Source organism: Mixophyes fleayi, chromosome 11, assembly GCF_038048845.1.
Source record: "Mixophyes fleayi isolate aMixFle1 chromosome 11, aMixFle1.hap1, whole genome shotgun sequence".
NCBI classification, from domain to species: Eukaryota; Metazoa; Chordata; class Amphibia; order Anura; family Limnodynastidae; genus Mixophyes; species Mixophyes fleayi.
This window is the reverse complement of record NC_134412.1, coordinates 80,239,234-80,311,322: the sequence shown is the minus strand read 5'-3', so window position 1 is coordinate 80,311,322 and position 72,089 is coordinate 80,239,234. Positions and strand designations below refer to the sequence as shown.

The window sequence follows — 72,089 nt, the reverse complement described above, 5'->3', positions numbered from 1 at the left end:
AATTCCCCGCCACCCAAACACGCATAGACTAGGGTCCGTTTTGCCAGAAGCGTGTATTAACCCACCTGTATGGTTTTGGACTGCAGAACCCAGAGGAAACCCACACGACCTCCACACAGATCGGAACCGAACTCATGACCCCAGTGAGGCTGCAAAGCTAACCACTTTGCTGATCTCTGAGGACTGTAAAACTTACATAGTATAAAATATGCTTCACTGCGAAATATTCATAATATGGGTTTTACAAGACTCCACATTATTATTAGATTTTATGTATTTAAAGGATACCTTCACATTTTGTCACTCACAATGGAGGCTGCTGCGTACCTCCGACACCTAGTCCCCAGCGGCATTCTCACGGGCGTTTGTTATAAACTATTGGTAAAATATTCTTTTAGAAGGTATTACTATTTATATCTGAGAACTAGGTTTATTCTAAACCCTAATACAGATACATTGATCCCTACCTTGCACTGATGAGATCTGACAAGATCAAAGTAGACTGTCTGCAAGCTTGTTTCGTATGCATGGCCGGCCATTAGCATGACACTCTTTGCACGTGTGAATACCTACAGAGAACATTATTTCCCATGTTAATAGCTTGTACCTTTTCCTCCTTACTGTTTTTAGTCTTTAGAAGATCTCGAAGATCAGAAGAGGAAGAAGAAGAAAGAGAAAATGGGTTTTGGGTCCATATCAAGAGTTTTTGCAAGGGGAAAGCAGAGGAAATCTTTAGACCCGGGTCTTTTTGATGGTACCACTCCTGACTATTACATTGAAGAGGATGCAGACTGGTGACCAGTCATATTCTGTGTGTGTGTATATGTGAAAGGGTGTTTGTGCCCGTTTACAAAGTCCTGAAAGAAGTCAAGTGAGCCTTTATTTTGTCAATGTTTTTTTATTATTATTATTATTATTATTGGGGGGGGGGGTTTTGTTTGTTTTTGGGTTGTTTTTTCTTTCTGCATCGCCGATTCTGTAGTTGCTGTACATATTAGAGAAACAAGTGTGTAAAAATGTTACTCGTCCATTGAGCGATGCTGTTGTATTGTAAAATTCGTCTTTACTGGATTTCATTTTTTTTTGTGGATTTTATTAGGTTTTTTTGGGGGGTGGGGGGGGGGGCGTTGTTTTTGGTTCCTTTTTTTTTTTTTTAAAACTTGAAAAACTGCTGTGTATTTGTAAATAACAAAAAAAAAAACCCTGTGCACTTTGTGCTTGTAGTGTCTTGTCCTGAAAGCTGTTATCTTGAGCCCATGGTGTAATACATTCTGTATTTTGAAAATGTTTTGAGTGACATTATCCTGTTTCAGGGGTGTGCCAGCGCTTTGTAAAGAAAAGAAAAATATATATATACAGAATCTTTATTCAGAAAGTCTAAGTAACTTTCGTGGATGAAGTATCAAGGTGTACCTGTCTCCTACACACACACATACACACACACCGGAGGCAGACATTTTGTGGGCAGGGTCAATCGGTTCACTTAGTACTCGTGACATCACTGAGCGCACATAGAGTTTCTGTGATCTCATTGGTTCCTTCTGAAAAGGATAGAATGCATGCTGGAGAATAATGGTTCGGCTCACAAAATGGCTGCCTCGACCGAATGAGGGAGACAGGAGCAGTTTAACCTTTTAATGCCTGCCATTTTTTTTTGTTTTTGTTTTATTTTTTCTTGTTTTACCCCTTTTCCTTTTTCGTTTTGTATTTCTTTTTATTTATTTGCATAAATGCACAAAGTTGTTATATCTAAATTATAAAGTAAATGTTGAAGTTCTATTTTTCCTAAAGGATGAAGGGTATGTTTATATCATGTGTGTTCTCAAGCTGCTGTCTCTCCCGGTCATTAATGCAGAGGTCCAGTGTGGGTTCAGTGACGTTTTAATTGCAGCTCAACCAAAATCACATTTGATATCTTAAATCATATAATCTACACTTGGTTATGTCTTCCAATATCCAACTTTTACCATATCCACAGTATTTCTGGAATCGTACTTCATGTCTGTATGTGGATTCTGATCATTTGGGTGTACTTTAATACAAATTACTAATGCACAGTTTAAAATCTCTTTTTTTTTTTTTTTTTCCTGTACAAACTTCTTAACTGCAAAATATAAAAGAGGCCGCAGGTTAAAAAAGTACCCCCCTGTCGCTTACACACAGTGGTGTCGGCCATCTTGTGAGCTGAACAGACGCTTGTGAAAATGCAGCCTATCAGCTCACTAGGAAGAAGTGATGTCACCGGTTGCTACTGAATCGATTGGCTGCTTTCTAATGAATATTGGTTCAGACTACAAAATGGCTGCCGGCACTGTGTGGAGGCCAGGGGGACGCTTTTTAACAGACTGTCTCCTTAAACAGTGTACAAAAATCTTTTTGAAAGAGCATGGGATTATTAAATCAGCCGCAGCCTTGGCTTTTATTATTTTTTTCTAAAATATTTTTTCTCATTACATTCTATTTTTCTTGAACATTATGTATACAACGCTGATGAATACAATTTGCTTAGTGCAAGAAAAAAAATATAGTTTATTGATGTCCTGTGGTTTCCATTAAAATGCAACAGTTTTGGGCCATTCAGTGTTGGCTGGCAGTAGAATAATAGATCTCTGTTTGGGCATTTCATTCAATCCACGTTTCTGTGCAAGTAGCTGTAACTTAATATATATATTTTTTCCAGACAGGTTGAGTTGCGTGTAACCAGCTCTGTGTGCTTTTCTCACCCCTTTTCTACTAATGTCTAAATAAGTGCGGTACATAATGCTGCCAATTTCTTTTATTTAATTTTTATTTTTTCCCCCGTCCTTTCGTTGAAAACAACAACAAAAAAATTCAATGTCAACCTCTGAAAATTGTAACATTTGATAATGTTAGATGGTATTTTTGAATTTAGTGTACCCTATTTTAAAAAAAAGAAGGGATATTTAGTCTTAAAAATATAAAATCTGTTTTCTCGTTAATATGACGTGTGTGTGATCACTGGCAAACAGTGGCTTAACAACGTTACAGCTTTTTAAAGGGATCGGCTTGACACAAGGAAATTGGCCTGCGTGCTTGATTTTCTGTGTTCAGGCAAAATGTTTTATAAAGCTTTTTCTTGTTTTGTTTTTTTTTCTTTTTTGTTTTTTTTTCTTGTGTTTTATTTTTTTAAGAAAAGTTAATGGTTTAGTATTTTTCATTACATGCTAGGAAAATAATTCTTAAATAAAAAATAATGTTACTAAGAAGATGGTCTATTTAAGAGAACGAAAATACATAGTTTAAAATGATTGGTATCATTTTAGTTTTAATCATGCCCACCAGACTGTGGATTAATTCTAATGGCATGGAGGCAAAAACGAAAAATAAAGCTTATTTTAAAATATTACCGAATGTTACTTGATTTATTCCAAAGAGTTCATCTTTATTTTAGGTGTTGTCCGTGGCTCATCTGTATAGAATGGGAACATCTCTGGTTGTGCCAATGTCCCTTTTAAAGCAAAATGTGACTTGTGGTTTTATCTTCCTACAACCTGAAGGTGTCGCTGTTGTACATAGCTGCAACCATATATCAATTTTAATTAGGCAAAATGGACAAGGGTTTCAATTAGGAAGTTTATGTTTAAAATATGTCTCGGAGTCTGACTTGAAGATTAGCCATTTTTAAGCTGCCATAATAAAATTAATTTCATTGATTTTAATTGGTGAATGATCAGTTGGGTGACTAGATTAGTGTTTGTGGGGATCTCCGGTCGTATGTGGGAGTTGTGAAGCAAGTTAAGGCGCTTTAGAGGGACATATGAGGGATGAGTGACGTGGGGGTGTCAGGGTCATTATGAGACTGGTTTTTATTACTTACAATTAAGGGTAATGTACAGGTTGGAGGATGCCCATCACTGTACTACAAATTCCCTCAGAGGGCCCAAGAGTATACCAAAAATGAATGGAAGAGTTTAAGTTTATTTTTCTTTGATATCACAGAATGATAACTCAAACTTGTTCATGTTATAGATCAGTGTGGCTAACCTGTGACACTCCAGGTGCTGTGAAACTACAAGTCACAGCATGCTCTGCCAGCTATCAGCTAGTTATCTACTGGCAAAGCATGCTGGGGCATGTAGTTTCACAACACCTGGAGTGTCACAGGTTAGCCATCACTGTAATAGATTGTGTGTTAATGGTATAACGTATGTACTACATATATCTCCAACTGTACAACAGGCTCGGCACACTCCAGTCTGACACTTTCCCTTTTGGTTCTCATAACCTGGCCACACTAATTCACTGATATGTAATTATTTTTAATCTTTGAAGGATGAGCGGTTATATAATTTGGAGTATTTACTAATGATATTAGAGCTTGTGATTTTTTAAATTCAATGGGCGAATTAAACGTTTACATCCCTATTCTGAATACTATTTCAAGGCACTGAGAAAAGGTTTAAAGCTGCAATCCCAGTTTAACAGACGCTCCATCCCCCATAGTGAAGCCCTGGGAATTGCGCAGTGAAACGGTTTATTCCGGAGCTTCAAAGTTGCTCTTATACAGCCTATGGGGGTGCGACTGTACGGACCAATGGGAAGCCACAGGCACAGTGCAAGAAGCTTCCTATTGGTACTCCCGCTCACGCCTTCAGTGGTCATTCTAGAACGGCTATCGAGCAACTTATCAGAACTGAAGATGTTTGTGAGTAGACTTGAGAAGTCGGCATTACCAGATGGTTTGTCTTGAAGCTATATTACATGCAAGTTGATTCAGTATGAATATTTTACAATTTATAAATATACACGTATCTGAAAATGATCTTAAACTAGGGCTGTGTGTAACGTTTTGTAGCTGAGTTAGAAATTACCACATCGGCCACCTTAAAAGCAAATTAAGTTCAAAAAATTTATTTGTGCAAAATATATATTATATTTATGATTATTATTAAGAACTCTTTTATAAGTCAGGTTGTGCTTTAGGTTAAGATTGTCTTTTAAATGTATATTTGTGAATGGTACAAAATGCCATTTACTATTAAATCACTTTATGTTCAGTGGTTGATCAGTTTCTTATTTTATTTTTTTCTTGGTCTTTCTAGAGCATTTCTGGGATTTTTCCCACCACCTTTTCATTCCTTCACTGACCCTCTTTCCTGTGGTTTGACTTTGCTTTGATTCCCCAAGGTCACATTAACTGAACTAAAGGTCAACACGTGATGTTACTTTATTTATCTGGAGATCTATTATTTTCTGCAATCCATTTCAACATAAGGAGCATGTCCAGATACACCCCTTATACTGCCAATTCTACGAGGCTCAGATGTCTAAACCATTATAATCTCCCGTTCTTCTACATTTCCCACACACTCTGCTGGTGGAAAGTGAATGTTTCTCATTTGTACAATGTGTTTCTGTTTTCTATATATCACTGTCATATCAGCTTGTAATAGTACTTTTGGTGGATTGCTGTATTTTGCTTCCTGGCTTGCACATGTTATCCCAGAAACAGGAGGATCGGAGAGACAGTACCAGTGTACAATTTGCCCAAGTTGGAGAAGATCCTACCTTTCCCTTACTACAAACACCTGGAATTTCTCACTGGGTTCGAAGGGCCTACAAAAAAAAATATCAAACCAGCTTACCTTTCATATTCTCAATGCAGTTTAGGTGTGACTTAGCAAGATCATTTAAATTGCTCCATTCCTATATATTCCATCTGCAATACAACATGACCTGTAGCAAGTATGGAGAGAGTAACAGCTGATAGACATAAGAAGGCCTAAAATGTAAAGGATTAGGGAGTCCTGGCTCCCTTACGAGGAACGGTCTTTGAACCCTTTGGTCTTAAACCTTCTAGACCTGACTAATGGTCCGGTCTAGAAGGACTTGTCTAATGTCAGTCTTGTTTGAACTTGGGTGCCGGGAAACCATGGACTTGTGGCCATGATGTCCTCAGGTGTCCCAATCTCTACCTGACCCGCAGCCTCTGCTCCCAACCATCACATTTATTTTCTTCTTACCATTTTTCGTTTGGTGTTTTATATGATTGTAGCCTATAAGCCTCTGGGAAGATGGCATGCTCTTGTTTGCACTGCCCGCTAGAAGCACAAGTCCTATACTGACCAGCCTGGGGGAGGTTGTCACTATTGCAGGTGGACCCATGCTTCTGATCTCCTCATCATAGCGGAAACTAGCCTGGCATGTCGAGCAGCTGGACTGGTTGAGGATTTGGGGCATTATGCACTGGGCATTTTATATTATAACATCTGTACACCTTTATTCTGAGTGGAATGCTGTAAACAAAGTAATTTGATTCACAAAGTAAACATGCACTACATACTTTTTGTTCATTGGACATGCGTAGTACGATTCTCTCAAAGTGCTCTCTGGTGGCAGAAAATGGTATTGCAGGAAAATTCCAAGTTTGTGAAACACACTTTAGAAGACAATCTGGGACTCTTTTTGGAAATTAGAAATTCCATTGACAACAATATGCATAAACGTGGGGTTGTTTTTTATAACTCTGGTAGACTGAATGAAGGAGAGGGTCACCAGGAAGGTGTAGGTAATTGTTGTGGAGCCCTATTGGCACATTACTGCTGCTAGATTTAAACCACTGTAGAATATCTCATCATTGTGTTGGGCCATGTTTTCATTGCAGAATCTGATGAAAAGAACGAACTTAATAGCACTTTAGTGCTATTAACCAATAGTGGTTTTGGACACGTTGAACCAATGCTGGAAAATCACAAGATGGAAAAGGAAATGGTGAGTTTGAAGAGAAATTCACCAGTAATCAATAGTCATGCCACCCAACAGCTAACTATTTCCACAACACCCGAATGGGTAGATACTTAGTGAAGTGGGGAGGCGGGGGGGGGGGGGGGGGGTACGTGCCCTTGAGTAATAAGACCATGTTTGAGAAGATCAGGGGTTTCGCAAATGTATCTAACTGCAATGTATATGGATTTATTGAGCAAAAGTGGTTAATAGAGTAGGCTTCAATCCAAGCGTTTGGGGGAAAAAATAAAAAATTAACCTTGAACGATAGAAACATTTCTCAAGTAAATGCCACTGCAGTGAAGACCTTGTATAATCACAAATAAAAGTATAATGTTTCAATTAATGGGAAACTTTATGTTCCATAGACAAAAAATACCCAGCAACAATGTCTAACCAAAACAGTCCTTTAATTCTCATTTTGATTGAGCTGTTGAAAACCTTCAATTTTTTTTTTCCACTGGGAAACATTGTAAACATTATTTCTTTATTTGCAAATATCTTGTTTTCAGTAGATAGTGGGTAATTCGATACTGTTGTGTTGCTTTGTTTGGTATACATGCATTTAGTGATTTTGCTGCTTCATTAAACAAATAAAAATAAAATAAACTGGCTCAGAATGTGTAAGTAACATGTTCCTTTTACTTTTTTTTGTTATTGGGTAAAATAAATGTTCCAATGGGCAGAGGGATTGTAACACTGGTATTGAACATATGTACAGCGTGGTAACAGTCCTCTCAGGTGAGGTGACGAACGGTAAGCCAAGGTGAGTCAATGGAACAGAATCTAGAGTGGACTTGTATATAGGTGAAACTGTATAGGAACTTGGAATAAATTACGACATAACAAAAGTTCTTCTGGAGGCAAGTAGCCAAATATTATTTATATAGCGCTACTAATTCCGCAGCGCTGTACAGAGAACTCGCTCACATCAATCACTGCCCCATTGGAGCTTACAGTCTAAAGTCCCTAACATATACAGACCAAGAGAGACTAAGGGCAAATTAATAGCAGCCAATTAACCAACTAATTAGTACACCTACAAACTCCACACAGATAAGGTCATGGTCAGGAATTGAACTCACGACCCCAGTGCTGTGAGGCAGAAGTGCTAACCACTGAGCCACCATGCTAGCTACATTCTACGAGCTTCTTTGTTCCATCCAGAGTTAAACATGTACATCATGTGACCCATGAACATTCTCCACAGGGATCAGTGGTCCTTATATCAGGTGTCGCTTGTGCCGTGTTCACCATATGGGAAAGGCTGATCAGCCAGAAAAAGACACTTGTACACTTCAAAGAATCGTAACTCTATGTGGCGGTGACAAGTCCGCTTCACAATGGGTTTAATGCGCTTGGTCAGTGCTGTCCAATGGTTTAGAGCTGAGGGCTACATTTTTAGAGACTTCTCTGATGGAGGACTGGACAGCACATGGGGAAAGAGGGACATGGTATGGTGAAAAAGTAAACCACATTTGCAATATGGGGTAAATGGTTAGACAGTGTACTTAACAACCTTAATGTAGTGTGAAAAAAAAAAAAAAGATATTCATGGCGCTGTGCGCAGCTCAGTCAAAAAGGTAATATTGTGTGCAGTATGTAGGGTTGCCAGCTTTTGCAGCCCGGCTGCTAGCCACGGCATCTGGTATCAAAACCATCAGTAAGATGATGGATGAGGCACTGGCGTCCAGAGATTAGGAATGAGTGTCTTCATTCAGTTCGGTTTAGTACAGTGATAGCTAACCTGTGACACTCCAGGTGTTGTGAAACTACAAGCCCCAGCATGCTTTGCCAGTAGATAACTAGCTGATAGCTGGCAAAGCATGCTGGGGCTTGTAGTTTCACAACATTTGGAGTGTCACAGGTTAGCCAACACTGGTTTAGTTGCTATTGAAAAACGAGTTTCTAGACTTATAAATATTGTTGGCTTAATGTTGGGGTTGGGTAAGGTTTGATCCGTGGAGCACAGCTAAAGCTCAGTCACACCCTGCTCTCCCTGTCCTATCACCGGCCCTGCTGAGACCAGGCCGCTCTTTCAGTCTGTCGCTTACTTTACATGACCTATTGCAGCTCATGCAGGAATATAATTAAACTTTAACCGGCTAATTTCACCCCTGGGCCCGTCCTCTCCCCTCTCTGCAATGTCTACAACAGGAGGTAATTAGGAGCATGCTTTCACTTCTGCATACAGTAGATAACCGTGGGTGTTATAGAACTTGGGATCATTATAATTATGATCTTACATCACAAGAAGTCAGTGTTACATATCGCTATAAACTGGTCATTCACTGAATTAATGACAGTGGGCCTGATTCATTAAGGATCTTAACTTGAGAAACTTCTTATTTCAGTCTCCTGGACAAAACCATGTTACAATGCAAGGGGTGAAAATTAGTATTCTGTTTTGCACATAAGTTAAATACTGCCTGTTTTTTCATGTAGCACACAAATATCAACTTTAAATGTCAGTGTACAAATAAGCTATCAAGTATTTGTGTGCTACATGAAAAAACAGTCAGTATTTAACTTATGTGCAAAACAGAATACTAATTTGCACCCCTTGCATTGTAACATGGTTTTGTGCAGGAGACTGAAATAAGAAGTTTCTCAAGTTAAGATCCTTAATGAATCGGCCCAGTATCCTTAATAAACAGTATACAGCTCTCACTCATACTTATGTATAAGTCACATAAGTGGGACAAACGTTACGTGAGACGCATAATTACGTTTCGCAGACACGCTTGCGTCCAACCTTAACGCCTAATATGAGATCATTTCAGGAAGTTGCCTCTACACTTTGTTTAGACGAGACTCCTGACTTCAGTCCTCAGCACTGTCGGCAGGTATATTGTGTGACAAAGGTTTTATAGAATTAAATGATGTCATTAAATATTTACCAGTTACACTTAGAGTGTATTTTATAAACCTAACACAACTATAGAAGTCCTGAATTACTAGAAGAAGCTGTTTGACTTTACATTACATGAACATAATTTACAATATCTATGACAGTGTAATAAAGTGATTTATAGTGTGTGTAATTAAGTATATTTTATGATTAGTCAAAACTAAAATGCAGAACTAATTTTGAATGTGATTTCTAGTGAGTGCTGCTGAGCGGACAATAGTCTGGGGCCTGGTTCCACTTTGCTGGACCTGAGGTTTGGAGAATTATGTAGAAAGTGCAAAACTGCCGTGGCACGTCGTCATCATCATCATTTATTTATATAGCGCCCCTAATTCCGCAGCGCTGTAAAGAGAACTCACATTAGTCCCTGCCCCATTGGGGCTTACAGACAAGATTCCCTAACACACACACACACACACGTCAATTTAATAGCAGCCAATTAACCTACCAGTATGTTTTTGGATTGTGGGAGGAAACTGGAGCACCCGGAGGAAACCCATGCAAACATGGGGAGAACATACAAACGCCACACAGAAGGTGGCCTTACCTGTGAGGCAGAAGTGCTAACCATTAAGCCACCGTGCTGCCACAGTTGTGTGAATGTGTCCAGGTTTCCACCAAAGCACATCATTTTACAGAGCTTGCACCAAGCATAACTGCAACTGTCCATTCACTGTTATAATTAATTTAAGCCATGAATGAGGATAAACTGTTCAGTATATTAGGAGAAAAATAAAAAAGGTTAATTGAATAAAAGGAGGGATTGTAAAGTGATAGGAGGTTGAGGTTTTGCAGTGACGTTTACACTTTTGCAGAGTGCGCTTCTTGAAACTTACCACTTTTCCCACACAATTTGCAGAAGCATCTCTTGTGAGTGCAGATTGAGCTTGTCGGATAGCTGCTTACACTGTAGCTGCTGGACCCTATGGTAAAGTCTACGTTTGTTGCTCTCTAATCTTTAAAGGGAAAAAAAAAACTTCTGGGCACGAAGTAGTTAACATTAATTGGTGGGTGGATGCTCTGTAAAGGTCGTGTCCCTTCCTTAGATCCAGTGCATTTATAATTTGCATTATTCACGTGAGAGGTGCTGCTCAAAACTCAACAGTAGTGAGTAATCGTAGCTCAGTATCTGGATGCAAAGGGCCTCATTCATGTTCGGACGAAAATCCCGTTGCGTATCTTGCGTGAAATAGCTAGTTGTGCATTTACTGCAGTCTGTTCTATATGTCTACCTACCGCAAGTAAAGTTTAGACAGAGCGCACTTACACCCAGATTCAAAGGGAAACGTATCTTCAGACTTGGAGTTGAATACAGTTGGAACTGCTCTCAAGTTCCGTGCTATTTTTTAAAGCGGATGTTGCGTCCAAATGTGAATCGGGCCCAAAATGGTTGGAGTTGCCAATGAGATGGCAATTGTTTGTGCAGGGCGTGGCTCGGTTTAACTCTTGCTGATCTTACACAGTAGCTTTGCCGTTTTGGAAAATGGTCTCTAGGGTCCTCATTAGGGCCGTCTGTTGGCGCCCAAGCCTTTATATCCCTGCTGAGCATAAGGCAAAAATTCAGCAATCCTCATTAATCTCAAGACTTCTAGCGCCGGACCGTCCGAGTTACAAATCATACAAAATACAATCGCACGTAAAAGAGGACAAATATAGACAAGGATAATGGAGAAGGTACAAGTGTGAGACAAAGTCTAGTGAGGGCGACTTGCACTGCATTTACTTGTCAATGCCCCTGATGCATTTGTCCAAGTGCAAGTGGCCGTAACTGTACAATACGCACTACTCTAAATCCAGATTCAGGTTGTGTGCACGCAGTGCGTCAGTTTTGCACCAAAGCACACAATACATTTTTACACTCGCACAAAGGCGCTTATGGGAAAATGAGAAAACCTTCCGATGCTGCAAATATCTAGGAAAACATTATTTCATGATTCTCTTAATTTATCATAAACCTCTCTACAGGGTAATTTGTTGAGGAATGTAAATGAGTGGGGATTTGTTTGATATTTTAATAAAATAGCTGGCACTAGCATTGTGCAGCCGAATTACAGAATTAGACATTGATTGGCCCATCTCTATTATATAGGGATACACATGGTAGAAAAGATATTAATTGAGTAGAGGTGCCACATACCGCTCCCATAAAGAAACTGCACTGGCTGTGAGTCATCCCGCTATTTATACAAGGTTTTTGGGCTTGCCCTCATCTGCACTACTATAAGCAACACCTAGTTTAGCATAAACAATATTATTATTTCATTATCATCACTATTATTATTGATGATAATAATAATTGTTTGGGGTTTTTTAATACCATCACAATTTAGTGAATGTATTAAGTGCTACAGGTTATCATGAGATCCAGGGGTGAATTCCTGATATTTAGGAAGCAATCCAAAACCTTTACCTTTAAGATCTGACTTGTTTTGGGTGTTTTTGCACACTGGTGCTGTGTTTATAACATCTCCCTACAATACACAATATTCCCTGCTGTTCTGTAATGACAAAATCCCGGATAATCACTTGTCTCAAAATATCTCCCAACTTGACACCTCCGTTCTGCACCAGATCTGCGCCTCTCATCCACGCTCATCACATCCTCCCATTCCTTTTTTCAGGCTGTACCCACTTTGTGTAATTCCCACCCTCGCACAATAAGACTTTCAATGGTTCTCTGAAAATCCACCTCTTCAGGCAAGCTTATAATATTCCTCAACCACCCTCTTAACCTCCCTAAGTTACCCTATTACCACCCTCTACACAATGCACCGAAGACATCAACCCTGTGACCCCCTGACCAACATAGCTGTGTAGCATACAAATCACTTTTTACTTCTGCACTCAGGCTGGACCAATATTCAACATGTAGCTCTTACCGTTATGTATCAGAATCTTATTGTCCTATAGATTGTAAGCTTACGGACAGGGCCCTCTTACCTCTCTGCCTGTATCACCCAGTATTGTTTTATTACTGTGTTTGTTCCCAACTGTAAAGCGCCACAAAATTTGCTGGCGCTATATAAATAAATGTTGATGATGATGTGATTACGATTTGCGTCATCGTATCCCTGCTGTGCATGCCTCGAATCACTGCAATTATGTCTCCCATTCCCCCATCCCCCGTACTTGCTATCTGACCTCCCCTCTGACATGAGGGCAAGTATGTGTAGAAGTACTGTACACACTGTTAGCATACACCTACCTTCCCCCACCAATCACGATGGACTTTGTGTTCTCCCATCTCTGCAGCTTCTACAACAGCCTTCCTGCTCTCTGCCCATAGCCTCTCTTACTTGCCTCCTGTACACCCACTGGCACCCACATCTGTGTACGCACACAGCAACACCCTGGCAGCCTTGACTGGATCTCCTTCTCCGTTTCACTTGAAGCCCTCCACTCTGCCATATATACCCTGTCTCTTTCTACAACATAACACTCACTGCAGGCTTAGCGGAGGCAGCTCCGTCCACCACGTAACATCTTTGGCAATCCAAACCCCAATCCTGGCGCTCCAAACAGAACTATCACCTACTAAAGTGTTCACATGTCGCCAAGCACCACTACAAATTTATCCTGTCTTACCATACTCCCCTCTCTCTCTCAGCAAGCCTACTATAAATCCCCAGAGTACTGACCCTTGTTGCCTCTTTGTCATCAACTTGCTTCTCTGACCACTTCCACCTCATTGCTCATGACTCTGCCACCGACTACAAAGGCAAAATCAACACAATCCGTCAAGAAATCTCCTCTTGCCAGATCAATCGCCCAACACCAACCACCTCCTCCACTCACCACCAACAGCTCTTTCCCTTATTACTGAGGATGAGGTCCTCACACTCTTCCCTTCATCTTTCTGTCCCCTAAACTCTATTCCCTCCCCCCAATGCTTGCCTCAACCTGTCTCTTTTCACTGGCACTTTCCCTTCCGTCTTCAAAAAAATGTTCTCATATCTCCGATCCTCAATAAACCATATCTCGACCCTACCTGTGTCTACAGCTAATTTTTACTCCCCTTTGATTCCAAACTTCTTGAGCAGCTTGTTTACAACCGCCTGACCCACTTTCCCTCCACTCCCTCTCTTTTCAGCACTCTGCAAGTCGAAGGGTCACTTCTCCCTACTCATTCTCTGTGACCTCCCTGCCTCTTTTTATAAAGTTCCCCACCTCTTCTTCTACACACCCTACGTTCCCTTGGTCTCTACAGCACTGTTCTCTCCTGGATCACATCCTTCATTTCTGAAAACTTCTTTAGTGTCTCTACTATTGACACATCCTCCCCTCCTCTTCCTCTGTGGGTTGGGGTCCCTCAAGGCTCTGTTCTCTCATTATATCCAGTAACGCCAAATGCAACCTCCTGACCTACGTCGTCCCCCACTACAATCCATCCTAAATGCTGCCGTGAGACCGATTTTCCTCTGTCGTGCTCCAGATCTGCTTCATCACTCTGTAAATTCATTCACTGGCTCTCCATTCCCTAAAGAATTTAATTCTAGGTACTCTTCCTCGCCTACAAAGTGTTCACCAACTCTTCCCCTTTATACATCTCTGACCTCATCACGAGATACGATCCCTCTTGCTCTCTTTGATCTTCCTCTGACCTACACCTCTCCTCCTCTCTCCTAACCACCTCTCACTCCCTACTTCTCCTGTACTTCTCCCCTACTGCCTACCCCGCATGGCCAGACTCTCCCCAAACTTCAATCTTTTAAGCAAAGCCCAGCTCTTTACTATAGCCTCTCCCACCCCCATCTGATACTACTCCCTATGCATATTGTAACAGTCCCATATCCATCCATCCATCAAATAACTCATATAGGCTACCTCTAAACTGTACGCTCTAATGACCCCTCGCTGGTTTTTGTATGATTTGTAATTCTGACTGTCCAATGCCGCTGAGGTTTGTGATGCCTTCCAAATAAAAGATGATGATGGGGATGATATCCTGTTATTCCCATTAAATCACAAAGTATTCCTATGTGTAGGGAACTGATTTCTGCTGTATGGTTAGAATTAGATTGAACCAGCAGAATTTCCACTGGCATTTTATGAAATATGCAGGGGATTCACATATGGTGGCCAGACCTTGCATCTAACTCCTCCAGCGACGAATGTACGGTGAGGTACAAACCTGGTAACATTTAAAGTGGAACAAACTAAAGCAGTTGTTTTAAGATAAACCGGAGGCAGTATTTTACACTTACAATATTTCTAGCTTGTTTCTGTGTTGAAGCTGCTATGCCTAGCGGATCACAGGCTCACCCTAATTTAGGTCCCTGCTCTTCAGGCCCACACAGCGCTGCTGTCAGCCTGCACGGCTTCCCAGAGTCCGGCCCTTGAGAGATGCCATTAGTGTCGCTGTACAAGGCCCTGCGCTTGGGTGGGGAGGATTCCCTCTAATTGGCCCCGGAATGCTGCACACATGACCTGGCATTCTGGAGCGCTAAAACTAAACTTGCTCAGAGGGGAACAAAAGTGATATAGTGGAAATGCTGTGTTCTGGTTTTATGTGTGACTCATAAATTTGTAGGATGAACTTTCCCAAAAATATGGCAGCATTAAGTGCTCAACATCTGAATAGTTTTCTGAGTAACTAGAACTGTTCTGACATTCGAGGAAAGCCGGGACAGTAAACTACATTCCTCAATGACATGTGAACATATTTTTAGCGGGTTAGGACAGCTTAGTTCAGCTTTAAGGGGCTAAAAACACCAGATTGACAGTACGCATGTAACTGATGCATATTGTGCAGCGTATGAGGTTGTAACTGCTCTATTCCCTCTGCAGCCCTCTGTGTCACTCCACCGCTTGCAGTCTCTTGATTAGTGACCTCAACAGTCAGGGCCACCAAGAGGAATCTGGGGCCCCTCCGTAGAGGGAGAGTGTGCGCCTCTGAATGGGGCACGGTCACACCCTGTTGGGAGTGTGGTCATGTTGGGATATAGCTGTGCCTCGTTGGGGGCGTGCCCAGCATGTGAGAAGCACTAGACTGCCCCAACCCAGGGGCGGACCCAGACTTAATTTTTAAGGGGGGGAATTTTGCATAATCCCACCCCTCCTTCATTCTGATTGACTGGGCCCATATAACCCCGCCCACCATCTGTGATTGGACCTGCCCCCTTCCCCTTTTGATCGGCATCTTGGACCCAAATAGCACCCCCTAGCAGCAAGTTAGTGCTGCAGGGGGGGGCGATTACCCTAATTGCCCCGCCCTGGATCCGCCACTGCCCCCACCCCCCCTTCTAAATAAAACCCTGCATTACCACATGCACCAGTGAGGAACAATCCCCAAAAAGTGGCACCTCCCAGCCAAAAACATGGCAGTTGGGAGGTATGTAGATGTTATAATGAAACAGACAAATGTGAATAAAACAACAACAACTTTATTTCATACATTTCTGTTGTTACGAACAAATAAATAAAGATAAATAATAACGAATATAAATATTTGTTGTAGAGAGATAGAGGAACTTAATTTTGACATAAGACGACATATTACAACTTCAAACATAAATATCAAAACAATTTAGATGAGATAAATAAGCACTGAAACAGTAAATACCACTAAAGTACAGATATTTTGCTCCATGTGTGTGACATGACCTCTAGTTACACATTGTGGTGATAAAGTATCGCACAAGGGGGCATATTTAACAAGTAGTGCTATTAAACTTTAACACGCTTACCGTAACTTAAACGCCACTTGTAGCGTCCCGCATATTTATGAACAGAGCATTGCAGCAGATATCGTGGATATCTGCTGCTTTGCATTCTGTTTCGTTTTTGGGAGCAGTCACCATTCAATAGAACGCAGTAATATTACATTATCATAATTGAAAAATGTCAGTGCTGTCAGCTCTGATCCGAAGAGCAGAGCTGGACAGCGCATTTGTGGAGGGCTCATATGATCCCTCCCTGTCAGTCACCGCGCTCTCTCTGCAACTATAGTTGCAGACACAGAGCGGAGATCTTTGTGTTCATGCCCAGGTCTTCGAACTGCAGATGCGCAATTGCAGTATGAAGAGGAACGAAGAAGACAAGGAGGAGATCCGGAGACAGCGCATTCCGAAGAGGCGGGGTAAGTATTTTTTTTTATCACAGAAATAGCAGTTTATCGGAACTCCTGTTCCTGTGTTGCGTTCTTCATAAATTTGAGAAATAGTTCAATCCTTATCAATGCGATAAAGATTGAAAACTATTTTTCACTTTATGAGAACATTGATAAATGTGCCCCAAAGGCTCTGTTTTTAAATCGGATTTGCTGGCAGACTTTCTGTCACCAGAATGCAGTCCGGGCAGTGACTCAGTCCCCGTCAGATGAAGAGAAAAATCACCGATAAAAAATAAAGTTGAAAAAAGCCTAAGTCACTATAAATACATCAGGCTGGTCTCTAGCGCAGGCCCAGCCCTGGTACTTCCATATTGTTTTGCAGCACAGGAAAAAAAAAACATCAATTCATTATTAAGGAGAATGCAATCTTCTGTAAGAAATCAATAAAAAATGATATTTATCTATAAAAAAAAGATGCTGTTGCACAAACTAGGTAACAACAATTAAACAGTTTTAACGTAAAAATAAAACATTATATATTATTGTACCTATACACTACCATGACCAGATAGCCAAAACATTTTGTGTTTCCACTTTTCTCCCCCACACTACAGCTGACAAGCCATGAGTCCAGAAATGGATTAATATGTTTGCAAAACAATCATTAATCAGACATAGCAGCATCTGCATGGTGACTTCTACAAGGATCCAAATGCATGCACGTTATATACAATCTATTGTTCTACATTATTTATCTTTTAGAGCTACTCGACTTTTAAATACAAGGGGTTCATAAAACATAAAGAAAACTTTTATTGAAGGTTTAGTCGTTAGATAGTATAAATGTGCACATTATTTTAGCAAATCACCGAAATTTAGTCTAAATGACATGGTGAAAAAAACGAAATAAATAGTGGCAGTAACTTGCTACTGCAGTATTGCTGATATCTGGGAGGTGAACATTATCTATATATTAATCCATGAAGGAAGTTCCTTGGGTTGAGTCAGGTTTTGCATGTGGTGAGTTTTAGGACCCAGGAGGTGCCGGTAGGTTTCCTCCCAGTTCCTGAGACTGGGGGTGGGGGGTGTGCTCAGTACACCTTCATAGTCATCCTGTACTTTACTTTTACTTGCTGCATTCAGGACGTTCCCATGTGCTTCCTGGTGAGATAGGATTGGGGATCCTCAAACGCTGATCTGCCCTGGATAAGGTGGGTGTAAGGCTGATACCCCCAAAAGGCTTAGTAGCACCTGGCTAGGGAGCTTGGAAATACAGAATATACTGACCTACCCTAATGCAGAATGACACTCAGGGCACCAGCCCACAACATGGAGAGGGGAGCAAGCTAGTTACAATGTGGCTTTATTTCCTGTTACAATGTTCTGAATCCCCAGGTAGAGGGATCATAGATCCCCTTCCCCAGCAGGGCTGGGACTCTATAGTCTCAAGTTCAGAGTCATTATTAGATTCTGGTGATCTTCCGTACAGATTCAGACTCTAGTAGCTTGTACTGAAAGACAAAGCCAGACGCAGAGTCAGCCACGTACCTCTAACTTTGTTTTATTGCTGTACTGTACAGTGTCTGATATATGCTGCGCCTGCTGGGGTGTGCAGTCATGGTTGGCTGGTTCTAATCACTAGCGCTGGTTTTGGGTATTTAGTGGAACGCAATACTTTACAGAAGGAGTGATGTTGAAAAGTGTTTGCTGAGCATACAGACCTAATAAGCAGCAGTACTATAGCCTGTGCTTATGTGAGTGATTAAAGAAACGTGATTTGGTCGTGCTCATTGAAAAAGATAGGATAGAATGTATATTTTGTGTGTGTTAGGGAATTTAGACTGTAAGCTCCAAAGGGACAGATGTGAGTTCTCTGTACAGCGCTGCAGAATCAGTGGTACTATATAAATAAATGGTGATGAGATATATATCTATATCTCACTTGTAGCACAGTGGTTAGCATTGTTGCCTCGGTGCACTCGGGACGTGGGTTTGATTCTGAACAGGGCACAATCTGTGTGTCCTTTGTATGTTCTCTCCGTGTCTGTGTGGGTTTCCTCCAAGTGCTCTGGTCTCTATACACCCTCCAAAGGCCTATTGATAGGTTAGTTGGCTTCTGACAATTCAACCCCATTTCCAGCCTGTGTGGTAAGGAATATAGATTATAAGCTCAATTGGGTGAAATATTCAACATATTCTGAATTTTGATGTGTAATATATTGGCGCTATATAAAGATTAATAAACAATACCTTCCTTACAGCAACAGGTATAAAAATAAATAAATCGGTGATTGTATTTCTGATGTAACTAGTGTCACCAGGAGGGTGAAGGAGCAAATTATCTTCTCACACGGATTACCTGAAACAAATTGTTTCTGTCTTTGCAAATCTTATGTCCTTCATATTTATGCTTTTCTCAGATTTTCTTTGTATATTCTTTGATCTTCATGGTGAAGCTCTTTTTTGAAAATGAATCCATCAACTGTGGGGCCTTTTGTAGAAAGGTGTTTGTTTTTAAAATCAGTTAAAAAGCCTACATCATAATTACCTACTTTCCCGGAATGACCAGGAGACTCCCGAATTTTTGGGCGTTCTTCCAGACTCCCGGGGGAGCAGGGCAACCTCCCACTTCCTGTCCTCTTCGTTGGTGAAGTAGGGGCGGGGCTATTTTGCGGCATCCTGGCCCTGTTCCCTGCTGTAATTGGCCAACATTGGTATACTTTGACAGGTGGCATGACCAGGATGACGCAATCTCCTTGGCCACGCCGCAAGAGGAAGCTGCTTTGAAGATCTTCCGGATAGGAGATCTCCAAAGTTGGCAAGTATGACTTAAATTGTGCACAGGTAGACTCCAGACAATTAGTTATGTGTGCTCTGAAGACAGCTGATTACCGTACGGATTATTTAAGTGCATTTTGGCAAAAGGGTGACACAAAATTATTGTTTTCTAGTTCTGTGTTTTTTTTTTTTGTTTTTCTGTTGAAATTGGAGAGTATTGTTTTAATCAGTGATCAGAGTTCCTGGATGACTATTCCATCATGTAAGAAAATTAAAATTGACAAGTCAAAATGTTGTTGAAATCTATGAACAATCACTGAGGCACTCTTGTATTGGTGAGGTGGGTTTTTGGGCTGTTTTCTTATGGATATTGGTTCAACCCTCAATATACCTTCCACTATGGTGCGATGGCGATGGGCACACTTTAAGAAACTTTCTAATTCTGGGGCACCTTAATGAAAATTGCTGCTGCACTATATTTGTAAAGCTTTGTTGCTCTGCGTCTGTAGCTGTTGTCATTCATCCGCTGTGCCATGTTTCTCCCCTATCAACCCTTGTCCAAATTCCTAAATGTCTTCTGCTTTCTTTAAAGATATGTAGCCATCTGTACGGTTTATTATTTAGACGGCAATTATAACCGTAGCCAATACATCAAGGAGATGCAAGGCATGGTGGCACAGTGGCTAGCATCGCTGCCTAGGTTTGGTTGCGCGCTCTCTGTGTGCAGTTTGTGTGTTCTCCCCATGTTTGTGTGGGTTTCTGCCCTCGAGGACATAGCCAGTAGGTGAAACTAAGGGAGTGGGTGGGGAATGGTGTCTCTAAATTAAGTTATCTGATTGTGCAGCCTTGTGAAATACGCTGGTACTGTATAAATAAAGGAGAAGGATAATGCCAAGTTGCAAAGTTCAACGACATCTACTTTTGTGCAGCCTCCTAGAAATGGCATTTGTGTGATACCGCTGTTAGCAGAACTACAAATATTTTTGTTAAAGGACCATTGACTTAAATAAACAAAAAACATTTTGTTTTGTTTTTTGCCTTTTTTTTTTTTTTTTTTTTTTTACAAATATAAAATCTTCCAATAATATTTAAAAATATTTCTGTAAATATTTGGATAAGAGAGATTTGACATTTTGTTTATTTTTGCTATGTTGCCTGGTGCTCTCTTATTGTTGTGGTTTTCACTATTTTTGATTATCACAACTTTTTTCTGTTCTGAACAACTTTGCCTTTTCAAAATCTCTCTGGAGAGGAGTCCAGTATGGCGCGCGCGCGCACACACACATACACATCGTTATATGAAAGTGATGGGTGGGTGTCCATAACCTGCAGAACTATGAAACATTAATAGCATCCCGAAGAAGCAAACAGAGATTCTACTAGCCTGACTGTGCTTTGTTTTGTTTTTTGTGTTTACATCAAATAAATGACAAGAATCTATTACAGATGGGTCTTTTAGAAGACCCTAGTTTGCATGCATGTAGCTGTATGTCAATGGGAAATATAATGTTACAAGACTGAAACAGCATCTCACTATTCTTCTCTTATTGTTTTGGAGACCACTGTGTTCCCTGCGAGAGTGTTGCCCTATTGTGCTGTTCATGTAATCAAACGGTCTCAGACTGCCTCTGCTGTAGAAGCCGTGTGATCCAAATATTGATAATACAGGTACGTGTTGGTTTGCAGCATAGTGAAAACTAAAGGCTTTGTGGTCAGCGAAAACTAGTAGATTCACAACGTAGATACAACAATAAAATAGTAAACATCAGCCCGCTTGTGCAAAAAAACCAATCTAAACAACATATATAATAACTACAGTCTCTTTGATTGAATATGACTAATGTATACTGCAAACAGTCACACATCGCCTTGCATTGAATTGAATCTGCCCCAGTGATTACAATTTTTACATATGTCTATAAATGCTATAAAATTTGTAATTTTAGCTCCTGTTCTATTTAAGTCCTTCTGCGTTGTTATATTTGGTTGCTGGTTTTGGTTGTAGTTAACATTGTTTTTATGGCTCCCAGCTACAAGAGTGTCTCTCTTTATACAAAGTGCTCTGTTTACCCTCCGTAAACAGAATATCTGTCTACTCAGGACTTTCAGAAAGTAGATGACGAATCGTAAATGACAAAAGTGGTGATCAATCGTCCGGTTTTAAATGATCTTGGAGGAAACAAAGTGAAAGACATGGTTGTTAGACATTAATATTAGGCATCTTATCCATCAGTAGGATTACTTTCAGTCTAGGGGACTTACAAACATGAGTTTGTTTACCTTTTGTAAGAGTTTTTCCTTGTATATGTGCATTTTTAAAGCCCCTGTACATGTTCTGATTGGTCCAGTTTTAGACCTAACTGGCTGCAAATTGCTATTCTGTCGTCAGATTTTGAATAGAAGATGCCGTCGGATGATTGCGGTGTGCGCCGACATTGTCTGACAGATAATGTACCTCCTTCTCCTCTATACATCAAAGGCTGTGTACTACTGAGCTGAATAACATAAAATAATTAACTGTACTTAAATATGTTCACTAAACTCTTTCACCTCCTTGCAATAGATTGCAACTGTAACTGAGCAGGCAGCTTATGAGTGACAGCTTGATAGACTTGTTGAACCAAAATGTACTGTGTGGGTTGTGGATTTGTACACAGACAGAAACATGCTTATCTACTCTCCCGGAATGGGGGAGTTCTCCCGTATCCCGCACACAAATTACCATCATGGCCCCATCTCCTGCAGTGTAATGCATCAAATATCTGCATTGCACAGTGAGGGGGTGGGGCCATGATGATGTGAAACGCGTCAATATGCCCCTGGCACTTCCACCTCCTAGGTCCCAAAATAGGCAAATGTTGCCCAGCGATGTCACAGTGACTCAGGTGCTTACAGTCTCTGCCTATTTATTTGAATCCGATCCCATTAAGCTGCTGTCTTAAAGCGGTGGGGGAGCAGCATCGGCTGTGGGGGAGGGGCATCGACTGTCTGTAAGGGAGCGAGGAGAGAATACCTTACTTTTTAACAGAGCTGCAGTAGAATGTCTTGATAACACTGAACGTATTCTACCTTCATTACCTTAAGACTTCAGTTTTGGGGTTCAGAGGTTCTATGAAGTGGCCGTCAGAAATCCACGTATGTAGTTTCAAAACCTCATGTTGTTGTGGTCCCATTTATCAAAAAGGAAAACAACTTTATTTAAAAAAAAAAAAAGTTCCCTTCAAACCCCTCCCCATAGCTTTGGTAATGGGAGACATCCTTAATGTAGTACTAGTATGCCATCTTATGTCTGGTGCTCTGTGTAACTGAGCAGAAACAGAACAGTTCAGCCGGCAGTGCAAATAGTTCTGGAACAAATGACTTGTATGATAAATATCATCATCATAATTTATTTATATAGCACCACTGATTCCGCAGCGCTGTACAGAGAACTCACTCACATTAGTCCCCATTGGAGCTTACAGTCCAAATTCCCACACACACACACTTTAATAGCAGCCAATTAACCTACTAGTATGATTTTGGAGTGTGGGAGGAAACCCACGCAAACACGGAGAGAACATACAAACTCCACACAGATAAGGCCATGGTCGGGAATTGAACTCATGACCTCAGTGATGTAAGGCAGAAGTGATAACCACTAAGCCGCAGTATTGGCTTCTGTTCTACTTTTCTCTTTGGATGTTGTGAGCTCCAGCGCGCACTCTCTTATATTGTGGGCCAGTTTTTACCTGTAAAGCTCAATCATGGTTAGAGGAGGATGAAAAAATTTATGTTTTTAGGTTGTTGCGTGTTTTTTTGTTTTTTGTTTTTTTGGCGTTCTTATTATTTTTTACATTTTTTATTTTTTTTCTCTACACTGTCTGGAAAGAAACCCAGATCTGCTAAAATGGGGTAAAACATAGTAAGTGCCCATTTAGTCCAGTATTATCTTTTGGGACGGTTATGCTGACTATGGTGCTGCAGAAATGAAAGTGGAACTGTACACGGAGGGGACCCAGGTGTAAGGAGGACGGTGACTGATTCCTTTTGCACAATAATAGAATCTTTGAAAGCAAAAACAAGCTGGAGGAAAAAAGTTCAGTCAGGAAGTTCAGTCATGGTTTTGGGCAGTCGTGGCATTACACAGACGTACTGTCCTTCCTGTGTAGTAACTGTAATAATACATTCATATCTCTGTCTTCTCTGAAGTGATGCACTGACCCTTCCTACTTTCTAAATCTTCTGTATTTAAAACCCCGTCCTTTACATCCAGTGTATCTCTGAGTTGAACGAGGACCACCAGTACGAGTTGGGAGGTCGAGTTGGGAGGTCCTAGTTTGACTTTGTTGTCCACTATCCTGAGTCCAGTAAAACTTTGAAGGATGAACACACGGTACAATATATTTTCAATGTGTTCCAAAATCTTACTGTATTTGTGAAGCCGTAAACTTTGTCACTGGGGATACCTCCCAAAGCCTCACATCTCCACCAAGGGGGTAGTAAAGACCGTCCAGTCCAGCTCTGTTGAAGGGGACTTGATGGAGGTATTGGTCGTGGTACAATCAGCACCCTGGTGTCGGGTAAGGGGCTGGCGGGGTCTACTATGGGGCATTGTCTGTCAAAGTGGGCAACCACTTTCTTTTATAGTATTTCTTATAGAAAGACGGGGCCTCGTTCACGAAGTGAAAAAAGTAGAGTGCAGAACAAGATGTTTGGAGGACCAGACGTTTCCACCAACTGATGGCAGGAGTCTGGTGGTATGAAGGGACATTCCTTGCGATGTATGCCATAGGGACTTGCTAAAACCATGCGAAAACAAGATTAGATTTCAATTTGCTGAACTAGTTTATTGAAATGTGAAAGGGGAGGGCTGGTTTTTCCCTCTCTGGAGGGGGCTCCACATAAGGCCTTGAACCTATCCTATATTCGGCACACATCCTGCACTTCAAATTGACAAGATAATTTCAAGGCGCATTGTGCCCAGTCTAAAACAATGCTTTAAGCACTCGACATGTGCTGGGGTACACGGGCTTGAAACCCTGGTGTCTTGCACTGTGTTTCATAATTGACCTCCACAGTTTGCATTGCACTAAAAAACGCTTGCGTGTGCTGCAGCAAACCTTTTAGGTACACTATCCTAAAGCACAACTTGATATACAAAGCACTAACATACTTTATAATATACAAGGTGACTCATTATAAACATTCAAGCCAGACTGATACTTTGGGGCTCCCCCCTTTCTAGAGGGGTATTTGTGTCCTCTGTACAATGCACGATGACCCCGGAGTGGGGAGAGATGTACTTGTACAGAGGACAATGGACACAGATGGGTTTCATCAATTGTCTCATCTTTTCTGTTACTGGAGAATGAATAATTAAAACTTTTTTTTTTTTTTTCATTTCATTATCCTCCGGCAGCCTGAGATAAAGAATAGAATAAAAGATCTCTGAAACTTTCTACAGTGCTTTACAAAAGTTGCGTTATTTGTGTTTTATACCAAGAGAGATACTGTTACTGCAGTCTACACGCGGATACAGAGAGAGAGAAACTCTACAATAGGAAATTGTTAGATGAATTTAAATGTGTATTACACTTAGAACCCTTTGTATCCTTGGCTGCAGTTTGTCATTTTATAAAACATTACAAACAAAAGAAAAATGTTGTCCTGCGCTCAAAAACAAACAATATGTGTCTGGGAATTGTTGTGCACAATAAAGCTATAAAGGCATCTCCTGTAGGCGAGTCCCTAGCCCAGTGTTGGCTAACCTTTGACATTTCAGGTGTTGTGAAACTACAAGTCCCAGCATACCCTTCCAGCAATAAGCTGCTATATATTAGCAAAGCATGCTGGGACTTGTAGTTTCACAACATCTGGAGTGTCACAGGTTAGCCAACACTGCTCTAGTCAGTGAAATAAATATATATTCACGTTGTTGCATTTTAAAACCTTTCCTGAATCTCCATTTTTCTAAAGCATGCAGCACTGCTGTCAATCTGTACTCATTAGCAAGGGAGCAGGTTGTTAATTTATGTTGTTCATTTTGCAAAGCATCCGCAACAGAAGGTTGCTCATCGTCTACACCTAAAGCAGGCAGCTGTTTATGGGCTGACTAAAGAGTCAGGGGAATGCTCTGCTAGGAGCCAGCGACGACAGTCAGGCATTTCATGAAACCCTGGCTGCATTCCTGTAAATATTTGTTCATCCCAAAGAAAATGGCTGTCCCCCACTGTGAGCAAAGTGGACCGTATATAGGTCAGTCCTGACACTTGGGTTAAATGAATCGCCTGTTGTTTCCCCTTCAGCAATGTCATGAAAAAGTAAATGGTTAGTTTCCTCTGAGAAGACTTATCATTAATAGTAACTTGTAATATGATATACATTTCCCTTTTATAATGTAGAATTTGTAATGTATGATTAAAAGGAGGTGAAGCGGTCTTAGGGGTAAACTTATCAAAAGTGGCGATGTTGCCTATAGCAACCAATCAGATTCTAGCTGTCATTTTGTAGAATGCACTAAATAAATGACAGCTAGAATCTGATTGGTTGCTATAGGCAACATCTCCACTTTTCAAACCCACAGCTTGATAAATTTATCCCATAGTCTGTTGCATAGCCGAGAGCTGGTCAGACAAGGGTTACTAATGTGTAGTGAGAGGTGAAGGTTCTTTATGGTTCTGGCTGTGCTGTTTGTCTTTTGGGAGGGGTGAATGAAAGTGCTCTGAGGTGTCTGTGGTGCACCTGTAGTATAGACTTGGAGGGGCTGCAGTGAAGTGTGACTTCTGGAGCGCGGTAACGCACCTGCTTTTGTTAGGAACAGGGAGGCATTATAACACAGCCTGCTGAATCTGAGCCATAGAGCCAGGGAAAGCATTGCAAGTTGCAATGGAAACAAAACCACCTTATTTTACCTCACAACTCTATAGGTTTACTATAAACACAACTTGTTGTGACTTTGTATCATGTTGGCCAAGGTGAAGTTTTTGTTTTAAGTAAGTTTAACTGTACAATGACTTTCTGTCTGGTTATATTCCCCAAATTATGTTCTAAGTAAAATGAAAAATAATATTGAAAAAAAGTTCTACAATATGAATTCTAAACTTTGCATTTTATTTGTTTGTTTAATTAAAATAAAGCCCTGAACATTTAATAGTATATTAAAAGCTCTTCTTTCTTTCTTGGACCCCAGTTATGATCTGGTTGTCTGCCACAGCTAGATCGAATGATAGGACAGATAGACACATCTTACTGGGTACACAATACAGAAATTTCGACCAACTTTTTATGCCGAGCGATTTTACATGCGATCGATGTTCCGATCGCTCGGTCCATGGACTGCATACACACTAGCCTTGTTTAGGACGATAAAGAGAAGAGCGGACGTCCCTTTAGCGACTTTTTACAGCCATGTTGTCGTGAGCAATGACTGTAATTTCGTACTCACTGTTGTGGATCGGTCGTAGGTTTATACACACTACACAACGGAAACGAGATTGGAATGAAAATATTTAACGGTACGACCAACCAAATGAGGCGACAATTGTCCATTTGGGCAGACTTTCAACCATTGTGTCACTGTACACACTGACCCGACTTTTGAACGAGCGGTCGTATGTCGACTGTTTGAGCCGATTATTGGACGAAAACAGTGTAGTGTGTACCCAGCTTTAGGAACATGGGACTAGCCATGTTGGCTTCATACTAAGCCATGCTTCCATGTCCCTTCCTGCCTGTGTACGTTGTGGTCTGACTGGAATGACAGGCTGATCACAATACAAACGTGGGATCCTGTATGTGTGTCAATGGGGGACGTTTTTGTCATAACCAATCATAGCTGCTCCAATCAGATTGTAGATCAGGTACAATGTTCTTGGTGCAGTCTTTGTTGGCGTGTGTATAACGCATATACATAGCATCCAGGGGCGCTTTCCTACACGTCAGTGTGAATCTTTACAACCACAGTTGATGGCATCTGTTGAGTGCTAGAAAAGTGCAGAATTCCTGGTGTAGAGACACAGAAATAAAGGGGATACGCTGCTCCCTGTCACGTTGAAACGATTCAACTATGGGAAAAACTCTATCCATCACCTATAATAATGTTGACATTATCCCCATGCAGTTTAAATTTTGTGTATCATATTCTGTTGAAAATGAAGCAAAATATATATATTTTTTTAAATGCAATGAACAGGTATTTCCTAAAAAATAAATTTGGTTTGGATGAGCCCTGGGATTGGTTACTTGGCAGTCCTGGAGGGGTTCTCAGTCCATGGTTTTGGGGGTTGTTATTCCCAGATTTGGTTGGTCACCAGGATAGGTAGAGCCAGTTGGGTGAGCACTCTTAATGTGACCCTTGCATTGGTGAATTTATATGGCACAAATTCGTAGCCTGGTGGGTGATGGGTCGCCCCTGGTATGCCCCTTCCTCAGGTTAGTCAAAATCTGAAATTTTGGAAATAAAAGGCTGATGTCAGTTTCTATCCACTGCTTGGTGTTTCATGTTTATTGTGTTAGGATGGAGTCAGATGGTCTAAGGCAGGGGTAGGCAACCTGCGGCTCTCCAGGTGTTGTGGAACTACAAGTCCCAGCATGCTTTGCCAGTAGATAACCAGCAGATAGGTGGCAATGCATGCTGGTTTTTGTAGTTTCACAACACCTGGAGAGCCGCAGGTTGCCTACCCCTGGTCTAAGGTCATGTTACATTATTAGATACGACTTGGCTTTTTATGAATGGCATGGAGACATCCGGTGCCATTGTATTAATCCACGGTCAGATAATAGCATCGTTACTTTTGCTTTACTTTTGACCAATATTGTTCTGTTGCTATCTTCCATAACCTTTACTCCTACAGTCCCTTCTCGCTGTCCTTGAAACGTGAGGCCTTTCTACCAGTTAGTAGCAGCCAATGATATAATCCTCTCTTATCTCTCTTATCAGCTGTTGGTGACAAAGTTCCAGAAATCAATAAAATGACCAAACGGGAATTATTTACCTTTTTTAATCAGCAGATTTTCTAGTTCAACATTCATTATGAGAACAATGACTTGCGTTAGAAATTTAAAGTAAAATAGAATTTTGCTTTATTCAGAGTACTCTGTTGGATCAATGTACAGTGCATCCAGAAAGTATTCACAGCGCTTCACTTTTTCCACATTGTGTTATGTTACAGCCTTATTAAAAAATGGAATAAATTACTTTCTTTTCCCCCTCAAACGTCTACACGTAATACCCCATAATGACGGTGTGAAAACAGTTTGAGATTTTTGCAAATTTATTTAAAAAAATAATAATTAAGAAATCACATGTACATAAATATTCACAGCCTCCTGGAATGCCGGAGTGACTCCTAAATTTGGAGGAGTTCTCCCAGGAGAGTGGTCCACCCTCCCGGAACATAGAGGCTGGTGTACTCTTACAGGTGCTACGGTACCTCAACATCGCGGATTTCTCTTTGCGCATCTATGGTGCGCAAGGAGATATCCGCGATGTTACATCACCATAGAGTTCCTTGGGGACTGTTCCGGAGCCACTCCGCAGTTAATTTAGTCTCCCCCCCCCCCCCCCCCCCCTTAGTTTTAAAGCTGCACTAACACCTATATAAGAGATTGTCACTACAGTGCCCCTTCCTCTAGCCAAGAGCCTACATGCAGCCGTGTTCTGTAGTATAGCATGGATCTGCCCTCCCTTGCTTGAATGGCAACAGTAGCATTTTTATCTATACATTCTTTGCATAAGAATCACCGTTCTTCAATTAGTCATTCTGAGCCTTATTTTGTTGTGTGAACTTCCTGTAAGTGTAATGCAATCGCAGAGTCTGCTGTGTAATAGTCTATTGTTGGTCGAGCAAGGACACTCCATTCCTCAATGCTGAATGAAGTAACTGACCCATGTGTTGCTCTGTGACTAGAGCTGTAATATACCTAGGAAAACTTTCTAAAAACTCTGTTCCAAGTATACTCTTCATTTACTTATAGTGGTGTAGGCTGAAAAACTTCATAAGAATACTAATTATCAAATCACTTTTCTAATAGGCTGAATAATGATGGCCGACTCCAGTGTATATAGGTGATGTGCACACCTGAAACATTAACATTTGCATGTAATAAATTAATTTATATGGATACACGCTGGTGGTTTTATGAGCTTTGAAGCCTCTCATTGGCTGTATGATATCACGTGACTAAGCTGACTTTGTAAGTAAAAGAACATGGATATCTTTCCAAAATAAGGCACTAGAACTGTCCCTTACATTTTGTTAGTTGCAAATACTTTGTTTATACATCGCAAATTTTTACTAGTTGTGTTTATATAGAAAATAATAAACATCTTACATATTTCATGTACCTGCCCTAACACTATTCTCCTATGCCTGGATACACTGCATTATTTTGTTTACATAACAAATGAAGCCATTTGTGTTTATATAACAGAACCATGTTTGTTGTTTTATTATTTTTTTTGCAAGTCTGTGCATACTTTTTTAAGGCTAGGTAAGCACCAGGGCTAGAAAATTCTCCTACATGTAGAATTTTAATGCACAGTGAATGGATATGAAAATAAATATTCAAATGAGACTACGGGATATATTTACTAAACTGCGGGTTTGAAAAAGTGGAGATGTTGCCTATAGCAACCAATCACATTCTAGCTGTCATTTTGCAGAATGTACTAAATAAATGATAACTAGAATCTGATTGGTTGCTATAGGCAACATCTCCACTTTTTCAAAACCGCAGTTTAGTAAATCTAGCCCTACGTCTTTGTGTCTTTAGGTGCATATAACTTTTGTGTTGCAGTGCTTTTTTATTTTGTGTCCGTTTAGTGCGTCTGAGGTACATCAATACTGTTGAAAAGTCCCATTAATCTGTCTTCGCCAAGCAATAACTTTTGAGCAGAACATAAGTGTGTGTAGCATTGTGTTACTCTGTGTGAAGTGGTGTGAGACCAATTCCCTTAGCAGCACTGTCATACTCATAACTGTGCAGGAGATGAATAACGGTCAACGGGCTCTTCAGCTGCAGATTGATTGATTTTATGGTGTGAATACAACATGTCCTTTATACCTGCACTGTAGACTTAAAGGTGAAGCCGTGCTACTCTGTCTATGGTGCATAAGAATGGTTTCACGGTATATAATTTTGCAGTGTAGTTTAGTGTGTTTACCACGTTATAGAGACATTTTCTGTCTCAAAAGACCTTCCTTAATAATATCTTGAACATACAAAGTTACTGGTAAAAGTACACAAGTAACTTGTGCTACTAAGTTTTCCTTTAATAGTACATCATTGGGTACCAATATTTAAAAATTAGGGAAGGTGGGAGAGAGAAATATACTACAGGAAATCTGAGAAGGTTCCGTGTTGCGTTCTGAGCTTGAATCTGGAGGGTTATTAGCAGCATAAAATAGAATATGACTAAGAAGTGCTATGGTCATACTAGGGAGACTGTCTGTTAATCAAAGGAATTATGTCCTTGATTTTGGGATTCAATAAACTGCAATGGCATCCATACTGGTCCATATACATGTTATTGATCATGGAGGTAATGGCATTTTTTTTTCAATAGAGGCTATGTGCCATAGAAGGGTTTTAAAGGCTGGTGTTGAAGGACATTGAGGTTTTTGGCTTTTAGGTTTTTAGCAGCCGATAGAATATCAGATATTAGTCTTTTAGGGGGGAATTCTATTCAGTGTGAGGTCCTGTGGTGGCTTCGCCCCGTGTGCATCTCTGCACTGTTACAGATATTACGGTACACAAAACCTCAGCAATGTCTTGGGGAGTAAACATTCTGTGAGATTCCCAACGGGACATTGGGAAGAATTAAATTCCTGTTCAAATTCCTGGGAAGGTAATACAGGAGAGGTACAGGAATGGTTTTGTAAAGAAACTTCATGTACAGAGTTCATAGGGATTGTACTTTCTTCCAAAAAGGGGACATCCTAGCTCAGGTCCACTATATGTGTAGAAAAGGGTTCTGTGACCACAGTTCCTCCAGCATCCAAAGCATCTCTCCCGCAATTATTTTGGGATATATTAAGACAGTCATGTAATACACTATTTACTATTGAAGTCATGCTTTTGCATGTGGGATGATATAAGACAAATTATGTTCAAAAGACAATGGGTCTCTCTGAGTTTGATCCTTTGGGGGAGAGGCTAAGCAGGGGCAAGCACAGGATTTGTAGAGGGGGTTTTCCACACCTTGCCGCCAGTGGGCGTGACCAGCATGCATGGGGGCGTAGCTATAATTTTAGACCGTGTTTGGCTGCTCTCCAACTCTTCCTATCCCCATAATATACATGGGCAATGCTGCGTACACTACTGTTAGGTGTACGCAGCTCTCCATTTTCAAGCAGAGCCGTGTGAAGCGGGAGCAGGGTCCAGCCACCTCAATTATACAGTGCCCCAGGCTTGGAGGGGGGTTTCCAGGCACTAGAAAACGCACCCTCGGTTTGCCTATGCTAAGGAACGTTTAATTTGGATTTATTCAAAGGGCTGAACTGTAATTTCAAGAAATTTGTGTTGAGCATCAGGAATTGTTATAATCACTGCTTGTTTTAATACTTGGTAGAAACACAGTTACGGCTGACTCTGTTTGGATAAATCTCTACCAGATTTGCACATTTGGACAACGCAGTTATTGCCCGTTCTTCGCAATATTACTTGAGCTCCATCAAGTTGAATGGGGACTGTTGGTGAACGGCAATTTTCAAATTCTTACACAGATTCTCAATGGTTTTTTTTTAAATGAAGTTTGTTTTGGGTCCTTCTAGAATATAGACCTTCATTCTGGATCCAATAGATCACCCTGGAGCAGTGGAAAGCCAGAGCTTGTGTGATTTGCCCGGTCTCCTGCTCTGTACAGACTGCAGATGGCTTCATACATAGGGGCAGTTCCAGTGATGTCACAGAAAATATAACTGACATGCTGTGATTTACAACTTGAGCTTTTTGTCATATATCACCTCTATAGACAGAGCTTGTCAGGGTAAGGTTAAACTGTACATTTTAAGCTTCATATTTGAAAAATATTAACTTTTGTGGTTTAGGTTTTTCCTCTCAATCTGAAACGTCTGCAATTATTTGCACCTCCGCTGAAAATAAGTTTGAATTAAGGTACCTAGGTGGTTTAAATGCGTTTTTGTAACTGACTACATGGCGAACGTTTAATAAGAGGAAGATTAAATGATTACCTTTTTTTGGCTAACTGAATAGGTTTAAATTGCAAGGCTAGTTAGTCTCCATCAGTCATGGTGTAACATTAAGGGGACATTGAATTAAAATCGATGGTTCTGTTGCCTCATGAGTACTTTAACTGCTCAAATTGTAATACTTGTCTTGTGATAAAATCTGCTTAAATCTAAAAAGCTCATTTTTGGTTGCATTGTTAGGAGGTGCGGGCAAAAATGAGCGAATGAAGCCCATTTTATAACGCTATCCGTATCGCAAACATAACGCGCAAGGGAATGACTTCTCACCCTGAGTTGAATCGCGACCTTGGTGAATTGCCACACGTTTATACACACAAGTACAAAGCAACGTCCTTTTGACACACCTGCAATGTCTGCTACTGCACGTGTATAAATTCATAGATATGAATCAGCAGATCTGTTTGGAAAATCATAGAATATGCAAATCTTGTGTACCGCCAGGAAACTGATACTGAGGTTACATCATCCAAAATCCACATTGTTTCTCTATGCAGTATTTGGCAACAAAACAAGTAACTGTAATCTGTTTGCAAAATCATTTGACTTCTGCTACCAAAGATACTGGTACAGATTAGGGGCATAGAGTAGAACAAACATTAAAAATGTGTGTATGTATGTGTACTAATGCGATATCTGAACAAACAACCGTGAATCGTGTGATCTAAATGATAATTGCGTAGATGTATACACAGCTTAAGGTTATATTATATTTGCTTTGAAAAGTGTTTATTTTGAAACAAATAATTAGGACACCCATATAATGCTGGTAACACCAGCATTTTGAGTTTGTTTCCCATATTTTTTTTTTTTTTTTATTTTTTTTTTTTTTATTATTATTTATGAGGCTGTAAGGTCTTCTGTACTAGAATCTGTTTCCTCTTTTGCTGTAATGATGAAGGTTGCTGTTTTCTCTAAATTACTTCTGCCAAATATTCTGTAAAAAAAAATGTATTGGCTCTCTATAAATAAACTTATACATGTAGATGATGGGAGGTTGGCTTGGATCATAAAGGTGCCCTTTGTTTCCTTGTGGTGCTCCAAGTTCCTGAAAAACCCTTAAAAAGCAAACTCCCAATTCCGAAGCATTTCAGATAAGACGCCATACTTGTCCTGTAAAGTTATTACAGCAGCTACCATTATTTTAATCTAAATACTTCACTATTTTGAATATTTATAAAATAAGTATTTCATTTTCAATGCATAACAGAGGCAAAACCTTATTTCTGTTACTTTTTTTTTTTTTTTTTCTATACAGGCGCCTATAATGTATCTGAACACCAGGTAGCGGAACCCTTCTATCCTCCTCTCTGACAACAGGTCATGTGAATAAAGACTGGAACGTCCGATTACTCCTGTTATTAGGCCGGCCACTTACCATGGCACAATCGAAATCCAGCGGACCCCATTACGCCCTCACTGCCATCGGAGTGGGACTATTGCTGCTTGGTGTGGTGATGGCGGTGTGGAACCTTGTCCCGGGATTTGGCAGCAACGACAAACCTGGCCCATCCCAGGGAAACAGCAGCAAGCCAGAGAACCAGGGGGAGGTAAACCTGAAGAGTAAGACTTTCTCCATAGCTTACGTCCTGGTGGGATCCGGGATAGCGCTGCTCCTGCTGGCCATCTGCTTGAGCATACGCAACAAACGCAAACGGCGCCCCAGTATGGAGGAGTCGCGGGTTGTCCAGCAAGAAGCCGTTCCTCAGTCTGAGAGGTGAGTAAATGTTCACCTGTCACACGCATATGGCCCTTTCCTTTTATTATCCTCCTAATGACACGATTAGTAATGAGAAATGAGTATTAAAGCTGCAATTAGAAGCAAGTTCTACTTGTATACAGTACTTTAAAATTACAGATATATGATGAACTTGTTACACCTTAAAGGTGTGTTTCTAAAATGTCATCATCTCAACACTTGGGCTCATCCCTGGTGATGACTGGTCAATGTTTACAGATTGTCACCTCTAAGTTACACAAGTGAGCATTGTGACACTTTTTGCTCCGTACCACTAAACCTAAAATACATGTAAGCACACTCTTTTATAGAAGCCAACTTGTATGTGTGTATATGTATGGTTGTAGAGGGAGATATTTTTCTGCACACAGCAGACTTCCTGTCCAGTAATCCCATTGAAGGACATTGCACTCTGCTTCTCCTCAGGAGGAAATGGACGAATACAGAAAATAATAGCTTGAAGTCCCCCACAAAGCAAATGTAAAATGTCTTGGTTGTGTCATGGTATGGAAACTTCTATGCAGTAGAACTAGGGGCCTGATTCATTAAGGATCTTAACTTGAGAAACTTCTTATTTCAGTCTCCTGGACAAAACCATGTTACAATGCAAGGGGTGCAAATTAGTATTCTGTTTTGCACAGAAGTTAAATACTGACTGTTTTTTCATGTAGCACACAAATATCAACTTTAAATGTCAGTGTACAAATAAGCTATCAAGTATTTGTGTGCTACATGAAAAAACAGTCAGTATTTAACTTATGTACAAAACAGAATACTAATTTGCACCCCTTGCATTGTAACATGGTTTTGTCCAGGAGACTGAAATAAGAAGTTTCTCAAGTTAAGATCCCTAATGAATCAGGCCCTAGATGTGCATGTTGCTGGTAGATGGTAGCTTATGTTGTAGAGTTAGTTTTACTCATTTTGTCAGTGCACGTAAAGGGAAATAATATATTTATTTTTCCCTCTAAATTCATATGTACCAGACCTTTTTAACGGATGAAAAGTAGCTTTAGAGCAGGAAGTTCCTGTTTGAACTACAAGTCCCAGGATTCCCCGTCGGCCAAAGACGTAAACCACCCGTTTTTAGAAACTGTTGCTCCACCTTCTACTTGATTGATTTTTTTAGTTTAAACTCTTCCTTCATTTGGGAACTACTGTAGAAGATCTATCACTATTGGACAGAAGTTTTTTTTTAATTAACTGCTTACTGGTAGAAAGTTTATGCAGGAAAAGGTGAAAGGTCTGCACAGAAGAACTAACATGCTAATTAGCCTGACCAGTATGCTAATAGCTCTGCAGGACTGTGCTTTAGTCTACATTGCCACTTCCTAGTACTTTCCCAAGTGGGCCCCGCAGCACTGACAGGAGTGAACATCGCTCCTGTGTATTTACACTCCTCTCCCAGCTATCTGCGCTCTGCAAACGGGGGAACATGGGTGGTATGTTTGCCTTATTAGCAGAGGTCATAACGGTGTACAATCCATTTTTATGTTGTGTTGTGTTCCGTGGGGTAAAACCCATAACCACAGGACTTTGCAGAGCACATGGACCAAGAGATATATTTTATTGCATAGTTTTACAGTCTCGGGCTTCCCTGATTTGTTGTTTCTGTGGATCTTGTTACAATTATACAAGTATGTAGAACTCTGTACATGTCGTGACTATACATATGCTGGATCACGGTAATATCTGAGAAAAGCCGCGCTGCTGGCCTTGTGTGGCGGAATAGGACAGGGTTTTTGTAATAAAACTGTCGTCAAGATTCTATTGCTGTTGTTTTATCGCTGAATAGCCCAGAACAGAGATGTGGGTCTGTGCGCCAGATGTGGTCCGTTTGTGTGTGGCAGCGAAGGCTTTTGTACTACTTGTATCTGCTTAGTTACAGAAACTTTCCTAGTAGTGTGTGTGTATATGTGTGTGTGTGTGTGTGTGTGTTCACCCAGATAGTTCCCATATCTCTCCCTACCTGTTTCATGAAATGGGCACCTGTGATTGGACATGCTAACTCCAAAAGTCCTCATACAATAGATGGATATTGGTGAGATATGGGTGGATCACCTTTCCTTTGATTCCAATTTTATGTGGGTGCCCTCTGCCACTACATTAGACTCTTGGGGGGGGTATTCAATTGTTAACGAAAAAAAACGAGCGCTCAAAAAATCTTAGCGTTGATACGGTAATTACTCGCGGAATTTCAGCTCCGAAGTAAACTACCGTATTAACACTTTTCCCGCGCAATATTACCGTATAAACTGTAATATTTTTTGAGCGCTCATTTTTTTTCGTTAACGCTAACAATTGAATACCCCCCTTGAATTCATACATTTTGAATCTTACTGTGAACTAACAAAAATAAATTGTGATCTGTAATAGGCTGATTAGACAGAGAGATATGTTCTGTTGTGTTTCTGGGTAAATATTGGTCTACAAGTGTATAGAAAATTATACTCCTTGTAATGACCCAACAAGGTGTATTCACTGAAGGGTCATGGATAATATAAAATACTTTGTAACTGATCATTATTGAGGCATCTGGAGTCATTTTTACAAACCAGGGGGTAAATGTATTAACTTCCAATAATTGTTTTCTTCCAACTCGCCGCAATTCAGCGAGTTTGCAGTGAAGACACTGCCTTTAAAGCCGCTGTTTCTTTATTTTTTCACTGCAAACTTGCCGAATAGTGTCGAATTTAAAAAAAATCGTAAGTTAATACATTTACCCCCAGGAGTCTGTCATTATCCATAAATAAATGCTAAATAAATATTTTGCTGCTAATTTGACCAGACCTCCAGACTTCACTTCATACATTTTGAATGTCATTATTCTACAACTTAAAGGTACTCAAATTCCAGGAGGTAGCTACTTTGTGGGCTTGACCAAAATGCTGCCTAGCCATTCACTAGGATCCAGTAACGTCACTTAGGTATGAGAGACTGTTTTCTTTTTAAAACCTATACAGCCTGATATTTAAAAGGCCTTGATTTAAAATCCCAAAAAAACAAAACCTTTTTATTGTTATTGTTATTGTTATTATTATTGTTATTATTGTACCTATTAGTTTGAGAAATGTTGTTTTGTCGGAGTGGCTGAGTTGTCTTATGCTGTATTTGATTTTCTTCCAAATGTAGGCTGCTGCAAAGGTTCAGTTCATTTGTAAGACATTTATAAATGTGATAATGTATACAGTATTGTAAATGATAAGGTGTGTATATAATTCATACTTGCCTACTCTCCCGGACATTCCGGGAGACTCTCAAATTTTTGAGAGTACTCCCGGGAGAGAAGGCCATCCTTCGTTGGTGGGGCGGGACTAATCGAGTCATCTTGGCCCCCGTCCCCTACCGTAATAGGCTGAAAATAGTATAGCTTGACAGAGGGGCGGGGCCAGGATGACGCTATTCGCGTGACCATGCCCCCAGGATGCAGCTAATTTGGAGATCTGGAGGGGAGATCTCTGAAGTTCACAAGTATGATATAATTATATTTAGTATTTGTGTATAAAAGGTACTCTCGTTTGTAGATATCACTCGAGCCTGGGGTATGGGATAAAGTCTCTGTCTGGGAAATGTCCTTTGACTGTCTCCTAATTGCTATTTTTACATAGTTTTCTGAGTTCCTGCACCCAGGCTGGAATTCCCAATTACACACTGGCAAATTGGTTAAGAATTTTTAAAAAGGAAAGTGAACATTGGTAACTTCAATGTTTAAAAAAATAACAAAAAAACAAAACAACAACAAAAAAATGAACAGTACATTATTGATGTGTAAAGTCCTGTGTATAAATGGTGTACTATACTTGAGAGCAGATTCTTCTTCTGTTGCCATGGTGAACAGTGAGAATAAAAGGAGAATTTAAAAAAAAGAAAAAACAACAAAAAACCTTTCATCTCTAAAGTGAATATCCAACATAAAACTGCCATTAAAAAAAACAGTCAGGATGGATTACTTCAAACCGAAATTGATTTCAGCTTGACAAAAAAGATCAATCTCACAATTCAATGTGAGAGCCAATATAATGCCTAATCCAGTGGTTCTCAAACTTTTGCCGTTCGCGGCACCCTTTAGAGTCTCCAAATTTTTTCAAGGCACCCCTCCAATAAAATTATTGAGCAGTCCTGTTTTAGAAGTAGTTGGCTCAAAAAATTGTAATAAGTATTTAGGTCAGGACAGAAATACTTAATTAGTTGTATGCAAAAATACCCCCTTTGCATCCAGACACTCTGCCCCCTCTGCGTCCAGACACTCTGCCCCCTCTGCGTCCAGACACTCTGCCCCCTCTGCGTCCAGACACTCTGCCCCCTCTGCGTCCAGACACTCTGCCCCCTCTGCGTCCAGACACTCTGCCCCCTCTGCGTCCAGACACTCTGCCCCCGCTGCGTCCAGACACTCTGCCCCCGCTGCGTCCAGACACTCTGCCCCCACTGCGTCCAGACACTCTGCCCCCGCTGCGTCCAGACACTCTGCCCTCTGTCACGCTGCCCCCCCTCCTCTGCCCTCTGTCACGCTGCCCCCCCTCCTCTGCCCTCTGTCACGCTGCCCCCCCTCCTCTGCCCAGCTGTCACTCTCCTGCTGTCACCCTCCCTCTAACTTCTCTGCCGCGGGCCAGCCATATAAAAAAAAAAAGAAGAAAGAACACAGTAACTTACCAATCCGCCGGGCGCCGGGACCCAGCAGCCTCCTCTCTCCCTCAGTGACAGCGCCGCGGCACCCCTGGGAGCCGCGGCGCACAGTTTGGGAACCGCTGGCCTAATCTCTCACGTCATAGTATGGATAACCAGGGAATAATAATCGCCAACATTTATTTATTTAGCGCCAGCAAATTCCGTAGCGCTTTACAATTGAGAACAAACACCGTAATAATGCAATACTGGGTAATACAGGCAAATAGATAGGTAAGAAGACCTTGCCCAAAAGCTTACAATCTATGGGACAGTCATCCGAGAATGTCGTCATCATCATCATCATTTATTTATATAGCGCCACTAATTCCGCAGCGCTGTACAGAGAACTCATTCAGATCAGTCCCTGCCCCATTGGAGCTTACAGTCTACATTCCCTAATATAGACACACACTCACACAGACACAGACAGACAAAGAGGGAGATTGACAGACAGACAGAGACTAGGGTAAATTTTTTTGATAGCAGCCAATTAACCTACTAGTATGTTTTTGGAGTGTGGGAGGAAACCGGAGCACCCGGAGGAAACCCACGCAAACACAGGGAGAACATACAAACTCCACACAGATAAGGCCATGGTCGGGAATCGAACTCATGACCCCAGTGCTGTGAGGCGGAAGGGCTAACCTCTAGGCTACTGTGCTGTCAAAAATATAACTGAGGTCTATCAAGTATTTTACTTTCATTCCTACAAATAGATCTCAGGACAAGTAGATAATATACATTCTTTAAGGTAACGTGACATTCTAGTTGGAAACGGCTGCTTAAGAACGTGAATAGTCCTTTTTATCGTCCATTGATTCTTCATATCTTGTGATCTCCTATAGGTCATAAGCAGTGAATCCCCAGGACTGGAGCCAAAGTAAAGTAAAATTAGTATATGTTTCCTGATGTCATCTGACTGTGTGGCAGACCCTTTTTGTAGGGAGTGGTATGGATGTTATCAGCAAATAAGTATGTCAGTAGGCTTGCCACTAAAATAATAGATTATCAATATGTTGAACACATATGGGCGTATTATGTAAATAAAAACAAAAACATTTGAAGTGTACACAAATCTCTCTTCAAAATCTGACACTACATGTACCAGTACAATAGATCCCACGGCGGTACTTTGCTTCAGGATATAAAACTTGCCATCAAACTCAAATAGTTCTACTTTAATCAAATCTTGAGAAAATCTATAAAAAATAAATAAATAACCATTTGTATTAGATTTTACTTCATACCCATAGAGGCTATTATTTGAATAGAGGTAAATAAGGAGATTTGTAAATATTTAACATATTAAAATGTGTTGTATGAAGTAAATAGGACTACTTTTTGGTTTGTAATATTGTAGTCGGTAGAATAGTTGGAGGACACCCTTTGGAAATGGAACAATTTAATTTTATGCAATTCTACTGACTTTCAGAAAGACTTCGATGAAACCCAATGAGTCTGTTCAGCATCTGCCAGTTTGCAGTATTTACGATGGGGTACTATGATACGAGTATGTTGTCCTGCTTAAGGCTTCAGTACTTTGATGAAAAAAAATAAGGGCTAGTTACTGCCTTTTTGCAAAGCCTCTTTGGAAAGATGAAGGGTGAGTTGGGCAGCATGTTGGATAAGTGGTTAGCACTTCTGCCTTACAGCACTGGGATCATGAGTTCAATTGGCCTTATCTGTGTGGAGTTTGTATGTTCTCCCCGAGTTTGCGTGGGTTTTCTCCGGGTGCTTTGGTTTCCTCCCACACTCCAAAAACATACTGGTAGGTTAATTGACTGCTATCAAAATTGACCCTATACTGTGTGTGTGTGTGTGTGTGTGTGTGTGTGTGTGTGTGTGTGTTAGGGAATTTAGACTGTAAGCCCCAATGGGGCAGTGACTGATGTGAATGAGTTCTCTGTACAGCACTGTGGAATTAGTGGCGCTATATAAATAGAAAGTAATGATGATGAGTTGGCACCCAAGATAATCCAACAACCCTTAAGCTTGTCACTCTTGGCAACTGGATTGACATTTGTTTCAAGGACTGTAGAAAGAGATTCAGTCCAAAAATTACAATCTCCTCCCTTTGCCCCCAGGCCTCCTGTTGAAGAGCCCATGCAAGTAGATGAATTTCATGTTTCCACAGAGCAAAATACTTGCAGATGATTCCTTGCTCTAAGTATGCATATATTTATGCATAAATATGCTTGGTATATATTTTGCTATTTCTTTGCTACTTTATTGATGATCTTTTGACATCCAGTTATTGATCTGCTTTATTCCTGACCTGTGTATCTAGAAAATAGGAATTCTTACCATTTGAAATTGTGCAACTTCTTTTTTGGTAAAGGCTATATTTTTGGTTTGGTATCTTCAAATGTAATTGGTTCTCCCAAAATCAGATTATTTTCTTTCGCATTGAATTGTCCCATGGTGATTGCACCATTTCTTTGTCTTTCTCAGCCGGAATGATTGAGCGTTTTTAAGGTTGCAAAGTATCCTACACAACCTTATAGACAAAGTGAGTGTATATGCAGTTTATGATGCGAGAGTATCCTGCTTATCTCCAATAATTTCACTGGTTCTCAAATGGAGGATTGCATGTTAAGTGGACCTGTCAGGCTTGTGGGAAGTGTATCTTACATGCTTTTTGCTTTGTGCGCTACATCATGTAGGTTTTTTGGGTTTTTTTAAAGAAAAAAACCATCTCGGATTGCTTAAGTTGCAGCTTGTTTGTATAAGTCTTGCGTAATAACACTCCATCCTATTCCTGCATTCCATGTGCTTTGAGGCAAGAACATGCATGTCTGCAGTTAGAGTTCTAACATAGTAACATAGTTGATGAGGTTGAAAAAAGACACCAGTCCATCAAGTTCAACCTATTTTGGATCTCCTGCGATCCTGCACTTATATTTGAAATTGATCCAGGGTAAGCAACCGCCAATCTGTTTCAATTGTGAAAATCCCCCCAGACACAATATTGCAGTCCTATTTTTAACCTATATCCCCTACTCCTTCTTTTTAATTAACGGTCGTATCCCTGGATACACTTTTCAGAAAAAAAATTTGTCTAACCCTTTCTTACACATATCTATTGAATCTGCCATCACAACCTTCCCTGGCAGTGAATTCCATATCTTGACTGCCCTTACTGTAAAGAAGCCCTTCCTTTGCTGGTTGTGAAATGTCCTCTCCTCTAACCTTAGGGGATGACCGTGTGTCCAGTGTATAGTCCTTGGGGTAAAAAGTTCCCATGAAAGCTCTCTGTATTGACCCTTAATGTATTTGTACATAGTAATACAAGTTCTGTGCAACCTCTTTCACTATTAGCCAGCAGAATATTACCAGCAAGAATTTGTAGGGGGTGGTGAACAATGATTTCATGTCTATTGATAAAGACCAAAAGTATTGAGATGCCCGTACGCACTGCTATTTGTATGTACAAATTGGTAGGTCTTAGAAGTCATTGACCACAGATTTCTCCATGTATGCATAGGCAAACCGAGGGGGGCGGGGGTTCCTAGTGCCTGGGACCCCCCCTCCAAGACTGGGGCACTGTATAATTGAGGTGGCTGGACCTTGCTCCTGCTTCACACGACTCTGCTCGAAAAGAGAGAGCACCTAACTGTAGTGTACGTAGCATTGCCCATGTATATTATGGTGATAGGAAGAGTTGGAGAGCAGTCAAGCACTCTCTAAAATTATAGCAACGCCCCCATGCATGCTGGTCACGCCCACTGGTGGCGTGGAAGCCCCCTTCTGCAAATCCTGAGTTTGCCCCTGGTATGGTCCACAGGGCCGCCTTCAGAAATCATGGGGCCCAGTACGGGCCCCCGCCCCCCCCCATGAGCGCCCCCCAACCATGAGCAACAGCGCAACACATACTTACCTGGCTGTCAGCCAGATCACATGATCGCAGGGGGAATGATTCCTCCACCCCTGCGATCGCATTCTGGTGCCTGGCTGTCACGGTGGCAGCCAGGCTGAAGACAGATTAGCGGAGACCAGCGGGGCCCCCAGGTAAGTATGTGTTGCGCTGTTGTACCGGGCCACCTGGTAGGCATGGGCCCGGTACAACAGTACCCCCCTGATGGCGGCCCTGTCAGTCCACAAAGGCAGATTGAGATCTACATCTCATGGATAGACTTCAGATGTTGGTCAGAGCAGATGGGCCACACACCCAGCTACCGGCATTACTGATTCTGCCATGTGCAGATATACGGACAAATCTGGTAGTGATCTGGTCACCCTCTGTTTCGGCAGAACGGAAGCGTTGGCCAGGGTAATGCCTGTTTTTAGACTTTCTCTTATGCCAACTCCAGCAGTAAAACTAACCTGGTACAGGAGGCTCCATGCCCGGTAAGAATTCATTGTAATATTTGTCTTGTGAGCTAGCACTCTACGTTTTTGTTTTTAGGGAGGGGAGTTAAACCGCACAACGGTATGCCGTAACAGACATTATCTGCCAACTAACATGGTATAACATTATTCCTATGAATATAGATGTATAGCGTAAGACCAGTGCGGTTCTCTTAATATTAACTGAATATATTTCATGACTTCTTTATGCAGCGTGAGTTATATTATTAAGTAATACCAGTATTGCAACATGAACTCCTGGAAAAACCCTTTGCCAGAAGCTGGCCTGTTAATCAACACATGAAACATCCTTAAAATGTCACTTTTTATTTCACCTGTTTGTATCCAGGCCGTGTCTGCTTGTGGGGACTTGTGTGAGAACCAGCAGTATAAGATTTCACAAGCACACAGGCTCCGATCTGAAATCCATGGGTTTTGGAGGTAGAAATTACAGCTATAAATTTAGCATCATTCTGTTCTATTAATAAACATGTCTTTATGACATTTTAAAGCAACACCCCGCATGGAATGTAGGGGTTTAAGGGACATAATCTGGGCTGCATTACCGGTTAGGCAATGTAGGCAGTTGTCTCTGGGCACGCCAGCTGACAGTATTAGAGGAATTATTTATTATTAATTAAGAAAAGGGGTCTTTAGAGCTCAGTGGGGCCTGGATTCCGGGGGTTTGAGGCAGGGGTTCTGAGTGTACCGCTGGGCCGACACCTCTAGGGTTGCCGTCATAAACATCAGTTACAATTTTTGACATACAGTACATAGCGCTGCCTTTCCTCACCGCTGGAGGGACTGCGGTGATGTTGAGAACTTCCTCCAGATATGGTTTTCCTGCCCAAAAATTGCTACTACTTGGGATGGAATCTCAGGTCTTCTAAGTCAAGTCCGTCGGGGGGGGGGGGGGGCGTGGTGCACCGCTAGGCTCCGCCCCTGTCAAGCTTAGGTAATTTTAGCCAATCTCAACAGGGGGCGTGGCCATGATGACGTGATTAGCTCCGCCCCCGCCTTCTTCAACAATGGCGACAGCAGCTGGATCCGGGATTTTTGCCTGCTCTCTCGGGAGTCCGGGAGAACTCCCAAAAAATCAGGAGTCTGAAGATGAAGATGTTGTTTCACCAGTACCTCCCAATCGGCGCTTTGGATAAACAATAGACAAACTAATAGATCAGATTATTAATTGGCAAGGATAGGGTTTGTTCAATTTAAATGTAAGACAGTCCTCGGCAAATAGCGCTGCTTTATGTCCGTAGTTAATAACTTATAGACTCGATACATTGAGGATTTGCTTTAGCGCTAAGGCCAGTGCTGCAATGCATAGCGTTAAAATTACATGTATGCCGATTGTGTGCGCCATTCGCATTAGGGGGTGATAGGCGGCCTTTCACTTTTACACATTCTCAAGATCGTTCATAAAGTGCCAACATTCTGATAATAAAGTGTGTCCCTCTCAGTCCCATGTGTCTTAACTTCCTCTCCATGATCCGTCAATCTGTGCATTAATGTATTACGTTTATTGTCTTGGTGGCGGTGACCCAGGACAAATCCCAATTTGTCCAAGTTAATAATCCATACCAATATTCATGAGTAATATCTTCTCTGTGGCACATGTGTGCCTCCCCCAGTGTTATTGGGCACACTTGGATATTGTGACTATATTCTCAGTATTCTTTTATCTTTTGGAGAAGTGATCAATTTAGTCTCCATATCTATTGCAATGTCAGGTGCTGGACTAGGCAGTGATGGTTTGATGGTGTCTGGGGTATGATGTTACCTAGAGAGCATAATAATGTAATATGTCTATGGTAAATAAAATAAAACCTATTTCATTCTAGAGCAGTATAGGCTAACCTGTGACACTCCAGGTGTTGTGAAACTACAAGTCCCAGCATGCTTTGCCAATAAATAGCAGCTTATTGCCCGAAGGGTATGCTGGGACTTGTAGTTTCACAACACCTGGAGTGTCACAGGTTAGCCAACACTGATCTAAAGTATCATCCTGAATTCTCCTTTTAGGTGGACAGAAACCAGCATGGGAATATGTTTAGTAAATATTCCACACCTTGCTCATAATTGGCATGGGTCATGTTGGTTTACAAGGTGTGGGTGGTGTCTCTTGGAGACATGCCACATCTGTTTAGTCCCTATGTAGATAATACCGGACATTGGAACCTTTATTAAGGATCTTTGCTGCAATACATAGAAGGTGTCAGCAATATTTTGGGATCATGTGCGTCCGTATTTCTAAGACAGTTATCATCATGATATCAGGAGTAAGGGCTATACCCGCTCTATCTGTGCCCACGAACGCTCCTCTGCCCCCACAGGGGCACCGACAGGTCCTACCCCTCTGGACGCCCCTCCGCTCAGATTTCTCCTGGCGAAGTCCAAGGCACCCAGTTCCATTCACCAGGGCCAAACATTGTGGTGTACAAATATTACTTGCATCTAGAGGCAAGGAGGTGCTGTAAAGTATAGGGAAAAGGAAAATAAATTTAATAATCACAATAGCAAAACAATAATCCTCTCCTCTCGTGTCAGGAATGCCGAGGTCGGTCTCAAGGTCGGGGAGGGATATTCATGTTGTGGAATAATGCCAACTAATCGTCTGCCTTCTGTAATGTTTCTTCCAAGTAGTGCAGCCAGGTGATAACATCTTTCTCATTTGTTCAAGTGGATATTTCTGACTTTTTTGCTTTTCGTTTTACTTTCGGAGATGAATCTTGGTGCTAAGGATTTAAATGGCCCAGAAAATCTGATTGGGTAGTAGGCTGCTTCTTCTCTACCGTTTGTTGGCCCTAGTTCCCAGTCTCTGGATTTTTAAGGTCTCTGCAAAGATCCTCTCTAATTTTGACCTCCAATCGATGAGTAGATCCTTTCTTATTGGAATGATGTCTATCTTTTCCCCATATGTGCTAGTTTCAGAATGATTATCTGGAGTCCTTACTGCTCGTAGCTAGACCATGGCACGTTGATTATTTTTTATTTATTTTTTTGCTGCCCTTATCTACCACCTATAAGCTCAGGTCTGTACATAGAATACAGCAGGGGCAAACGCAGGATTTGTAGAGGGAGGTTTCCACACCACGCTGCCAGTGGGTGTGACCAGCAAGCATGGGGGCATAGCTATAATTTTAGATCGTGCTTGGCTGCTCTCCAACTCTTCCTATCCCCATAATATACATGGGCAGTGCTGCGTGCACTACTGTTAGATGAACGCAGTTCTCCCTTTTCAAGCAGAGCCGTGTGAAGCGGGAGCAGGGTCCAGCCATCTCAAGTTTACAGTGCTCCAGGCTTGGAGGGGGCTTTCCAGGCACTAGGAAGCCCCCCTCCCTCCTCAGTTTGTCTATGTACAGGTGCATTTTACATAGATCTGTCGTTGTGTCTAAGGGTGTATAAAAATAATCCTGCGCATAGAATTCTCTGAAGTTGGAGTTCTCTTTTATTTAGGGACACTGTTGGCAGCTGCTGGATGCTCGAAACTGACTAATAAAAATATTCCTCATCCATCAGCATTACAAATGTAAATACAATGTCAACACCAAGTTCTATAAAGGTATGGAAATGTTATCTACAGCGGACAGAATGTTTAGGACTTAAGGTTTTCTGCAGAAGGAGTTTCCGGAATTTAGAGCTCCATAAAACACTTTTAAACATTCACCCTGCCTTTCCCAAAACTGCCCCTGGCACTCCTCTCCTCATTAAATTATTCACCAGAGCTTCTCATAGTAAATAAAGGAAACATTTGGTAGTTGTGTGTTTTTGTATTATTTTGTTCCATATTTTGGAACTTTACTCATAACCCTGTTTAGTGCCAAATGTGACCAGCTGTCCATTTGTGTTTGTTTGACTCGAAATAAAGATCAGATATTAAAAACAAAGGTTTAGTGAGCCTAAAATATAGGTTATTTTTAAATTGTTAAATTACCATCAATTTATGGTTCCCAGAACGTGACGGTTAAGAAAGAAATAGACAAAAAATTGCTTCCAACATTTCTAGAAAGTTTTTAGACCTTTCAGCTAGAAGACATTGAAGGATTGATCTCAAGTACACTCCGGTACGTCACTGGAGACAAGCGGCGGCAGATCCCATTAACACAGAGAGATGATCGGCCGTTTCATTTGTATCCTGGCTCTTATCTTTTGTGGTTCTTGATAATAAAAGAAATAAAAATGGTTTTATCTCTTTTTGGAAAATGAGTTGAAGCCTTGCAAAGCTGTGCTCGAGATTGAACTAAATGACTGCAGCATTTAATAACCAGGGAACCTATAGATTGTGTACCTGGGAAAAGCTTGTGTGATGAAGTACTTTCAGAATGGGATTGTGCCTTTTGTACTCCCTGGTTAACAAAAAAAATAAATGGCCTGCAAGTGAGACTCCTGCAGCTAAATGTTAATCTGGTGTCTGACAACACACAGTAGCTGAGCAAATACTTAATACTGCCTCCTGTTGTTTAAACCTTAAATTTACAATCTAGAAATTCCTAATTCTTATTCACTGTGTTTACAAATTCATTTGTAGGTATTCTACTCAAGTGGAGATGAGGTGGGCGGAAAAATGGAATTGTTGTGGCTGTTCAGGTGTAAAACTGAACAATAGACTGGCAGATGACCACAGACATCCAATGATGTCCAGACATCCAATTATTGTTCATCCGCAGCTATTTATATAGCGCCACTAATTCCGCTGCGCTGTATAGAGAATTCTCTCACATCAGTCCCTATTGGGGCTTACAGTCTAAATTCCCTATCATACACCGAGAGAGAGAGAGAGAGAGAATAAGGTCAGTTTAATAGCAGCCAATTAACCTACAAGTATGTTTTTGTAGTGTGGAAGGAAACCGGAGCACCCGGAGGAAACCCACGCAAACATGGGGAGAACATACAAACTCCACACAGATATGGCCATGGTTTGGAATTGAACTCATGACCCCAATGCTCTAAGGCAGAAGTGCTAACCACTGAGCCACATGTATGTATGTATCTGTTTAAAAGAAAAGTTCTACCTCTCCACTTCATAAGTTTAAAAAAACAAACAAAAAAAACTCCACCACCACACACACACACACACACACACACACACACTTTATTCTTATTACATTACGAGGACCCATGACACTTCAGGACACCCCTTTACAAATGTCCTGTCCACAGGACAATCATATGGGTATGTGTAGGAGCAGTTTGTCACCAGAGGTACCACTTGAGATTTGTGGTTTGAGTTTGATCAAAGTGTTGATGATACGGACTGCAAGTCTGAGCCACCAATGGGCCGTATCTTGCTCCCCTGTCCTCGCTTTACTTTCAACAGCAGCGGACGGATGTGACCATCTATCCCTGTTTAGTGTAAAAGGGCAGGGAAGCTGCAATCTCCTACTTTTCCTGCTTGTAGTGGGACATAGGTATGTATCAGTGGCGGATCCAGGGGGGGGGGGATCGCTAGCAGACACTTGCTGCCGACAGCTGCACAGTATGTGCATGTCCGTCCAGCCGTGACAGGCAGGGACAGTGTGCTGCCCGGCTGCTCTGACTGTGTTTAAAACACAATCGGAGCAGCCGGGCAGCACACTGTCCCTGCCTGTCACGGATGGACGGACCTGCACATAGTGTGCAGCCGTCGGCAGCCTAAGATGCTAGAAAGGGGCGGGACCTAAATCGCCCCCCCCCCCCTAAATCGCCCTGGGTACAGCATTTTTCTAGATCCGCCCCTGGTATGTACGTTCCACTGCCCTCTAGTGGTGGTGTGCACACACTCTCTCCTCCACGTCAGACACACGCACACTTTTGGTCTGACAAAAGTGACTCGCAAATTATTTTTTTAGAATGCAGAGTATACCAGCGATGCCCCTTGCATTGGTAAGCTTTGTGGGGACCTCATTCTTTTGCCCCCACTATGACAATGGTCCCTACAAGTATAGGAATGTAATCTCTCTCTCTCTGTCTGTCTCTCTCTGTCACATAAAAAGGATGTTCCTCATTCAAGATAAGAAACACCGTTCTCCTTAAACTCTGTTATAGGTGAACAGAGAGAGTAAAATCTTCGGAGATCAGTTCTTCAGTTGAATTGTGCAATAATTGAGTCTCGGCAGAACAATGGTTCCCCAGACGTTTGGGAACATCCAGCGTTTGGGATCTAATAATAGAGAATGCAGTGGGAGTAGCTGGGTGATATCTGTAAGCCTGCTGATCTGTGTTAATAGAATATATGCAAATCTGTTCACTATCAACTCTGGCATCGATTTGCTCCAGTAAGTTTGTGATAAGTGAAATGAATGTTGGCGTAACCAGCGTCATTGTCCCCTTGCTCAAGGGAAAGCCAATCTGTTTTATTTCAGGAGCTGCCATCCTGCAGCTGTGCTTCACTCATCTGTTTCAGCGGCGGCCGGGTATTAGGAGTCTCTCTCTCGTTTTTAAAAGTAATTGTCTGGTGAAATTGAAGGCTAGTCCTGCTCTGAAAATCACTTGGAGTTGATTGTGCTCTCAGGCCACTGGTGTTAATTTTGGACGTTGTACTAGTGTTTTTAACGCTAGTACTACTTGGGGAAAGAGGGCTGACTCCATGTTACCCAGATTCGAGAGTGTTACGGCAGTGTTGCATTAATTGCACTGAATAGACGGAAAATCGCAAGTTTAAATGTGTTGCGATCAACAAAACAATCTCCCTTTGTGTTTTTGTCCAATGTAAATATTAAGGCATGAACCTGATGGTTTAGTAACTCAAAATCAAGAGCGACCATTGTTTTACCTCTCTTCCCTATAAGCCTCTATCTCCTCCTATAGCTCTCCTGTCAATCTTACTGAGTGTAATAACGTGGGGACTATACACTGTGTTGGGGGAGTGGCCTAGTATCCAGGAATAAATTATGTCAGTGGCTTGGCTTGGTCTGAGAAGGACCAGAAATGTTATGTAGAGATAACAGGACACTATGCATGTGCATTGCTCTGTGTTAATATTGACATTACAGCCCCTTTAACTACTGCAGGATTGCTCCACTGCATTTTAAGAAGGAACCGCACACTTCAAAGACCAATCTCTGCATTGTTGGCTTGCAATTGTTAAAGAGACGGAAATGACAAAGTTACAGTTGCCTAGCTTCATTGTTGCTCTTCCCAAGCTCTTTGACTAGATCAAAGAGCAAAATGTTACAAGCTTTGGAATAAATAGGTTGTATGTCTGGTGAATCTACGCAGGAATCCAGACCAAAGTCATTGAGGGTCTGTTTGCCAATATTCCCGGACCCTTCTTATGTAATGCTGACATTTGTCCTAGGTCAGATTAAAAAACAAACAAAAGGATAGTTGCTTGTAAACCTAACGCATTTCTTGACAAGGTTGCTAAGAAACTTGAGATTGAGATGCAGAGAATGTTTGCATTGCACAGAATGATCTATAACCCTGTGTAAACCAACCAATCTAACTTCAGTGATAGAAACCTCTAGCGGTTTTCTTACCGCAATAGAATTTCCAATCTTTTAATATATTTTCTCTTGTTAATTAACTGGATGAAGTGGATTTTCCTTTGTACTTCTACTTTTAATTGCTAAAAGTGACTTTCTGTTGTTCAACAAAATACGTACTATATACCCCCCTACCCCCCACCCAAGATTACACAAAGAACCCAGGACAAAAATGGTCCATGCCAACTATTGGTCCACCCGTTTTGCCTGGGACTGTTCATTGAGAATTGGGACAGTTATGACAGGCAATAATACTGGTTCATAGTAACATAGTGAGCCCCACAACTGTACAGAGTAGTGATGCAAGGATCGTGTCATCCTGACGCGGGAAGCTTGTGGTGAAACGCGTCTCTATAGGGAATGACGTTCATACATTCAGCTTGTTACTCTTTATTCAGACCCTCCCTTCCCTACCTAGAAGTACAGTAAGGGTTGACATCTAGTAAATGTTAAATTAAAGGGAGGTTCGTTTTCAGTAATGGGAGATGGAAATCAAGTAAAAATAGGGATAGGGGATTTAACTTGATTGTAGTAGTTCGCTATGTCAATTTAATCATATTATATTCCACTATAAAAAGTACCACCACATGTGGGAAAAAAATGTGAAAAGTAAATGTTTTAATGTTGTTTTCAAAATATTTTAATCATCGCTTTTTTTTTCCTCTACAATTGAAATAAATGGTCTGTATTAGGTAGTATTTTAGGTGGTGTTTTTAAGTGGATTCAGTGTGTTGTTGGTGTTTTTGTTTTTAATCTAATTAATGGACCGGAAATTGTCCCAAGTGCATTAGAATTCATTACTAATCCACCTGACTTCATCGTCTCTGAGATTAATATCTAATCCTTCTGCCTCTTCTGCTTTGCTATGTAAATTGTCAGCTGAATACCGGCCAGAAGGCAATTGGACCATTTTCTAGTATCAATAACACACAGTGCTTACAAACTGTTTACATTGCCTGCATGGAGTGGTTTATTTTAAGACACTGATGATTTTATTTTTAATGATTTACTTACTGCAAAAGCTAATGGTCATTTCTCCATCCTCATCCTCCTGGACCTCTCTGCTGCTTTTGACACTGTTGATCACCCTCTTCTCCTACCCTTCACTCATTGTCCTTCATGACACAGTTCTTTCCTGGTTCACTTCCTATCAAACCGCTTCTTTAGTGTTTCTACCTCTGGCACATCCTCCCCTCCACTCCCACTATCTGTTGGGGTCCCACAAGACTCTGTTCTTGGCCCTTTGCTTTTTTCCTTGTAAACCTCTTCTCTTGGGACACTAATTCGCTCATTCAATTCCACCAATACCACCTCTACGCTGATGACACCCAAATCTATATCTCTTCTCCTGACCTCTCTCCTTCTGTACTATATCATGTAACCTACTGTCTTACTGCTATCTCCACATGGATGTCCCAATCAGGGCTGCCAAGAGAAATTCAGGGCCGGGTACAACAAATTCATGGGGCCCCCCTCATAGTCGAGTAAGCCCCCAAAAAACGGCGGCACAAAAAAAATTGGGGCGTTGCTAGCCTAACGGCGGTGCAAACATTTTTGGGGCGTGGTCATACATTTGGGGCGTGGCAATGCGCCGTTGGGGCGTGGCTAGCACATCAAAATCACTAGGTCCTGAATTCACCAGAGCGTCACATATGTCCCAGCACTCCTGACTTTTAAGACATCTAGCACCACAGTGTAGTATGGAAAGAATGCAGTGTGTACACAAAGAGTTCAGTCTTGGCCTTCACCTTACATTGGGCACAACACTCGCCAAAAATTGACATTGTCCCTACTAGAATCACAACATTTCACACACTCTGCTGCTCTCTCCTACCTGTTCTTCTCACTTTCACCACCTTTGACCGCTGCTTTCTTTAGTTGCGGCTTGTCCGGATCCTGGAATGTTGAAGGACCTATTTGGGGAAAAAAATGTCTACATTTAGAAAATTACAGCCAGCCCCGGCGTTAAATCAATAGCACCCACGATTAATAATTAGGCCTTCCTCCAGCCCCAACATTAAAATAATAGTATTCACATTTAAGAAATAAACCTATTCCCTTCCTGCAAACAGCCCCAGCAATACCTATTTCCCGCAACCATCACTGCCATTAATAAATTCATAGTCACATTTAATAAATAGACCTCATTCTCCCTTAACTCACCCCCATATTCAATAGTCCCTAAACCACCCCATCTTAAATTACTAGTCCCCACTATTAAATGTGCCTCTCCCCTTTTTTTTTTTTTTACTCTGTGCTTCTCTCCACTTTTTTATTTATTGTTTCTCTCCCCTTTTTTTTTTAACTCTGTGCTTCTCTCCTTTTTTTATTTATTCTGTTTCTCTCCCCTTTTTTTTTTTTGCTCCCCCTTCTTTATAGCACTGTCCCTTTCCTCCCCTTGCCTCTCTGTTTCTTTACTTACCTCCTGTCAGCTTCTTTCTATTTCTCTTCTTCTCTTCTGTCTTCTCTTCTTTCCTCTAGCTTTGTCTTGTCCGGCGCTCCTCACTGACTGACGGGCGTGACTTGATGACGTCACACCCGACAGTCAGTGTGAATGGAGAAGAGGAGGGACGCGGCGCCGCGGTCACATGAGTATTTTCTTTTTGTTTTATTTATTGTTCCAGCTCCCCCACCAACGAACCGTCTTGTCTCTGGTAACCACCTTCTCCTGTGCTGCTCCCCACTTATGGAATTCCCTACCACGCTCAATCAGGCTTTCCCACAGCCTTCAAATCTTTAGACACTCTCTGAAAACCCATCTCTTTTTTTTTTTAGATGTGACCTTATCCCCTATAACACTATTCACACTAATGCACCCTCACAACTGTCCCAATCTCCACTCTGAGCCACACTCGCTCCTCTTGTTTCAGCTGTGCCCTCTTCCACTTAGAATATAAGCTCTCTAATGAGCAGGGTCCTCCATACCCTTTGTTTTCATGTCTGCATTTATTTTGTCTGCCTTGTCCCTGTTTTATGTATGTACTGTTTTCCCTACTGTACGGCCCTGCGGAACACTGTGGCGCCTTATATATCTATGATGATAAGACACTATATCTACGTAAGAAATACGTTACATTTTCATAATACTTAAAACCGCTTTTCATTTTGTATTAAATGCAATTTACCAAATAATACAAGTTGGTCTGTTATGCAATAATATATTGTAATATGCAAAGATGTGTGTGGAAATTTTAATTTACAGAAAGGGTAGTGGATAAGTGGAATAGCCTCCCATCAGAAGTGGTAGAGGCTAATACAGTAAAGCAATTTAAACATGTTTGGGATAGACATAAGGTTATCCTTACAAAGAACTAAGGATCAAATTGTGTTGGAGTTTACCATAGGTTAAAAAACGTGCAGACTAGATGGACCAAGTGCTTCTTATCTGCCGTCAAATTCTACGTTTCTATGTTTAGCATTGTGTTCCACTTTTTTGTACACTTCAGGTGCTTTTTATTTCTGTCCCAAAAAGCGACATCAACTGAAAAGGTGCGAATCCGATCTGACCATGGTTTTACTTTTATGTTGGTGGTTGGTCCACTTTAAAAATGATGCTTAATTATGTTGGTTCTAACACATCACAAATTGCTTACACCCTGCCGTACTGCTTGCCAAAGCACCGTATTTATCCAGGAACCTAATTCAACAATTAATGGGTTTTATTTGTTTATGTTTCTGTTTAGTCACGAAGATGTGGATATCCCCAGGTATTCCGCTCCCAGCTATGAGGAAGTGATGAGAATAGGATATGGTGCTTCGGATTCTGCCGACCCTGACGGAAACCAGCGAATAAGCATTTCTCTCCCGTCTTACGAATCTCTGAATGAACTTGACGAGTCGACGCCCACTAGGTCTAATGCCGGCTCGGCCAAACCGGAGCTACCGCAAAGGACAAATTCTCGCTCTGAGAAAGAGAAAAAGCCTTTGAACGTTAGGAGGATTAAGTCGGACAAACTTCACCTGAGAGAATTCCGATTAAACCTGTCGGGTAAAAAGAAGGTGGAAACGCAAAAGATTGAACCTATAACGCCACCCCCACAGTATGAAGATAAACAATTTGGCACTAACCAGCCTGTCTAGGAACCATTTATTGCTGTGAAAACTTAGCACAAGTCTTTTGTGAACATGAATCTTGTTTGTTTGGGGGCTGGGGTGGGATGGGCCTATTGTGTCACATAAACCAGTAATTGTTTTTTTGTTTTTTTTTATTATTTCCTAAATGTATTCTACTTTTTTGTGTAAAATACACGGCTGTTTTTTTGTTTTTTTAAATGTTTTTGCCACTGGTATGAGTTTAAGAAAAGTTTTGCAATCTCTTCTTGTCATGGAATCTAAAGGCGACATGTTATAAAGTGTTATGCCCTTATAAAATGCAGCTGTTGTTTACAGTGCACGCCGCCATTTTGTGAACCTGAAACAATACAGCCTATCTGTTTTACTAGGAATCTCACATCACTCAGGCAATTGAATGACGTCGCTGGCTCCTAGTGTCTAGAGTTGCCTCAATGATGTCTCTGGTTTTGGAGTGAATCGATAGGCTGCCTTCTATTGAATATGGGCTTCAGCACACAAAATGGCCTTCGTCGTGTCTACTTTTATCTTCAGAAAAGTCGTACTTGCTCAAAACTGACCAAAACTGGAAATAAAGCAAACCTCTAAAAGCAAAGAAGCGCTATTATTACATACTAGGTGTGAGTTTCTCATGTTTTAATGTGATTTGTAAGGACAAATATCATGGTCACAGATGCTAAGTGTCTGTGTCCGCATGTTTCTTTGTATATGTCTTTTTTTCACCACTAGAGGGTGCTGGTGCAATTGGTAACTGTACATGACAGTGGTGACGGCTGCCTGCAAGTTCAGCAGTGTAAATCTTTGCCATAAATGTTATGTATAGTTTTTGTTTGAGGGAAAAGGATTCCCCTCTTATTTATAAATAATACTTTTCTTACAAAAAATAAATAGAACAAACTAAGAAAAATTATTTCTTTTGACTTAACTGCATATTTAAAATGGCATAATATGTGTGTTTCAGCATTTTTGGATAGTTTTCTTGCATTTTATTTTTCCATCCTATCACAGGTGCATTTATTTTCCATGTTATAGTCCTGTTTCCATGATCATTTAGTCACTCTGGTAAATATTTAACTTTGTTTCTTTCCTTGGCCTCCCAGGATTCTATTATAGACATTCCCCTGCAGGTTTCTAATGTAAGTTCTGTAATGTTCCTGTTTTTGTTTGCAGGTTAAGGGTGGCTGCATTTAATATGCCTCTTAGGGACCGTGCACAAGAGAGCTGGCCCCTTGCTCTGAGCTGCATTTTAGTTCAACAGGCACTGAAGATATGCTCGTCATAGTGATAAATAATCCCTTTTTTTTCTTTTTTTTTTTTTTTTTAAGTGCCTCTTGAAATGCTTTCTTATATGTTCAACGTATAATGAAGTTTAATGCAGCTTAGATGTAGGGGACAAGGTCTGTTGAGCCCTGTGTGAATGATGGCCAAACCAAGGTGTAATGTAATTAAAATTCCAATGATTGCACCATTTTTGGCTGTTAAATCAATATGATTTTTTTTTTACTTTGCTGATGAGAATTTTGCTCCAGATGTATTAACAGGAACTGAGGGTAACTGTCTGTCTGTTTGTTTGTTTTTGTTTTTTTAGTTTTGTTTTTTGTTCTGTTAACAATATAGAATAAACAAAGTATTTTCCAAACACAAGAGCAACAATCACTTTCTAGAATGCCCAATAATTCCAACAATATGTAATCACTGTATCATTGTCTAAATTGTTCTTTCATTTGTATGTTATGTGTTTGCAATTTGGATCAGTGTATGTGTAATTTTAATAGACCCTTCCAGTGTTGCTAATAAATGAGGAATTCGGACTATGTGTCTGGGTATGTTAGATGTTTAATATATTAAGCATCTTATTTGGTGTTTGGGTTCACAGCCAGTTGGTTTTAGAACATGTCTGAGCTCTGTTCATTCACTGTGGAGAATATAAAATAAATAGATAGATTATATCGATAGATTATATAGATTAGATGGATAGATTTAGATAGATTTATATATTTATTTATATCTATCTCCTAGAGCATCATGGGGAATATTTACTAAGCTGCTGGTTTAAAAAAAGTGGAGATGTTGCCTATAGCAACCAATCAGACTCTAGTTCTCATTTATTTAGTACATTCTATGAAATGACACAAGGAATTTGATTGGTTGCTATAGGCAACATCTCCACTTTTTCAAACTCGCAGTTTAGTGAATATGCCCACATGACTATTAGCTTCTGCTACGTCCTGTCTGGGTGAAATTAATGGATTCTACCAGTAACTTTTAAATTCCAATTTTTTTTTTAAATGCACAGGCGTTCAGTTAATAAATAAAACAGTGTCGTAAGATCAATGGACAATGTTAATAACTCTGAAATAATTTCCAGACGTATGTTTTGTCAAAGGCAAGAACCAACTTTTGTGCTTGTCTGTATTTACCAGTCTTAAGCTTTGCTCTGTGATAAACCGGTATTCATGAGAATGTAACCTCTCTTACTAGGAATCCTGTACGCCACTAATAATTAAATCCTGGTTAATATTCGGGAGCCACTGGTTTCTAGTGGCCTAATAGGTTACATTACGTTGACTATTGCTTATACCCACAAAATAAAGTGTACCTGTCACCAAGCGGCAGCCAAAGTGGAATTAAACTTAATAATCTCCCTGTATGAGGCATCTATGTGTGAAAGTGATAAATAGTTGTATTAAACTGACTTTAGCCTCACCTGTCTGGTAATAAAAAATAAATAAATTGGAAGTTTTTGCATAGACCATTTGTTTTTGAAAGAAATAAAATGTAATATGTAAACTAGTAGAATATTAATCATGTTTTAATATTTTGCTCAAGCTTCAAACAAACAAACAAAAAAAAAAATTAAATAAAAACTCTCACAAAGTTGTTTCCCAAACATAATCTGGGTCCTGGCCGACTACGGTTTGGAAGTCCTTGGTATTGATCAATAGTGCTTATCATGGTTGGCCAAATCTGACAAGATCCAGGACTCTCGGCCTGAGCGACCGGATCCCGTCCGGCATTGTTGGGACCTATTGGTGTGGTAGGAAGATACCTACATGCACAGCTCGATGAGGGCTACCCGGGGGGGGGGGGGGCATCCATCACCTTTTACAAACATGCTCGATGGAGTAATCCTCCAAGTGATTAGACTACTCAAATGTTGAATAATTAATGCGGCCATTGAACAATCCATGAAAAGGTTAATCCCAGCTCTGATGGGGTTAATTATTGTAGAACTCCTTCTTTAAATTCCAATGTTTTCCGGTGTGTTGACTGGAATCCGTCGTACACACTGCATGGATTTTGCTAACCTGATGTGTATGTTGACTAAAAATGAGGACGTGGCCACTTGTGGCACGCAGGTCTGTCATTTGGGAGATGTCAACATCACAAAGGAAGCGGTAGCAATTAAGTTATCAAGTTAATTGTTGCATTGCACAAGTTGAACAGTCTTTTTAGTAGGGTAAACTGGTTACGTTCTAACAGGAGAAATGTGTTTAAACATCATAAAATTTAAATACATAATACTGGTACAATAAGGAAACATTTGGCACAAAAATGTAGAGTAGACATTAATATTTCCTTGAACATATACATATATCTTGGGAGGGAAATATCTAGGACCAATCTGTATAATGTGTTTTAAAAATTGAATAAACACATTGTGTGTGTGTGTGTGTATGGATGGATAGATATCGATATATCTCACACAACCGCCACAAGATTAAAACCACTGAAAAGTGAACTAGATAACAATGATTATCTTGTTACAATGGCACCTGTCAATCGGTGTTAGGCAGTAAGTGAACAGTCAGTTCTTGAAGGCGATGTGTTGGAAGCAGGAAAAATGGTCAAATGTAAGGATCTGATCGACTTTGGGTCAAATTGTGATGTCTAGACGACTCGGTCAGAGGATCTTCAAAACGACAGGTCTTGTGGGGTGTTCCCTGCATGCAGTGGTTAGTACCTACTAAGTGGTCCAATGAAAGGCAGTCATTGAACCAGTCTTAGGCGCCCAAGGCTCATTGATGCACGTGGGGAGCGATGGCTAGCCCATCGGTTCCAGTATCACAGAAGAGCTACTGTCGCACAAATTGCAGAAAAGGTTAGTGTATTACGGCTTGCTTTGGACCGGCCATAGTGCCTATGCTGACCCCTGTCCACCGCCAAAAGCGCCTACAATGGGCACGGGAGCAATAGAAGAAGGTGGCCTGGACTAATGAATCAAGTCTGAGCCATGGAGGCCCCGCCTCGCTAACTTACAGGACTTGGAGGATCTGCTGCTAATGTCTTGGTGCCAGATACCACAGGACACCCTGACATCTTTGGAAAACATACCTCGACGAGTCAGAGATGTTTTGGTGCCACGAGGGGGACCTACACAATATCAGGCATGTGGTCTTAATGTTGTGGCTGATCTGAGTATGTATGTATGTTTGTATATATACCAGTGATGAGTGGGGAAAGAATTGTTTTATAATTTTACTCTCAGTGGGACATTTCTATTCATTGACTAGTCAGTGGGTCTCCTGTACTATAATTACGTTTCTGTGCAAAATTTGCAAGAACCACAACTATCAATTGTAAACCTTTTTTTTTATTGGCTAACTTACACTAGACAAAAGCTGATTTGGCTGCAGTGGTTCAGTACAAATTTTGGTAAGACCATGGGCCTGATTCATTAAGGAAAGTTAAGTAAAAAAAATTGAGTAAGTAGTCTCCTGGACAAAACCATGTTACAATGCAAGGTGTGCAAATTAGTTTTCTGTTTTGCACATAAGTTAAATACTGTCAGGTTTTTTTTTTTCATGTAGCACAAATAAATATTTGATAGCTTATTTGTACACTGAAATTTAAAGTTGATATTTGTGTGCTACATGAAAAAACAGTCAGTATTTAACTTATGTGCAAAATAGAAAACTAATTTGCACCCCTTGCATTGTAACATGGTTTTATCCAGCAGCCTACTTCCCTTAATGAATGAGGCCTTCTATCATTAAATCTCTTAATACACATCAAAAAATAAAAACCAAACCCTCGGGACCTGCAGATCCAATGAACAGGGTGTAACAGCTAAGCATATTTGGGCTCTTAGTTTAACTCTTTGTATTCCAATCAAAACATTTTTATTTATTTTTTTCCCCACGGTGTAGGTCTTATTTAGCAATGTATAACTAAGGGACAAGAGGCGACATGATAGATCCCAATAACGTAAATGTTTTGCATTGCTAGGCTTTGTAAGATCGTCTTTGTAGCCTTTCTCTAGACTACCAATATTTTCCTGAATGTGAGGACTACAGAAATGAAAAGAATATTCTCTTCTAGGGCTGGAATGGAAGTTATGTGAAGTAATAGAGTAGTTCATAGCGGTATTATTATTATTTTTTATTTATAGGGCGCCACAAGGTGTCTGTGGCGCCGTACAGGGACAAAACGAATTACAATACAAGGTGAGACAGCACAGCACAGCACAGTACAGTAAACAGTAAGCACAGTAACTCAGTAAGCTCAATGCACAGCTAGAGAGGGCAGGGAAAGGGGGAGGGAGGATCGGCAAACAACGGAGCCCAAGAAGGAGGGCGCGGAAGACGGGGAGACCCCCAGAGGGGACGGGGGGTGGAGGGTCCTCGAGGAGGAGGGCAAAGTAGCTGGAGAGCAGAGTTAGAAGTGGTGGAAACAGGAGGAGAGATGGCCCTGCTCAGAGGAGCTTACAATCTAAGGGGGTTGAAGGTTTGTTGAAAATAGACACAACTAAGATATCGCCACTTGCAAAGATTACTGGGGGTTTAGGCTGCGCTGCTGATGTCTAGCAAAACATGGAGTGGAATTCACCAATATATCTTCATAAAGAATTCTAATTGTTTTAAGATTCTTACCTGATATTCACAGACTTCTTGACACTGTTTTGTGAGATGTTCCAAAATGTTTAATGCTTGAGTCATTTTAGTGAATTAATCGGTAGATAAGAAATCTATTTAAAAGGTCTGTAAACATTATAGAGTAGCACACGTCACATCCACTTTTAACGAAAGAAATAAAATGTTTTTCCAATGGAAATATAGTTTAACGACCTATCCATAAGAACATTTGCTAAATTTGATGGTCTCCCCAGGGTTACAGTGAGTATAATTCTAAACTAAATTTTATATTCAAAATGTCAATTGTTTGTGTATTTTTAAAGGAACAAGAATTGAAAACACATGTGATAGTTTAATGATCCGTGTGTGAATTCCATTTGGACAGTGTATAAGATTATACACTACAGTTTGGTAAATATAGCTATGATTTTCTGATTAGTTGGTTCAAGGCTCCTCTTGCTAACCCCCATTTCCAAGTGTACAGCTCTGAAACTAGTGGGACGCCTTCTAATAAATCAATAGAAATAGACTGGGCTCATTCTCGGTATGTTGGTAAATGTGATATGCAGAGTGGTTAGCACTTCTGCCTCACAGCACTGGGGTCATGAGTTCAATTCCCGACCATGGCTATATCTGTGTGGAGTTTGTATGTTCTCCCCGTGTTTGCCTGGGTTTCCTCCAGGTGCTCCGGTTTCCTCCCACACTCCAAAAACATACTGGTAGGTTAATTGGTTGCTATCAAAATTGACCCTAGTCTCCCCCTCTCTCTCTGTCTGTGTGTCTATATTAGGGAATTTAGACTGTAAGCCCCAATGGGGCAGGGACTGATGTGAATGAGTTCTCTGTACAGCGCTGCAGAATTAGTGGCGCTATATAAGTAAATGATGATAACCACATTTCACCTCTCTGGGTGACCATCTACCTCCTGCACTAACAGACCCCAGTGTGATCCGCCAGTGATCTAATTGCTTTGCCCGAAAACCAAACAGCCCTATACGATATAAGTTGCTCATGTGACCAAGGTAGATCTTGTCGATTGGGTCTTGATCTGAGTGGACGGGATCAGACCAAGTGAATCCACCATTAGGCTACAGAGAACCGTGGACTGGTAACTTGTTCATTTAATGGCTTTTATTTAAACACTGCAATTGTTTACATAACAGAGCTCTTTATTTAACAAACACATTACACACTACATATGAATTTGGCCGAACACCTATACAAAGCTTTACTTTATAAGTGGTTGTAGTTTTCCTTGTAATTCCACTATCTTAGTGTGATTATAAAAGCTCATAGCTTCACCTGATGCAGACAGAACACAGAGGACAGCTGGAGTGGTAAGTATTCTTTGTTGTTTGTGTGCGTTTAATCCACCTATGAAAGACAATTTTGCTTTCACAAGTGGGTAATAGATGTTTGCAGTGGATAGACCGTATCACGTCCCTCAAAGTATTGTGACGGCAAACTTGCTTGATTTTAAAGGGGTTCACCACTTATACATATACATATAAATATATATATATATATATATATATATATATATATATATATATATATATATATATATATATATAATGTACATATAACTATTGATTATGTACCCACCCGTTTAATCTGAAATATACAATCCAATAGCATAGAATTACAATTTAATAATTTGGAAATTGTTTCCCAAACTGTAGTTTTATAAGCTGAATTTGTGCAATTCTACACTATTTTTACAGGTTTTTGTAGGTTCGTATTATGAAATGTTAGTGCAGGGGGTAATCTTACAGTCTTTTAAAAAGAGTCCTATTAATTTACATCACGGGGAGAATGTACCACCTGTGGTGAAATCATAATTCCATTTTTTTTATTTTTTTTTTGTAATAGTTTTATTAGGAGCATAAAACTTAAACTGAACATTGAGCATTGTGCAGACTCAAAGTACATTACTAATCTTCCTGCTCACAGCATACATGGTAACAGATTATGCCCGCATGCAGCTCTCCTGCCTAATGCACTGTAACATGCAGTTTTTATTAACAAATGCCTATTATTCTTCAGGCTGAAAGCAGGGTGTGCAGGCTCTACCCATGTCAACACCATTGTGGCTCATGGGGCTGGCTCTGTCCTAAAAATTCAATTTCCAGCTCTTCTCACATATGTGTGAAAATTGGTGCCTTGGGGTGGCCACTGTATGAGGCTGAATTCACTGTCCTATTTTTGGAAACGTTCCTGTTTTTCCCACCCTTAAGGCATTGAGCATTCACCTACTGAAAAAGCCCATTCATATATGGGTATATTGCTGTCATGAAGGGATGCAACTGATCAGGAAATATATTCTGTGACATTAAAATATTTTTATACTCTCCCGCATCAGTACTCTGCCACCATCAAAATCCCAGCAGGATGATTCCATGAACTTGTGTGGCTGATGGGAGTGGAACTTGTTGGGGCCGTTGGCGGTTACACCACATCCATGTTGAGGTAAGACCAGTTGTATGTTGGATTTCTCTGTTGACCTATTCTCTGCACAGCCATGAAATTGTTGTGCATAAAAAAACAATTCTGCATAGATCAATTACATTTATATATGATGTGTTATACTGTATATATAATGTACTACAGAGGCAATGCTCATTTGTGATAAAGGATCCACTGTAATTGATCTAATGTTTACCACATGCCTGTTTGTTGTGAATTTCACCATGTTTACCGAGGAGGACGGTGAGCACCATAACATCCTGGTCTGAATGACGACAAAGTAAATGATGGACTTGTCACAAGATAAGGGGACATAAGTCGGGCATTTTCAGTGTTGCTATGGGACGTGAAGGTCTCACCAAGGGAATGCGTTAGTAGGGGCGCGCGACAAAAGTGTGCCTTGTGGAAAAGTGTCAGCTTGCTGCTGAATGGGCATCCTAGCCATCAGAGATGCACGGCCAGCCACTAGAGGGTGCTAACTGCCCCTGTTGCCACATCTGAGTAAACCTTCTTTACTTCTGGTACAATGGATGTGGGTGTGGCTATCATTTTAGGCCAATTCAAGGCCACTCTCCAACCCCTTACCATCCACTTGAAACACACATACAATGCTGAGAGCACTACTGTTCGGTTTGCGAATGGCGTGCACCTAGCAGTGTGAAGTGGGACATATCTCCCAACTGTTCCTGCAGTGGGGACAAACTCCTGGCTGAGCAGGGCAGTGATCCAAAATCAGGACTGTTCCACCACAATCGGAGAGGTTGGCAGGTTATCCTGCTCTCTCCTACCTGTTCTTGCTGCTTCCATTACTGCTGCTGACGGTGTCTTAAGCTGAGTTTCCTGGATCCTGGAATGTGGGGGCCCTGTTTGGATAAAGGAAAGGTACATGAATTATGGAAAGTCTAGCAATGAGTAAGCCCTCTCTCTCATGATTAAGTGTTCAGTCACGCTCCCTCTTTGCTCACGTCCTCTCTCTCCTCCTTAATCACATTCCTGCTGTTCCTGGAGCTCATTGGAATCCAGGAGGTTGTTCTGTAAACCCCTCCGACAGCCACTGCAAGCTGGATGCCGGGGGTGGGGGTACCCCAGGGCTGCTCCTACAGGCTCCGCTAGACCACCAGGGACTGGGTAAGTACATTTAATTTAAAGACACATTTTAGTATATACATTTTAATTACACACAGTTACACTACACTGCATTGCCCATACATCACATTTTTACATTAATTTACTTAAATATACACTTGCACACTCCCCGGGTATTACTCTCCCAGCACAGCAGCGCACATTTAAAAACATTTTATTTATTAAATACATTTAACATAAAAAAAAATTCACATGCGGCTCTTGGCGCCAGTGTCATAATTCTACCGGCGCCGGGTGTTAACCCTCCTGGTGCCGTAGTCCATTTAAAGATGGAGGGACTCCCGGGGTCCCAGCCACACTAGATAATAACAGAAGTAATTTTAAGTTCTAAAAATACATTTTCAGTGATCATTTAAAATGTTCTATAGCAGTGTCCTGTGTACTTGTGTGTACTTGTGTGTACTTGTGTGTATGTAATGTATAGGGTTTCTCATGACAATTGTATGGTCCTGTATAATTGCACATGAAATAAGGTGATTTAAATCATATTCAATAGCAGACACAGAAACCCCGCCACCTATCACACAACTCATTCCCTCCATATACATGAATAATAGCACTCAAGGCAGCCCTCTAAATGACAAGTTTGGAAAAGTCTAAAGTTAAATATCTTGATGGGGTTTTTTTTTCCACTTCCTGCTTTGCAGAAAGTTAATTTTTCTGTTTTTGTTTTTTTTGGGTTTTTTTTTTTTGGGGGGGGGGGGGGATTTAGTAACTTGGTGTACAGGGAGTTTTAAGACTAGGGGTTTGTTTTGTTAGAAAGCTATTGTGACAGTTATGTGTGTGCCTTTTGAGGGGTGACCTTTTTGAGAAATGTTTAGCTCTTTGTACAATTTTGGTGAAATATGCCTAATTTGAAAGCGGTGGTAATGATATTTACGATACTGTAAACACTGACCGTGTTTATGCCTACATAATTATTATGATACCGAACACAGCGACATGTAAAAAATACCTACTTAGCTGTAAACAGACACAGGGCAGATCCAATGTGAGGAGAGGACGACACTTCCAAATGACGTCCCTTCCAACCGCGACTTGGACATTTCGGTTTTTAAAGCGGCAATGCACAGACCCATGTAAGTACTACCTTTGGGTTAGGGTTCAGGGTTAGGCTTAGGCTGTGGGTTAGGGTTAGCAATAAAATTAACATTACCATGATGAAATAAGTCCGTGCGTCGCCCCTTTAAAAAATAAAACATCCAAGTCGCGGTTGGAAGTGACGTCATTTGGAAGTGTCGCCCTCTTCTCACATTGGATTTGCCCTGTGTCCGTTTACAGCTAATTATTTCTTACATGTCGCTCTGTTCAGTATTGTAATAATTATGTAGGTGTAAACACTGCTGGTGTTTACATCATTGTTAATTCGTACTACACCCATTTGAAAGATAGGGGGTTTTATAGCATTGCACATGTCAAATAGAGGTATGTGCTGTGTGTACTCAGACTGGCATCACACAAGCGTAAAAATATGGCTGCCTTCTCTCTTAAGCAGATTTACGTCTGTGAACCAGAGAGAAATTAGCTATATTGTGGTATTCGGAGGGGTTAGTATTTTTGAGGGGAGTACACTGTAACGAGAGCAGGGCCAGGGCTAACAGTAATACAAAGTTTAATCAGTCCGACCGGTTCCAGAGGCTGTAACTGAATCCGTTTTGAATGTCCATCCCCCTTAGTGACATCGCTTAATTTATTCACTGTACTGCTGGTGGTGGCGCCTTAAGGTCGATAAATAAACACTAATATTTTTTTTTTATTTTTTTTTAAACCATAATGGCCACCCATAATGTCAAATTTGTGGCTCATTGTGATTTAACCCTTGCATGTGACAGGGGATATCATGTGAGAAAATCTGGTGCACAGGGGGTGTCATGTGAGAAAATCTGATGTGCAAGGGATGACGTGAGAAAATAGATGGTGTACATGGGGGTGGCATGTGTGAGAATCTGGTGCATGGTGACATGTAAGAAAAGCTATTGCGAAGGTTGAAGATTGTGAGAGAATTTTGTGTGCAGGGGTGACCTGTGAGTAAAGTATGTGCAGGGCCTGATTAAGGGTTCTGGCCGCCCTAGGCTAATACGGCCGCAGCGCCCCCCCCCCCCCTCCTCCGAATATATAGGTGTATAGGAACACTCCTGAATATGAATGTTCAGGTGTATTCTCCAGCATTCAAATTTAGACAGATTGTGCCATTGTCTCTTACCTGTTCTTGCTCTTCTCTCTTGCAACTTTGTTATCCTCTCGCTGGCTTCTGGAAAGTTGGCGTCCTGTTTTGAAAATGCAAAAATGTATTATAATGCAAACCCTGAATGATTAGGCCCTTTAGTTAAAACAAAACACTCCATTATGGCCAGCTAAAAGTACCCCATTGGACAGGCATATATAAGCAATATCTGAATATTTGTTGTCAATCAAATACAAACCTCTACCAGCCCCATCTCACTAATATTTAGTATTCTAGTGATTGCTGAGACCACCCATGTGACCACCACACAATCATGAGATTCTGCCCCCCAAAGCTGCTGTATTTTTTAAATACCCCCTGCAGCCATTTTCCTTAACCACAACCCCCCCACAGCCATTTTCCTTAACCCCTGCTGCAGCCATTTTCTTTACCTCCCATCCTGCATCCATCCCCCTTGCAGCTATTTTCCTTACCTCCACTCTGCTAGCTAGCTATCCCCCCCCCCGTCACATCAAAACTCCCACAGTCACATATATCAGCCCCCCTCCTCTGCCCTCCTTCATACATATCAACCTCTCTCCCTCCCTATAGATTTTCATGGCAGCCCCCCCCTCCCACCCTATAGATTTGTATGACAGTCCCCCTCTCCCTCCTTATACATATGCATGACATTCCCCCCTCTCCCTCCCTATAGATATGCAGGGTAGTCCCCCCCCCTCCCTATAGATAAGCAGGGTAGTTCCCCCCCCTCCCTATAGATATGCAGGGTAGTTCCCCCCCTTCCTATAGATATGCAGGGCAGTTACCCCTCCCTATAGATATGCAGGGCAGTTCTCCCCCTCCCTATAGATATGCAGGGCAGTTCCCCCCCTCCTTATAGATATGCAGGGCAGTTCCCCCCCCTCCCTATAGATATGCAGGGCAGTTCCCCCCCTCCCTATAGATATGCAGGGCAGTATCCCCCCTCCCTATAGATATGCAGGGCAGTATCCCCCCTCCCTATAGATATGCAGGGCAGTTCCCCCCCTCCCTATAGATATGCAGGGCAGTTCCCCCCCCCTTCCTATAGATATGCAGGGCAGTTCCCCCCCCTCCCTATAGATATGCAGGGCAGTTCCCCCCCCTCCCTATAGATATGCAGGGCAGTTCCCCCCCTCCCTATAGATATGCAGGGCAGTTCCCCCCCTCCCTATAGATATGCAGGGCAGTTCCCCCCCCCCTCCCTATAGATATGCAGGGCAGTTCCCCCCCCCCTCCCTATAGATATGCAGGGCAGTTCCCCCCCCCTCCCTATAGATATGCAGGGCAGTTCCCCCCCCCTCCCTATAGATATGCAGGGCAGTTCCCCCCCCCTCCCTATAGATATGCAGGGCAGTTCCCCCCCCCCTCCCTATAGATATGCAGGGCAGTTCCCCCCTTCAATTACCTGTAGTTGTGCCAGCTTCGCTCCTCTCCTCAGATCAGCAGATAGGAAGTGAAGACGTCCTGCTTCCTGTCTGCTGCACAGCAACAGGCAGCCTGGCGATTGGCTGTGTGTTGCTAACCACTGACCACCATTGCTTTTGATTGTCGAGCCCTCCACCCCCCCGCGGCGACCCCCCCCTCCCCCACCCCGAAAAAAAAAATGAATGAAAAAAAAAAAAAAAAAAGTTAAAAATTTTTTTTTTTTTTTTAAAAAAAAAAAATACCCACAGGCCAGCGCCCCCCGGGACCCAACGCCCCAGGCTGCAGCCTGGTCAGCCTAGTGGTTGATCAGGCCCTGAGTATGTGCATAGAGTATTACATGGATTAGAAAAGATGGTTTGCAGTAATGTGTAAGAAACGCTAGTGGGCACAGGTGTATATGTAAGAACAGCTGGAATGCATGGCATCACCTGTGTACATTCACAAACCAGACCCAAGAAGGACCAAACTTGCGTACACGCTTAAATTACCATCCATAAATCTGAACAGAGAGGGATAGATGTGGCAACTATATTTTGTGCTACATAGTTGCTCAGACCTTCAGTTGAATAGACTTGTTGAGTATGAAAAGTCGACAGCCAAAATGTGGTTCAGCATGCCCAGGCAGCCATGGACATGTTATCCTATTGTTTTACTGTAAAATCATTATTACCCCTCCCCCCTGTCCCATCACCCAGGAGAAGAGTCCTAGTGCTAGCAACACTGGGATGGGTACACCTGGGGAGATGCATTTTTTTTTCCAGCCATTTTCAATCTAGTGTTTTGACTGTCGACCTTATTACTGTCAACATTTTAGTGTAGACATTTTCACTGTTGACATCCCGCATAGACTGTATATGTGTGTATTCCAGTGAACACACATCTGTGAATTGGCAGCTCCACCATTTTGTATATTTTTATTTAGTGATGGGTAATAGTAGTAATATAATATCGTGTAATACTAATGTGATACTGTGTAGTAATATTGATAGAGTGATGTGCACTAAGAGTTATAGTACAGATATAGTGGGGATAAGGTCACGTATGTAGCACATATGCAGTGGAGATAAGGTCATTATTGTAGTACAGATGTAGTGGGGATGAGGTCATTATTGTAGTACAGATGTAGTGGGGATGAGGTCATGTATGTAGTACAGATGCAGTGGGGATGAGGTCATTATTGTAGTACAGATGTAGTGGGGATGAGGTCATGTATGTAGTACAGATGTAGTGGGGATGAGGTCATGTATGTAGTACAGATGTAGTGGGGATGAGGTCATGTATGTAGTACAGATGTAGTGGGGATGAGGTCATGTATGTAGTACAGATGCAGTGGGGATGAGGTCATGTATGTAGCACTTATGCAGTGGGGATGATGAGGTCATGTATGTAGTACAGATGTAGTAGTAGTAGTAAGGTCATGTATGTAGCACATATGCAGTGGGAATGATAAGGTCATGTATGTAGCACAGATGTAGTAGTAGTAAGGTCATGTATGTAGCACATATGCAGTGGGAATGATAAGGTCATGTATGTAGCACAGATGTAGTAGTAGTAGTAGTAAGGTCATGCATGTAGCACATATGCAGTGGGGATAAGGTCACGTATGTAGCACAGATGTAGTAGTAAGGTCATGTATGTAGCACATATGCAGTGGGGATGATAAGGTCATGTATGTAGCACATATGCAGTGGGGATAAGGTCATGTATGTAGTGGGGATGAGGTCATGTATGTAGTACAGATGTAGCACATATGCAGTGGGGATAAGGTCATGTATGTAGTACAGATGTAGTAGTAGTAGTAATAGTAAGGTCACGTATGTAGCACATATGCAGTGGGGATGAGGTCACGTATGTAGTACAGATGTAGTGGGGATAAGGTCATGTATGTAGTACAGATGTAGTAGTAAGGTCACGTATGTAGCACATATGCAGTGGGGATGATAAGGTCATGTATGTAGCACAGATGTAGTAATAGTAAGGTCATGTATGTAGCACATATGCAGTGGGGATGATAAGGTCACGTATGTAGCACATATGCAGTGGGGATAAGGTCATGTATGTAGCACAGATGTAGTAGTAGTAGTAGTAAGGTCACGTATGTAGCACATATGCAGTGGGGATAAGGTCATGTATGTAGTACAGATGTAGTGGGGATGATAAGGTCACGCATGTAGCACATATGCAGTGGGGATAAGGTCATGTATGTAGCACAGATGTAGTAGTAGTAAGGTCATGTATGTAGCACAGATGTAGTAGTAGTAAGGTCATGTATGTAGCACAGATGTAGTAGTAAGGTCACGTATGTAGCACATATGCAGTGGGGATAAGGTCATGTATGTGGTACATATGTAGTGGGGATGAGGTCATGTATGTAGTACATATGTAGTGGGTATGAGGTCATGTATGTAGTACATATGTAGTGGGTATGAGGTCATGTATGTAGTACATATGTAGTGGGGATGAGGTCATTATTGTAGTACAGATGTAGTGGGGATGAGGTCATTTTTGTAGTGGGGATGAGGTCATTTTTGTAGTGGGGATGAGGTCATGTATGTAGTACAGATGCAGTAGGGATGAGGTCATGTATGTAGCACATATGCAGTGGGGATGAGGTCATGTATGTAGCAGATATGCAGTGGGAATGAGGTCATGTATGTAGCACATATGCAGTGGGGATGATGAGGTCATGTATGTAGTACAGTAGTAGTAGTAAGGTCATGTATGTAGCACAGATGTAGTAGTAGTAGTAGTAAGGTCATGTATGTAGCACAGATGTAGTAGTAAGGTCATGTATGTAGCACAGATGTAGTAGTAGTAGTAGTAGTAAGGTCATGTATGTAGCACAGATGTAGTAGTAAGGTCATGTATGTAGCACAGATGTAGTAGAAGTAAGGTCATGTATGTATAGCACATTTGCAGTGGGAATGATAAGGTCATGTATGTAGCACAGATGTAGTAGTAGTAGTAGTAGTAAGGTCATGCATGTAGCACATATGCAGTGGGGATAAGGTCACGTTTGTAGCACAGATGTAGTAGTAAGGTCATGTATGTAGCACATATGCAGTGGGGATAAGGTCATGTATGTAGTACAGATGTAGCACATATGCAGTGGGGATAAGGTCATGTATGTAGCACAGATGTAGTAGTAGTAGTAAGGTCATGTATGTAGCACATATGCAGTGGGGATAAGGTCATGTATGTAGTACAGATGTAGTAATAGTAAGGTCACGTATGTAGCACATATGCAGTGGGGATGAGGTCACGTATGTAGTACAGATGTAGTGGGGATAAGGTCATGTATGTAGTACAGATGTAGTAGTAGTAAGGTCACGTATGTAGTAGTTGTAGTAAGGTCAAGTATGTAGTAAGGTCACGTATGTAGCACATATGCAGTGGGGATAAGGTCATGTATGTAGTGGGGATGAGGTCATGTATGTAGTACAGATGTGTAGTGGGGATGATAAGGTCACGTATGTAGCACATATGCATTGGGGATGATAAGGGACCGTATGTAGCACATATGCAGTGGGGATAAGGTTATGTATGTAGCACAGATGTAGTAGTAAGGTCATGTATGTAGCACAGATGTATTGGTAGTAGTAGTAAGGTCACATATGTAGCACATATGCAGTGTGAATGAGGTAACGTATGTAGTACAGATGTAGTGGGGATAAGGTCATGTATGTAGCACATATGCAGTGGGGATAAGGTCGTGTATGTAGTACAGATGTAGTAGTAGTAAGGTCACGTATGTAGCACATATGCAGTGGGGATGAGGTCACGTATGTAGCACATATGCAGTGGGGATAAGGTCACGTATGTAGCACATATGCAGTGGGGATAAGGTCGTGTATGTAGTACAGATGTAGTGGGGATGATAAGGTCATGTATGTAGCACAGATGTAGTGGGTATAAGGTCATGTATGTAGCACAGATGTAGTGGGGATGATAAGGTCATGTATGTAGCACAGATGTAGTGGGGATGATAAGGTCATGTATGTAGCACAGATGTAGTGGGGATCATAAGGTC

At 41.2% G+C, this 72,089-nt stretch overlaps 2 protein-coding genes across 2 annotated transcripts in view; both read left to right on the top strand.

Annotated features, from left to right (window-relative positions):
• The window catches only part of KAZN (kazrin, periplakin interacting protein), a 368,693-nt gene extending 365,326 nt beyond the window's left edge, over positions 1-3,367 (top strand). The window contains exon 10 of the mRNA XM_075189642.1: positions 631-3,367. Coding sequence (XP_075045743.1) covers positions 631-798 — 168 coding nt within the window. The 3' untranslated portion in view covers positions 799-3,367. The remainder of the gene's footprint in view (positions 1-630) is intronic.
• A 14,437-nt stretch (positions 3,368-17,804) lies between these two features.
• On the top strand, positions 17,805-57,702 carry TMEM51 (transmembrane protein 51). The gene is made up of 3 exons (XM_075189908.1): positions 17,805-17,917; positions 33,933-34,391; positions 54,574-57,702. The coding sequence occupies exons 2-3, from the start codon at positions 34,054-34,056 to the stop codon at positions 54,968-54,970; spliced, it is 735 nt and encodes a 244-aa protein (XP_075046009.1). The 5' UTR covers positions 17,805-17,917; positions 33,933-34,053; the 3' UTR covers positions 54,971-57,702.
• The last annotated feature ends 14,387 nt before the right edge of the window (positions 57,703-72,089 follow it).

Bases quoted from the DNA above. Each gene is read 5' to 3' on its own strand.
- TMEM51 (XM_075189908.1), top strand. From the start codon at position 34,054: ATGGCACAATCGAAATCCAGCGGACCCCATTACGCCCTCACTGCCATC. The intron at 34,392-54,573 runs GTGAGTAAATGT...GTTTCTGTTTAG, and splicing joins GCCGTTCCTCAGTCTGAGAG to TCACGAAGATGTGGATATCC.